Below are 72,089 nucleotides of genomic sequence, written 5' to 3' on the forward strand. Positions count from 1 at the left end.
GTTCAAATGCATGTGGTCAGTAATTGAAATTGTGTATTGCATGTTGCCATTAGGAGATAGGCAGACACATAGGTGTCAGTACAACATACTCAGTTTTATCTATGGTAGAGACTGCTTATCACAATCAACATGTCTTTTTGCACGTTTACAAAACATCATTTAAACCATTTCAGTTTTCAAGCTTGGCAATTTTTAACAATGATATTAGTATTTCTAATGCTATATTTTGTAGAAAACTTGATCTACAAATCTGACAAAGCTTGATCTTAAGAGTGATGTAAAAAAATCAGAAAAAGTATGGAACCAGGTGCTAGTAATCATAAAAAAACATCTTTTGTTCTCAACAGTGATGATTCTTACACGCATCACTTGCATGTTGTGTTCTTACAAGACTCCTTGGGTATAAGATATGGGTAGATATGGCATATGTGTTCAATAAAGTCTACTGAATAAACTCAACAGTGATTATCCTTGCATCTTTGCACGCACCACTTGCATTGTGTGTTCTTACAAGACCCGTTGGGTATAAGATATGGGGAGATATGGCATGTAAGGTGTTCAATATATATCAACAGTGAAACCTTACCTTAGTGTACACCCATTGGGGGACTATACGGTCTTCGTGAGTAACATACAAAATAGAGCTGGTCGTTTCTTCCTGGGTGTACTGCGTAACTGTTTCGCTGTTTTGTCAAGTTGTATCATATGTCAGATGACATGCTTTCCAAGAAGATGTTTAAGTAGACAATGTGTCGAAAACGTTCCTTTGCTTTTAACCTTGTTAAATTGAGTAGACAGTTGCTGTTGTATGATACTTTGCTATCCCCGACCCCCGGTATCAGTTCCAAAATATCAGTCATTAAAACATGCTTAGGTAGATTAGATGAGGAAAGGTGGTTTTCTGAGCTTTGAGACGACACAGGCAAGGCTAAAGGTAATGAATTACGCACGTGATTGTTTAAAAAAGATTGTAGACCGGAACTGTATGTAAGATATATTATATCTGGACACAGGCGAAGTAATCAAAGTAAATTTCACTGTGGTAACTTACCTCTTAATATTGGAACTGGACGTTATAGCAAACCCACCACATCAATAAACGATTATGCCCATTTTGTGATTCCGTAGAGTCTGAAGTTCATTTTCCTTTAAATTGTGCCTTTCACCATGATCTTAAAGGTAATTTTATGAATGAATTTACTTTTAGCCCAGATGATAGTGATCATTTGAAAGTAATTATGGTAATAAATACTGCTGAAATCATGGTTCTTAAACATTTTCCTTATGCTATTAACGATATGTTCCGTAGGAGGCAGTTACATTCTTAATATATTTTACCAGTGTACTTGTTATGTATGCTATGGACACAATCCGTCCAGATTGTGCATTGTACACTCTTTTTCAATCTGTTTAGTAGTGTCTCGTAAGCCAATGTTATGGCTGGATGATATGTTTTACGTAAGCAACTGAAACCCTGTTTGACGTGTAATATATCATGTGACACTTTAATAAACCATTTCTGTCTGTCAATAATCCATCCATAAGCCCCATAGACCCTCGGACAAGAGTCCCTTTAAATACAGACTCGAAGCCAAAATGACAAATAAGGCAAATGCCATCCACCCACCCAGCCAGGCATCTTGGTTCAACCTCCGCGAATCATTGCGCAGAACAGCTTTTGAAAACAATGTTTTGCGTTGCATGTGACCTTTAAGAAAGAAGATAACAAATCAGCTAACATAACGCCACTGACGTTCTTTGAAGGCGTGCGATCGTTTTCCGAGATTTCAAGTGTTTTATTTGTTCTATTGCATATAGCATATGCAGTACAAGTTTTGAACTTACGCTTATGAGTTAGCTATTCCTTTGGCGAATACAAAATTACATCTCATCTTCCAAAAATGAAAGTAACATGAATATATACCTTTCGTTGTCAACCCATCTGCCTACCGTTCCACTTGACATAACACTATCTGAAAGAACATTGTTATTTGTTCTCTGAAGATACACCAGTTAGCACTGTTCCAGCTACGTGACGACAGTTTGAAGATAATAGAGGCAGGGGGAAGTAAACGGCCATTATGTTGCATGACTCTCTGCCCATGGATACATGACATATGGAAGCCTTGAGATTCATCTAACCGTGAAATCCCAATGCTAATCTCTAAAGCCTCGGTCACAGTCCAAAGACGCCGCTGTTATGATGGCAATATATACCCTTCCGGTGATATCATATAATTCTCGCTACTATACTTCTACATGCATGCATCATCCAAACATAGGGTCAAGACCAACATGTCCCTAACATTGACACAGGTATTTTATACAAAGTAGTAAAGGACATGCAAAGCGTGAAAGACATTTATGGAAAACTCACACATATTACAAATAAGAGAGTTTAAACTTCATTCCGCTCCTTCTGTTTTTAATTACAAGTGATTATTCCTACCTCAGGGAATAGTGTAGGTAACGGTTTGTGTCCGTTCCAATTAACTTCTCTTGTGTGAAAGTAACAAGATTCGTTACAATGGAATGAATCGATAAGCATTCCTAAAGAACGCACGAGCCGTTACACAACCATTTGTTTCAAAGTTCATTAGAGAACGTGTGTTACTCAACCTCAAATTCATCCTCTGATCAGATTATATCCCTAGGGACAGTTCATGATGATGATGGTTTAGGTAGGGTCAACCATTTTGTACTGGGGATGTAGGGGGGTGGGGTGGGGTGGGGTCAGCTATTTTGTACTGGGCATGTAGGGGAGTCCGCCATTTTGTGCTGGGTATGTAGGGGGGGGGGGGGCAGCCATTTTTTACTGGGAATGTAGGGGGTCGGCCATTTCATCATACTCAGGGTGCAGGGGGTCAGCCATTTTGAACTGAGAATGTAGAGGGTCAGCCACTTTGTACTACGGATGTGGGAGGGTCAGTCATTTTGTACAGGGCATGTACGAGGGGGTCAGCAAATTGTCATTCACATCCACATCACCCCAAGCCATTAATCCACCTCACGCCCGGCTGTATAAAATATGTGTTTAAAATTAGACAGGTTGGATGTGGAACCGTCCAGAACATGGTAATACTGACACAAACCTCTGGGAAACACAAATCCCATTTCAACATGTGTCAAAAAAACTGTTACGCGCGTATGTTTCCGACAAGGTTTTAATTCCTTCAGCAAAGAAACTTGAATGTCAACAAACTGTTTACACCTTCAACAACACAGTAGTGTGAAACTGCCACAGATTTATTTGACGGACTTGACAATGTCCATAGAATTAACATATCCACAAACAGTCGGCTGTCAGGACTGGAATAGAATAGAAAGATGAAGGATCTAGACACGTCTGGCGCACATGTACAGTGTTGCTGTAATGTTTTAGATGGAAACTGAAGTTACATTGAAAACACATTTCACAATATCGAGTCCATCAGTCACAGTTGGTGTGACGTGTCCACAATGTACAACGGTTGGTATGTGGCATAACTGTATGTAATCATGATTCATTGTCGAAACGTTACATTTTATATTATAGTTGGAATAGAACCGGAAGGCTGAATTCTATTGATAATTGTAAGATTGTTTACACAAGTTATAATGGTAATCATTATTATGCATAAACAAAACATTATATACCGTATATTTGTAAGACAATAGTTTGTATATCCAAAGGCATTCACAAACATGCATCCGTGCATCCATGCACACGCACACGCACACGCACACGCACACATGCAGAGATACTCTCCTCTACTGTGTAAACTTCTTCATCTCATTATGACTTCTTAAGACCTGTTACTTACTACAGGTTGTTCAGCTTGACCCGCTCAAGTGAATACTAAATAAATGCATTGCGTGACCGTGACACAACTAGTTGGGTCTATTATTGTGAAGGGGTGCGCCATTGTTGGGTGATAGTCAACATGTCCGAACAGCCGAGACAAGGTCGCTGTTTGACATCGCAGTGTCGAGAAATCGTTAGCAATGTCAGCATCTTTCTTTAAACAATTAGCTACAGATGGTTTAATGTTTCCTATTCGGGCGTTAGGTGCAGCAAGTGTCAGCATTTATTCGGATTCTGAAAGTAACTGACTTTACGGTGTAAACTTGGTAAACCAAATTAGATAGCTTATGACAGTTGAAACAATCCATTTAAAACATGAAATGATTGGGGGTTTTTTAGACGAGTTTTCCGGGACAAGTTCTGTAACGAATCCATGTGTGCATGTTTCACATGAACGCAACAATAACAGCATTCTCTGCTCACCTAATAAATGAATTAACTCGACCAGCCGTTTGTGCCATTTGATCTCCCGAGTCATGCATATGTAGACTGAGTAGATCAGGTCAAGATGAAGAATCTGTAATTACATAATGCATGTGACAAAGTTCCTGTTTTTTTCACTCTGACTCTGGAACCTTTTCTATTTACACAATGAAGAACTATGTATATTCAGAAACTCCTTTAACCCTGCACTGTGTGTCGTTATGACAGAAAGAAGTTGTGTAAATGTACAGATTATATGGCTGATATAATGCTGATTGACCACTGTGCAAAATAGTTTCCAGTTTTCTCTAGCCTGGTTAGCTATGCCTGAAAAGTTATAGCCCTAAAAATAAAGGTAAAGCCCGAAATTTAACTGTAGGAAGTGAGCAAAAGATTACAAAAAGGTAAACCCATAAAAAAATATAGGACCCCATGAAAACTCACTAGCCAGTCGCGTCAATGACCGTGGACATTTACTGGCCTGACTGAATTTTGCTAGCCTGCGGGGCAGTGGCTATTTCTCACACTGCTCATGCCACGTTAAAAACAGTTCACTGACTCAATTGCACATTCGTGCGAAGACATACACACGGACACACGGACTCCCGCACACACGGATGCGTGAGCGGACACACGGATCGTCGCAATTATGCAAATTGTACAATAAATTTGTTAATGATTATCACTGCAAGATTGAGAGCATAACATACATGGACAAGAAATCACATGTAATTAGCTAATTGCATTCAATAATAGCATCAGGATATCAGCAGTTACCGTAACAGTACTGACATGCCCTGTTTCAGGCGTGTGACTATTCACGTTTCATTCTCAACAAACAGAAACGCTTACCATAGTAACCTTATTGGTTTGAAATGCAGATCCCGTTATCAGGACACTGGGAACTCGATGTCTACATTTAGTCAGGTCTGGAAATACTTCCCATTAGTCAATTCAGGAAAGTAAAACCAAAATAGAACGCTTCCAAGGAGCAAATGAACGTATTCTTAGGAATGGTCTCGAAAGGATCCATCTATTCAAGAAGCCGTCTCGTAGAAGATCTATAATGTAAAATATTGTCGCCCAATATGCCTGATTCCTTGGTTTACCATTGACACGGTGCAATGACATTCAGCCAACGAAGCCACCCAGTCCGACTCTCCGTTGTGTCGTTTCTTTCAGTGTATACACTGGGAAATTATTTTGCTACATGGAATCCTGTCTTGTTCTAGCATTTAGGGTGCACAATTGATACTGTTTGTGGTTCTGACAAATGACAGTAATGCGCAATGGTTGAAAATGTCGTTTGTTCAAAGTGGAATATATATGGTTTGTAAACACTGTATTTATCGCATACCCAGAAGTGCTTTTTGTGAGGGTTGTAAGTACATGCCAAATACAAGCGTGAACCATACTGTCCTCTGACGTCAGGCGCTGGTATGGTGGCTCAGCACACTTCATTCTGGTCACATATCCTTCAAATTACTTCCACTGGACCACAAGCAACTATACGTAGGACATTCTGCACATGTTTGAACAAAATAAACATAAGTTCTCTAAGCACACAGTCAAAAGCAGAATCAGTGTTAAACCTTTAACTGAATGAAATGACATCGCATTTAAAGTCAAATATCTCAAGATATGGTTGCCATCAACAGTCGTTACTAACGACGCACAAGGCATATACAAATGAGCTACACCGCATCAGGGGCTCACAAGCAAATTCCCATGGTCAGTATCGCGTTCCGATACTTCGTTGCAGACAGTGTTGTCGTGCTGACATGCCACGAGGGGGTTTTCTGATGCAAAAACGGCTATCAGCGTTTGCAAAATCACATCTCGGTATCTCACAGCATTCACGTTCCCCTCAATGAAAATCATTGGTTCAGCTGTTCTTCCACGATATATCATACTGGCCCACCTCCAAAAGACTCCCTCCATAACACACGGCTTAATGTAATAGTCACCTGTTCGCCTGTGGGCAGGTGTCCTGCCATCAGCTCGGAAATATAACTCGCTGTTGTAGAGACCGCTTCCACAGTCGTGTGCTTCCTTCGCAAAGGTTCTCTGTGCTATTGGAGATGTCGACAGGGATGGCCTGGTGTCAAAATAGGCCATCATGCAAATGCAGGGCGCCTTGCACGGATGACATAGTTCAAGTGTTCTCGCTGATATGCCTCTGCTATCATGAACGGTACGAGCTGTGAGGGTTGCTGGCTGAAACTTGTGGTAGTTGTGCGTGCTATGAATCCTTCTGTCCTGACGTGGGGTGGGCGATCATTAACAATCAATAACATATTTGTTTTTTGGAAACAAAACTCGCCAAACAGTGTTTCTATGGATGTTGAAATGACGAGCAACGTCACGCTGCAAGGTACGAGACTGAAGCATATCTATAGGTCTCCATCTGCCATTTTCCCTGGAGGCGTTTCTACCAGAAATGAATACTTAGAGTTTTATCTGACTTTTTCAGTACCTCAACAAGCACTGAATGGCACTAATAAGCGTCTGATTGTCTGGCCTTCTACAGTAAACATAGCTGGCAATTATTCTGGAATATGGCATGCCTCTTGCAAATGTAGTGCAATTCGAACAGTCAATGCTTGATTGAGTTCATTTCTTCCATCATTTGAACACACTCTTGCTCTGGTTCAGGTATCCCAAATTCTAAGCACAAGATTACGAATAAACAGTTGTATGTTATAATAACTATTTCCCTTAGTAAAGAACAACGAACAAATATGGTATCCGTTAGAGGTCAGATTCAAATAAAATTTAAACTACGAAAAGTTAGTGAGGTATTACCTAAATGTCTACAAATGTATATCTTCAAGCCCCCGTCATTCGGAGATCGAACATAATTAATCAGTGGTGTTATATGCGGTGATATGTGTAACGACAAACAACAATACTGATTCCTGCAAACTTGACAGTTCAAGACTTGCCAGATACAATATCTTTTCCTGTATATATCCCTATATCTACCATAGCAGTAATGTGTGCTTTTGATACGGAATGGTGCACATTCAATGAAAAGGTCTTGTAACTACTGATAATCTATATCTTGAGGGGCGTTGAGGTAATCGGGTGTTTAAAGCATTTGCTCGTCACGCCGAAGATCCGTCTTCGATTCCACACATGGGCACAGTGCGTAAAGGGTGAAGCCCATATCTGGTACTGAATCGATATTTGTAAACACCAAGGGATGGAGCAGTTGGAAACGGAATGAAAGGGGGTTGACTACTGCAAAGCTGAACCCTGACCAAACCATTCCTGAGCAACAATAACATAACGCTCTTTGAAATCGTGATGAAATGAAGATGCTCGAAACTTGGGAAATTACTTGTTGAGGAATATTGCCCAGCATAAAAGGAAATTATACTTATAGAGAGACATCTAGTTTCACAGCGTTACTGAGGGGTATTGGTCACCCTGAATCGATTCTTTATCACGCCTCTAGTGAAATCATCCACTTGTTTAAACTGATGACATTGACTAATATACTGTCCCAAAAAGAAACGGAAAGCAATCTGTATTTTTAAAAATCTATCAATTATCTATTGTGTACAAACAATCGTCAAAATATATTACAAAAGTGTTGATAACATGATTTTACACAGTTACACAAGTTAAAAAACGTGTTTACCTGAAAATGTTGCCTTTAATTAGATTTTTTACAAGGATTAGAAAAGCAACAGAAATCACCTTCAGTTGAAATTGTGCAGCAAAGAGCATTCACTGTCTGGCAATAAATATCCAGATTACTTTCAGAAATTGGTATTCGTTTTGAAGGAGTTTCAAGGTCAAACCGCTACGTAATGTCTTGACTTTGCGGCACGTAACATTGCCATTGAAAGAATGCTTGCTGGAGATTACCGATCTTCAGTTGCCGGTCGTCTGAATGTTAATCTGAGATAGCTTGTAGCTTGTTGCAACCAAACAGGTATAACAAATGACCCCGTACAGGCAGACCTAGAGTTAAAACTGCCGCCCAAGATCTGCACATACGGGTACTACAGTTGCGTGATCGTACTGCCACAGGTGAGAGCACAGAGGTCAGGGTGCCTGGACTTAAGAGGATATCCGGTCAAACTGGCTGAAAGAGATTGGTCTGAGAGCCAGTAAACCCGACATCGGGGTCGTGCTACGTCGTCACCATCGAACTCTGCGTATACCCTATTTGAAAGTATCCATTTGGTTGTATAGACATTACCTTCTTCTAAACTGGTGTAAATTACATTTGTGGATGAGTTATATATGTTTGAAAATACAAGATTTTCGAAAGAGATGTCTCATCTATGCTTTTCCTTTTTTTGTGGGTGTGTGTGAAAAGCAAACACAACCTTTCAAACCTCTCTAAGAAACTGTATGAACACAATGTATGAGAAAATCCAGGGATGAACTGAGTAGACTTACAGGATGTTCATCTTTAAAGAAAGTTGCTGACATGGCTAACGATTGCTCGACACTGCGATGTCAAACAGCGATCTTGTCTCGGCTGTTTGGACATCTTGACAATCACCCAACAATGGCGCACCCCTTCACAATAATAGACCCAACTAGTCGACACGGTCACGCAATGCATTTATTTAGTATTCACTTGATCAGGTCAAGCTGAACATGTGTAAGCTTTTGTAGCTTGGCATGCTGTTGGGGGAATTATTGTCTAAGCTATAAAGTCAAATGTTATGTGCCTGGCTTGCTATTTTCGAAACGTTCATAGCGCATTCTTAACACATCTTTGGCTATCAAAGTTAAGAATTCTTATTCTCGAACGTTTCGAGAAGAGCCCAGGTCTATTCAGCTGACGGTGTCACCAGCGGTACGCTTACCGGTTCGTTAAACAGCCAAGATCCGTGTTCACGAACTCCTGGTGTTACAACAAAAGCAATTCTTTGAGCGTTTTGATATGCTCTGAGTACTTCACTATATAGACTACTCTTGATTTGTGGTGGGTTGCAGATGCTAATAGGTTGCACATGCGCTTCTTTCTTCATATGTCATACTACAGAAGCTGATTCTGATTTCTTAATTGAATAGTATGAAAAAATAATGTTTGCTTTTAGTCAGACTCAGCAATATTCCATCTATATGGCGGCATGGTGTTAGAATCTGAACCAGACAATCCAGTGATCAACAGCATGAGCATCGATCTGCGCAATTGGGATACGATAACATATATCAATCAAATAAGCGAACTTAATCACCTGATCGCGTTAGTCTACTCTGACGACAAGCATGGGTTGCCAAGGCCAGGTCTAACCGGATTTTCACAGGTGTACGAATAAGAGAAAGATATAAAACTTCAATATCACGCACAGCATTTGCCAACATACTCGCTTACACTCAAGGACACGATAAAGTCTATTTTGACCTAGCAGGTCACTCTATCTTCTTCCTGTTGTCGCTTCAGTAACATGACCTACTTAGCTCCATGCCTGTACAAACATCACACTATATATCTTTCCGCATACTATTCACGGCATAATCACACAAAGAATGCACTATAAATATTGATTTAATCTCTAACACTGATGACAGAAAACATTCTGGTACGGACGAAACAGGACGATTTACCTTGCGCCTGGAACCGTATTTGCATACGCACGCACTTACTATGCACGCATACTATACACTGAGTACGGTTAAATATGCTGTATGCTTTTTAAGATTATATCGTCCATTAAATATCTGGTGAACATCTATTTTTCTAGCAACAATGAGTGGAACATTTGGCATTTGCCTGTGATGATTTTAAGGAAGCTTATGGGGATCTGTCTTGTAAACATAAATGTATGGTTCATCTCCAGATCTTCAATTCTGATTTCATGTCAGTGCTTTCATAGACCTGTGTATTGACATGTAATGTGTTTCTTCAAGAGCGTAGCACAAATGTTATTTTAAAATACTGAGGGAAAACAATTAGGGATAACATGAAAGGACCAGTGTTCCCTTATGTTTTCCAGATTTCTTCACAAGCCATGCGGTACAAAGCTTGTGAAGAAACCTTGGAACAAAATATTGGAACACTTGTCCTTTCATGTGATCCATTATTTTGTCCCTCAGTATATATTTGGCGTACAACTTACTGTTGGGTTCCTCGTTTACCTCACAAAGTCTTTTTGAATGTAAATAAAAGTTACAGAATCCTTCCACGTGCATAAGAAATGTCTGTTACCAGCAGAGTCGATTGTACAATTGTGACTTTATGAAGAACGTATGACCATAAAGGCAAAAGAAACGTCGTAGTATTGAAAATGACATTTAAGCATCAACGGATATTTGATATTTATAAATATACCCCGTAGGTCAGGCTTAAGGAAAACATGAATCGTGGTCGTATAGTCTGTTTTGTTTGAGATTGAGGTTAGAAACGTTTTTGCTTGTTTAAATGGCAATCGTTCATTAGTTTTCTGAACACATAGCTACGTTAACGAGATGGACGATATGACGGTCCTGGCGGCGTGTGGCTACACGGGATCGACCACTACGTGGACTCTCATCAGCGCTGTTGGTGACGTTAACGTTGCATCGCTGTCTAAAGCGTTTTATGGTTCGTATGCTGCATTTGACGTCATTAGCAATTTCTCAAGCACGTTGACCAGACTCCAAATAGCTTGTCATCGTTGATCTCTAATTAACCCAGCCATGTGTTCAGAAATCAAGGGAACGACTGCCATGCAAACCCTAATTTAGGCGAACTCTTCCCTTTCTACAAACAAAAACCTTTCTAACCTAATCTCAAACAATACTTTATTGGGCAAAACAGGCCATACTACCACGATGCATGTTTTCCTCAAACTCGACTTCCGGTGTATATTTGAAAAACAGGTTCAAACACACCAATGATACTTAAATGGCCTTTCCAGTATTACCTCGTTTCATTTGCCTTTCAATCTATTTGTTTCAGTAGCATCATAGTTGTACGATGTTGTTTGTATGCAAATTGAGTTCTTGACCAGACGATCAGAATAGACAGCTATAGAAAACAAGAATAGAAAATACTAGCCTCCCAACCGTAACGACGTCGCTAGTTTCAACGCCTCCATGCACACTGACGTCATGGACGTTAATGTAATGATACTATAAGTGAACCATATCCTTGCACGTGATGAATTCGAGAGCGCCCAATTAAGATAACTACAGTTGTGACAGATGCTTCTTTTAACTGTTAGTTTTATATCTACGTTACATTGAATATAGGTTATGCGTTTCACATGTTTTGGGATGTTCGTTTCAACCTCTGTGTGTTTCAGTGTAGACAAACGATCATGGACATCAAGGCTTTGGTGCATTACAGAGTGATAACATCAACGTTTAAGCATGCGTATGCTAAACAGTGGAGAACCGCACCATAACAGCTTCTTGGTTATTATCAGGTGGATTTAAGGTGATACAGTGGAAGCTGTCTAAACCGGCACTCATTGGGAATGAAATAATCCGGTTTAGACAAAGTGCTGGATTCTAGAGTGATGGTAAATGTACAAGCCATGGATGGGCCTGAGATTTTATGCAGGTGTTGACATCTTGCTGAATTGGACAGATGCCGGTTTTGACAGCTCCCATTGTATTTGATTGATGTGGCCACAGTCCCAGTCTCCTAGATGTTTGACAGAATAATCACACGACACGGGTCGTTCTCCTTCATGTTCCAAACTATGCCTTAGTACCTAGTGTGGTGGCTCAACTTTGGTCGATACCGATCTGTAGCCAGAGCATATATTGTGCTGTTAAATAATGACGTTTGTCAAAGATCAGGTTTGGGTTTAATTGTTATCAGTGATAATCCATTTGTGATACTGACCTTCAATGACAACCTTTTATAAAATATAAATGTACTTATACTTAATTTATGTGTGTAAGTGTATGTATGAGTTCAGTGTTTGTTTCTCTACGCGTGTCTGTATGTGTGTCTGTCTCGCTTTGTGTACCCATGTGCCTGTGTTTGTGGATATACTGTGCGTACTTACTATACTGCTACGTACTTCATACTTAACAAACTACAGATTTTGATTTCCAACAAGTAAATATACACAGCAGGTTTAACATAGTGGATGTACAGATACACGATTTGTAAAGTCAGGTACGATACATATGAAACGTGTTTGAAATGAGATGTTATGCATTTTCCTACCTTCGTGTTTTACGTCTCGTTGAAATATCAAACTAATAATTGCGTGAGTTCAATCTGTGAAAGGCTCCATTTAACACATTTATCTAAACCCACCAAGCCGTGCAACATATGGTGTGTTTGTCGTTCAACAAGAAACAAAATTGTCGTGCGTGTATGTGTTCAAACCAGGGTCCCGATCCACTAATCGCTCGTAACGGTACGAGCTATCGTAACTGTATACTTTATTATCTGCTTACGAATACCGTAGAGTACGTAATTTGTTATCAGCCCCCGATTGCTCATTCTCTTGACTTGCAACTTGGTTGAGAGTAAAATGTTGTTTCAGGCAAACGGCCATAGAAACCTGTATAGGCCTGTGTTTCTTTAGCAAACCTTCCACTAACGGGATCGGGTGTCTTGGTTGACACATGTCGTCTTATCCTATTTGTGTAGATCTATGCTGACGGTGTCATGCAACAAATTGTCTTGTCCAGACACGATTAGTTCAAGAAACAAAATGCTGCAGACAGTGTAAAACAGCAAGCAAATTAAACAAAGCCATGTTGTAGCTTTTGGTTTCCGGTGGTCGTTGTTCTTGCATCCTTCCGCGGATATGATTTCTGAGTTGACCCTTTCTAGCTGAATGGTGCCATATGTCTACACTGATATATGAAGGCTTGTGTTGGCTGTGTTTGAAACATGCTATATTTAGGCATTAAATAATGATGAATGAATGAATGAATGAATGAATGTCTTATTTACAGCCGTCTTAATTATATGAGCGCGTTCAATATCTTATTTCAAACTAAGTAATAAAAGCGACATAGCCTTTTCATAGCGTTTAAGACTATATTTTGAACATGTGTATATGAATCATAATCTAATACTACTCATATCGGTTGGTGCGGATCATCTTTGGGGACTGCACAGAACATAGAACAAAACCTGATAAAATATTTACTAAAAGTCATGCATCAAACAGAAACGCAATGAAATTAATTTTTCTTGTTTTCAGCTTAAATATACACCATATCGTGCACCGGTCGTTGTGTGCAAAATTCAATACACCGTCACAATACAATGATCTGCTATAGAACTATACGTCTGTTCATTTCGCTAATCTACTGTGTCTAAACTGCGGTAGTCGAAAAGTGTCTCCTGTAACTGCTTCACTACTGTCAACAGTGTGGCTATGCTCAGGGTCAGGTAGACTGACTCTGAGGCTCTAAATACATACAATTTTGACAGAAACAAATAATTCATGTAAACGGAAAAAGAGTCCCGATGCTATGTGACACTCTGGGTACCAACTTGGGGAAATCTAGACATGCTTCATTTAGGGCCCTAGCATTGCTGAAATGGAAAATAATGCGGTTCGTGGACTGTGAGACAGACTTCATGTCAAGTTGCCCCAGTCGCACTGTAATAAATACGTCATTACACCCTTCCTATCGATAGATTCTGTTAGTAGTCTGTGTTAACTAGAGCGCAACATGTTCGGGTTTCCATGTCTCTGCATAACAAATACCAGATGTGGTAAAATAAAAATTCCACAAACCGCCATGACAAGTAATTGCTCTTACCAACTGTGTGCATTAGCATTCACAAAATATATGGTTATCGGTGTATAAATGATATGTGGAGGTTTATGGGTGAGATAAATCTGGACATACGAAATCAGAGACAGTATCTTTGGCGGCGTTGCAAATAATGCTGTTATCAGAGGTAAAGGCGTGGAGCCGTTGTCTGTGGACAAACATTTAGATAAACTTGAGTAAATTGAAAACAATTGTGCTTTGTGCGTTGGCGGACTTATTTCCGGCTTCTGTGTTAAAAGGTTGTCACAGTGTACTCAGCTCACATTGCCAACTACATACGCGTTGGCGGGGTGATCTTGCACGAATTCGGTGTAAAACGTGCAGCGCCAAATCCCACTGCATATAGATTGTATAACATCACATCCCTTGTTCCACGTCTAATTGATATCAGGTATGCAAAAACAAACCCAAGGGAAAGCCTGGGGCATACTGTGTTATGACAACCAATAGCATGAAGCTTATACCAATACAGGTCCATGGTAGCGCAGAGGTGTTAATGAACTGTCACGAATGTTGGAGATGTATATTGTTCACGTACGGTCAAACTGAAAGCTTTCTTCCACCGAGGTACCCTCCCGAAGTGAAAATAATAGTAACTATACATAAGATTGTAAGACTTAAACTTTGCATTAATCATATTCCCTATATATTAGTCAATATCCATGATCAACATTCTCAGGTCAACATTTCTCTGTTTGGTACAACTAAGCACACTCTTTCTACAAAGGCTTGAAAACAACGACATACGTCGTTTGCTCAAACGTTGTTTGATCAGAGTTGGGGTAAGGTGTGATGTTTTATGGATAACAAGTTCTTTATTATATTATGATGGGGCGTGTTGTTATTGCATTGTTGCCATTATCCATTGTTGTTGTTGGATTTGTTGTTAATCGTTTTCATGTATACACTCATTTCGCTATACGTAATCCCTGTTGCATGTATATAAGTCGGTCCTGTACTGTATTTCTTTACTCTTGCTCGAGTACGGCAACGTCGAAACCGAAACGTCGCGTCATATGATAAAAGCGTTGTTATCAATAAAGTAGAAACAGCTTTGTAGCATTCATCATCTTCTAAACTGCCAATCAAACAGATCAGAATTATAGTATTTGAGCCCTTAGAGAAACTATACTTTAAACATATCCTAATAATTGTATGCAAACAGTTTATTTAGAAAAGTAAACCATATAGAACGTAATCAATTTTGAAATGATTCAGGAGAAAATCACATGTTTTATACACAGCCAAATGTACGGACATATACTGAACAAAGTAAGTTAGGGTTATTGGTATTTTTATGATTGATATTTGATCAGTGTGTCAATGAATAACGTGGTCATTATTCAAACATTCAAAAATTGCATATATCCCTAACTATTTTTGTTCAGCATATTAACCAACTACTGGTTATTTTGTTACCTCTTGTTAATACAGACAATATTATATATGTGCAACTATGTCAGTAAACGTGTTGTAATAACAATTGTAACATGGGCCAGTTGGCCAATATAACTGAATAAAATAGGTCTGTGTGTCTGTCTGTCTGTGTGAAACCACAGGCATTTTAAGTAACTCTGTCCTCAGAGCACTGCACCGATCCGCTTTGACATCATGTGAGGGAGGATTTTCAGTTAGTTGCATAGAAATTGTGTAAGAAGCTCGTCGACGTCATTTTGCTTCCACGACAGAAAGTGCTATTTAGGGGTACAAAAAGCAAAACTATTTCCTAGCTGTAATAAATGATTTTGTAACTCGGTGAAAACAAAACTACATAGCATTTATTCTCAGACCCGCGGATGTTTGTTACAGGGCGAGGCCATTTGTTATTATCATGGAGTCCCCACCTAAAGTCAGTTTGAGAATAAGATAGATTCTGATTTGTTTTTATAAAGTTACTGAATCATGACCAAAAGGATTTTTGCATGACCCAGCTTGTAACATACCGATATATAACCATTGTGACAACCATTTCACAGAATTGTCTATGAAAACAGCTCGTAACTCGGAGTGAGTGAGTGAGTTTACTTTTACACCGCACTCGGCAATATTCAAGCTATATGGAGGTGGTCTGTAAATATTCGAGTCTGGACCAGACAATCCAGTGATCAACAACATGAGCATCGATCTGCGCTATTGGGAACCAATGGCATGTGTCAACCAACTCAGCGAGCCGGACCAACCAATCCCGTTAGTCGCCTCTTACGACAAGCATAGTCGCCTTTTATAGCAAGCATGGGTTGCTTAAGGCCTATTCTACCCCGGGACCTTCACTGGTCTCGTAACTTGGAAGCTAGGCAAAGCAGGTGACAAGATAATATGACAGTAGATTGTGAAAACATAGCGGTTTCATTCTTCACAACAACTGTAACGATTTCAGGTTTAAACAAATATGTAAACATAATATTTCACCCCCTGAAAAGTTCATGAATTCTACAGCGGTCTTCAAAAGCACACCTCACAGAACGTCACGGAGACACCCCCCTCTGATTGGTTGAAATTTCGTTCGCGGGAGAGAATTGTGCACTGTTGCCAAAAAGGTCGATTTAAGGTAATCAAAAGCCGAAATTGGTAGTTTTAATGACGTTTCATTTATAACGATGCCAATAAATGCTTAATGTATTTGTAACCTCTACGTGTGATCTTCAAAGAAGAAATAAAAATATACCATATGAACAACTCACTGACAGGAAATTCTTTTTCCGAGTACAGGAATGAAATCCCAGTTTCGCACAAAATGTCAAATTCATGAAAATATATGTTGTCTCATTCAATATAAGTTAAATCATCATGCAAATAATGACTGCACTAAATATATTAAAAGATATGGTCATTTTGATTACTGAATGGATGTATATTTAAAAACTACAAGCATCTTACACGAAATCACCCAATCACAGCTGTCCGATAATTCAGTCTTCATAGAAGTTTCGGGACGAACAACGCTTGTTAAAAACGAATCTGATTTGGTGTAGTTTAACCAGTAACACTACGAGAGGAATATGCGTTATATGGCATATATTCGCTGAAAATGTAACCATGCTTCATGTATAATGTTGCAAATGGCACCTTTGAACATAACAACAAATTATTTGGTCATCAATGTTTCGGTGCTGTAGCAAAACGCATGCCTTTATACAAGAGACAAAACGACTGGACCAAAAATAGTCTGGAGTAAAAGCTCAATGTTGCCATTAGGTGAGAACGCCATTTGCGTTGATGAAGAGAGACACCAGATGAAAAACAGCCTGAGGGATGTATATACTACGGTGTTGAATAAATCGATGTTAGCTGGCAACATGTTTTGGCTGTTGCATAATAAAAAATATTGTGTTGTATCCGTCACAGATGGTTTAATGTTTAACAGAGAAGTTCAGTGATTCTGTCATATGGCGATAAAACAGAACGTTGGAAGTCATTGCTTCATAATGATATTATGTCTTCTGACAATAATCCAACAAATACGACTCGTGTCGGTATCATGGATGAATCGTTTTCACTTCATATATTCATTTAAACTGAAAAACGTTTAAATTATTTAATATACACAAATATGCATACATCTGTTTTGTTGTTGTTTTTATTATGATTGTTGTTATGAGTCATTGTGACTTCATTTTATTGTTGGCCTTGTCGAAGACGTCTCTTGTTCCTAATAATATAAATCGTCAAAGCCCAAGTTGCAAAGGCTCTAAACAGGAAGTATACGAATTTTAGAAGAATCTCCCTTGACCTTTTCCGTACAGCGACTCCATGTCGGAAGAAACTGTATCTTCCCAAATGTCAGACGCGTTGACTGTCAGACGCATAATTATCAGATTAGTCATGGTTGGTTAGTCAAGCATTAGTTACCTGTTTACCTTTCAGAAATTAAAATGGAACAGATCACAACAATAAAAACTTAGTAAGCCCCAGGGAAGTGTTAATAACCTTTTAACCTTTGCTCTTTTATTATTTACATATCAAATTATCAATTTTAAAATATGGTGATTTGATGATTTTACATTACAATCTTTATAAGTAATGTAAGTACCAACTTTAAATGTTAATTACATATCGGTAGAGGGAACTCTTCAAACTGGGGAAGGAAGGCAGATGCGGGACGTCGTCTGGAGCCTGTAGATAAGATCGCTAAATATAGCTATTGACTTAAATGATATAATGCGTCATAGACATTGGTGTCAGCTTGAAGTTCTAAAAACGTTCGATTGATAGGGAGTGACTTGTTCCGTCTACCTTGCACGGTAGCGTTGTCAGATATTTGAAATATTTTTGCGAATAAACTCTATTTATACAATTCTTTAGTTTGCTTAATTATTTCAAAAAGAATATGTTTGCACTGTTCATTTTTTTAGGATTTTCTAGAACGTCTGTTACACTGAACGTGTTTCAGGAAGTGGTTGCATGGCAACAAGTCATTGCTCGGAAGGTCTGTCGGAAAGGGCGGGTATTGACTTGAACAAGTGTTTTACTGGGTCGGCGACACTGGACTTAGCAAATATCGCCAGTGACACATGCCAGCGTTGATATAATGGAGAATGAACCTTGTTCCTTTTCGGAATTGCTTATTGCATGGGTTGACTTATGGAGGTAATTTTTAGAGGATACCAATCAGTTACGTTTTGGCAGAGTTGTGCCTTAGGTGAATGTAGATATACGTCTCGCTTTATTTTCAGTTGTATTGCACCTACATATGTGGGACATGTTTGGGTTTATCGGTTGTTTAACGACGACCAACTACATGGTGGCGACCTGGAAATAACAGGGAAGAGATGGCATGTATTCACCCCATGGCCAAGTAACTGAAAACAATAATCACAATGACTATGTTTTCACTTTCGTTGTTTAACGTCGCTCTCAGCACTATTTCTAGATATGCGACAGCGGCCTGTAAATTATCATGTCTGGAACAGTCAACCCATTGATTGACACCATGCACATCGGTCTACGCAGTTTGACTACAATGACACGTGTCAAGCAAGCTGACCATCTCATCCCGTTAGTCGCCCCTTACAACATGGGTTGCTGACGATCAATTCTGACCCGGATCTGCGTCTGTATAAAGCAATGTACATGACGGAGTGCGCGTGTGTGCGTTCGTGCGTATGTGTGTATATTCCAGCTTGTAGTGGTTCCGACTAATGCCGATTTCTTTTCGTGATAGCCAGGTGACCAGTCGATGATACCCAACTCAGAAACGTTACGCTGAACCCTAAATGACCAGGCTAGCTATTCTCGAAACGTTCGTAGTCCTACGAAGTTCTTAAGGCTATTCTTAACACATTGGCTACGACCAAAAGTAAGAATTCTTAGGGCTACGACAGCGTCGAGAATAGGGGCCCAATACGTTATATTTAACACTGTTTCTAACATAATGTAAGATATATCCCTCATTAACATGGGAGTAATCCGGAAGTGATGCAAACTTCACACCTTTACCAATTTGATGAAACCTTCGGCCATGGGTAAGGTTTTGGAAATCCAAGTTACATAACATATTTGCGGTGCCTCATACGTCTGGGCCTTTCGCGCCTTCTCTCACGAACTTCACAGTCATTTAATGTATTTAGGTATGACGCGATCAGAAATTTTCATATATGTCACTATTAATTCGAAGCTGGCAGGTCTTCTGGATTTCTATACCATGTCCAATGTAGGTATCTTATGAGCTGGACTGATGTTTTTGTTTGGGTTTTTACCTCCTGTTCTGTTACAGTAAATAAACCAATGTGGAAAAGGGGGTATTATTCCTCTAAATGTAGATAGCATTTTCATATTCACACCGACACTGATTTTAACACATGCACAGCGTCAGGCCAAAACATACACACTTTATGTAACTGTATGAATGGGAAAGGACATGTGTACAGATACGGGGAACATCTGACGTTTTTACTGATTTGCTTTTATGAATTCACATATTTTATCTCGTTACCTTTCCCTTGGAGCCCGATAGAATATTTTTCGCTGGACAACCAAGGCCCGTTTACTGGGGTTGACGTTGTAAAGTCCCCATCAGCGATGCTTTACTTATAATGCAAAAGCTGAAAACGTATTTTAATATAACAAAACTATTTTTGCTTCATATCCGTTTTTTCCCACACAAGTAAATTTGGATATGCTAAATATAGTATAAACGAAAACATTTAAAAGAAACCTTTAGATTATAAGACATAGAAGTGCAAATTTTAACAGATAATTTCACAAATTAATTTATTTTTTCTGACAGATGGAACTGTTACTGGATGGAGACTAAAATGCCATACGGTACCGACTTTTCGAAGTGTTATCATTCATCCTCCAAGTGTCAGGTATCACAACACTCCATTTACCTTTCAACGCTTGTGTGCCTCATAAATATTTATGTGTGTCTTTATGAGAAACTTAATACATGAACCATCTGTGACTTGCCAAGTCTGCTTCTTTCAGGTAGATGGATAATAAACTTTTGTCACGAGCGTACATCTGACGAAAAACATTTTGCTTAGTGACGTCGATTGTCTTTAAACGAGAATAAAGTAATGTTTGAATAAACACGTTCCTTTTGTAACTGTTATCACTGGTGCTAATTGATTTTTATGTCGTGACAACATATGCGCTTCTGATCAGCAATGAAAACGTACTCAGAATTCATGATAATTATGCTTTTTCAGTATGAGGTTGGATTGGATCAAGGGAAAAAAATGTTTGGATTTCTTGAATTACGTTTCTTTTGCTGGCCAGTATATATCTGACGTTATAATGTTGATGCATCGGAAATCATTTCCCCTATACAGTAAACTATGCTCATAACAAACCTTGTTTTAGTCTGTCATTTGTTCCATATTTTAGTGGAAATGCGTACCACGAGGTAAATGATATCAAACTTAAAATAGTGGCCCATTTGTGTTCGTTATAAACCTAGTAAAAGTATTTTAGTCCTGTCACAAGTGGCATGTTTGAAATTTCCCAATTTATGTATTTATTTATTTATTTATTTTCTGGCGTATAGATTATGCTTGAACGATCCTAACTTTCAAACCAATCTTCTGTGCATAGTTTTAGTTGTTGGAATATCTTGGGGATTTCCATATAGAAAGTCAAATGAATTTGGTACAATGGTTGTTTGGGGTTTTTTTTACCCCACAGAAACCACGCTTATCTAATCGGCTCTGCCTTGATAGTTTGTATGTTATGAAATAACAATTAGGACTGAAGAAATATATCAGCTACCAATGCTATATCAAAGTTCTTTCATCCGTTTACACAGAACACATTAAACAATGCAATCTAGTCTGAAAATAACATTAACAAGTCCCTAATGTCTTCATGCATTACAGGAAGCTAGTTGCACGAGGTATGCTAATTAGACGACTTGTTGCTGCTTAATGCTCATAATTCTTGGGTGAACGAATATACTTCCGTGTACATTTTTGTGAATGAACTATGATCACCCCTCCCCTATTTGTTGCTTAAGATTTTTTTCTAATCCTTAGATATTACAAATGAAAATTACTAACGTTTGAAATAAATATTTAAACGCTCTTCTTTACGACGTGCGACGTTCTTTCCGACAAATGTCAGTGTTCGAAAAATGAATTAAAATCAAATTTTCATTAATATATATTTCCTGCGTGATTTTTTTCAAGGATGGCCAATCAAATTCTCATTGATTAAACATTTTTGTTGAGTGATGTAGATAGTTTTACAGGAGTTTGCATGGATGTCCTTACAAAAATTCACAAGATTCTCACAAAAACACATTGTACATTGTGTGCCGCAGCCCTTTCACCAAACGTTGCACCCGTAGTTGGATCTGTTGTCACGTATACATTCCTATATGTTCTAAACCGACGGTGGTCTACTGTGTATTGTTTAAATGACGTTCCGTATCTAAAGTCAGATTTAAATCGGACTAGTTGCATATTATTTCACAATCTTGTTAATTAATGTCCAGCATATTATTCAAAACCGTTCATCACGGTTCTCACAAGTCTTTATAGGGTTTCTGTATAATGCAGTGATGCTTTTCACACACTGTATCCGTCAAGGCATCCCGCAACGTAACTGTTAATCATGTCATCCTTGTTTATTCAGTTGGTGCACTGATCTGGTCCATTCACAATCTTGAACAGTCCGGTTCTTGGATTTGTTAAAAAAAAAAAAAAACATTCCAAGAATAATGGGCAATGTCAAAGAATATTTTATTCAAAATAACTCTGCAAATTCAAAAGCTAACAATTGTTCAAAAAACAACTTGCACTCTACATAGTCTATCAAGAAATGTTACATTTCCTTCAAACATGATTACTTTCTGTCCTCATATTCTTCTGACACAATCATGTTTTGACATTAATGCTCGGTACTATCTTATCTACATTTGTTTCAAATCAGTATGCCAACAGTGCTTGTTAAAATACCTTGACCGTGCCTGCTTCTAATGCACATGGTGATTGCTCCCCATCCACTTTTACATGTTATATTCGAGGGGTCATTCAAAAAACATCATCAAGTTTGGTGTATTTCTGTCTTTCGAATAGCTGCAATACACTACAATACGCAATATCTACATGATACTCGATATCACATGATATTAAGCTTCCCTGTGTAATAATTTAAGTTGGAGACACAGGTTGTCATTATCAGGTGTTGCACCAATGTGTTAAGAAAGAGGTAAATTCCATGATCCTCAAATCAATTACTTACAACATATTATATGTATATACAACAACCTCACATCCAGTATTCCTTCTACATATTAATGTATATACACCAAACTTAAAATCCCTTAAAAAAATTAAGTGGAGCAGTATGACTACAGTACTTCAGTGCTGTTCAACATCAGGGTAACATGTACAATGATAATGTGGAGTTCACAGTGACAGTGAAGTGCAACCCTAGAGTATAGATAAGGTATCTTCTGGCTTAGGACCTTACTGACACCACTCACATCTTGTTTACACAATTTACAGGACACAATCAACAAACAGCTGTGTCTACATATGGTGCAGCTGTACACCTCATGCTGCAGACTCAGCAATGTACAACAATGGACCAAACTAATGACTGAGGAACAACTATAAATTAATTGTCAAGGCGATTTACAAAAGTGTCCAGCTTAGCACCTTTATTCCTGTTACATGATAAGTTATAACATGAAATGAAAACAATTGTATTCCTGTTACATGATAAGTTATAACATGATACAAAACATATTAAAACAATTGTCTGACATACAAGACATATCTCATGTTGTTTGACTTTTCATCACTGCAAATGAGAGAAGAATGATGGGTTGGACTGTATGAGATCAGTCAAATCAGCAAGCTATGAATATGTAGTTAGGTATGAGTAAGAGATGTAGACACTGTATTTGCCCAAATATCATTTGCTGTCACATTCAAAGATATAATCAAACAGAAAGATACAATACCTATGAGAATCTTGATTTGTGAAAATTAATTATTTCTCTAAAATGTCCAAAACCTAATCTTTACCATTCAAGAATTAAAAAACAACTAAACAAGACAGTTCACCGACAGAAATTTTTCTTTGTCTTTAATATTTATTTTAAGCTGAGCTCTCCTTTGGTTACAGCAGGGGAAACACAATGGTAGTTGTTTAACCCAATGAAAAATAACCCTCCACATGTACTGAAAATGAAGTGAAAACAACCACATGTACTGAAAATAAAGTGAAAATAATTCATTTTCCAAATAGCTTTTCCTTAGTTTATAATTACAACTTGAACATTATCCATACAACAGTCCAACAAGTACCAATCCTAAACCCCTTGGAAAGCAATAATACATTGCTAGGATACTGTAAATTATTACCTTACCTCAAAAGAAATACATTATTTGGCATTAATAATGTGAAGTTTTACATGTTGGCATTTTACTGAAACCTATCAATGAAATAAAAAGATGAATTCACAGGCTCTGAGGTTCACTAAAATGTTTCAGAAATGTACATCAAAAATTCAGATCATTTCATAGTAATATGTCTCATCCTTATGGAGACATTAAGTGTAACACAACAGAAATGCTCTACGACTTAGAATCAAAAGTTTGATTTGAGCAAATTATTAAATATGAGGTACCTTAATCCATGCCAACATATGAACAGATATCAAAAGAAACATGACCCTAACATACATTCAGACCACTCATTCAAACAAATGGGTGAAAATATTCATTTTACATGTTTCATAAATACTGAAAATTAAAATGGTAATCCTTATCGGCTTTGCTTGTCAACCATCTGAGACATAATTTAGCCATGGAATTAAGACAAGGAAACATTCCATTTATGATATGAAATTGGCATGCAGATAGAATATGCATCATACTGTAGTGAATACCAACATGAATACTGATGCGGAGAAATTATATATAAGGCCTGATTTTAACAGGCAATAAATACATGAATGCATATCAAATCTTGGCATTACCTCATTAGGTAAAGTCATTCAAGTGGAAGGAAACTACCATTAAATGACAGGAATGTCATCAACATAATGCATACCACATCTCAATAATATACCTTGGCATTGAATACATTCACTGGATAAAGTATGTTTAAACAAGTCTGAAGTACATTTGCACTTGTTAATAGATGTATGCAAAGGTTATCCTTTCACGGAACTTTGACAAACATAACATCTTTTCCTGGGTGGCATCGCTCAATATGAGGGGTAACCTCAAAATCTTGCAATGGCCTAAACTGTGGACAATAAGGGCAACAGAAGCCTTGGTGTGGAATCCTTGAATTACCTGTTTTTTTCACTGGCATAACAGATCTAGCTGGAGAGGCCTGTTTAGCTCTTGGGTGGCTAGCGATGGGGACAGGGTGTCTGCCTCCATGTGACCTTTCTGCTAAAGCCTGAGCTACAGTCTTTGCACTAGATGGTCTTGGTGGTTGAGAAACAGGGACAGATAGAGATGATGTGTTCACGGGAGATGGGGAATGCATCTGAGGTAGCTGTTGAGGGGGAACATTAAGTCTTGTACCTTGATGCTGTGGTAACTGTGCCAACACAAAAGAGTTACCAGTGTTTATTCCTGGAATGCACAAACCTTGTAACTGTAAAGGGTTCAATGGAACACCAGCCATCTGCATTTGTGCTAGCTGGGTATAGGGCAGGGCCTGTACCTGTTGCAAGAGAGTTCCTGGAGCAGCCAAGGTGCCAACAATGTTTGGGATTGTGTTTCCAAGGACTTGTTTAACTGGTGCCCTCACAGAAGCATTAGGGGTAGATTGTGGACTTGGTTTTAATCGCTTTGAGTCTGGTTTTAAGTTAAATATTTTGAAAGCATCAGGAGGAAGATCATCAGATACAGTTCTTGACTGTGGGGGTGTTGATGACACTTGTGTCTGAGCAGGAGACGGAGTTCTTGACAAATCAAGAGGGCAATTCCTGAATAATAGTGACTTTCGATGGGCTTGAGTTGCTTGTGATTGACTATGCTGGATATTAGTATTCATAGATGAAATCATAGGAGCTGCAGAACTAGGTCTTGGAGGTGGCTGAGGCCTTGGCATACTTGAATAGCTTGGAACCTTCAGAACAGGTCTGGAAGCAGATAATGAAGCTTGACTAGTATTCAACATAGGACTACTTCTGCTTGTTAAAGGACTACTTGTGGATCGAAGAAGAGCATCCCGGGTTGACTGAGGACTACTCCTTGGATTAAGGGGACTACTTCGAGCATTCAGAGGACTATTTCTTTCCAATAGTGCAGCTTTTTCCTTTTCTCTTTCTCTTTCCGCAGCTCTCATATGAAGCCTATGAAGTTTATCTGTCATTGAGAATAGTGAAGATTTGGGTCTGCCTATCTGCAGTTCTTTAATTTTTTCTGCCACCAATGGCCTGTCTGCTAAAGACACAGATGCTGTTTGCTGTGTTGGTGTAGAAGAAATATGCGTCTTAGCAATGTGTCCTTCTGCTTGCTGAGATGCTGTTGTTTGAGGCAGAATAGGCACACCAAATTTTTTGAGTGGAGGTGGAGGTGGAGGTGTGGGTGTTGTGTTTGCAACCATTTGTTTATTTGCTGTGATTGGGGCAGTGGTGGTTTGGGTGACAGATGCAGTAGTAACAGTTGAGACACGAACTGTTGTGTCCACAGACACTACTGATGAGGCCACTGCAACAGCTGCTGAGTGGGATATGACATTTGAAGAGTCAATAAGACTAGCAGGGCTACTGATTGCAGTTGTTGACACTGCTGGAACTACAACATCACCATCTTCTTCCACAACATTTGCATTAGTGTTAACAGGGTCATCAACACTTTCACAGTCCATCACCAGCTCCTGTGCTTGATCAGGACTTGGCTTTGAAGTATCTTTCGCTTTAGAGGATAAGAACAGTGTGTTTGTTAATGGAACACCTTTTGGCTGTGAATGTGCTGGTTGAACCGGTGCTGGAAATCTTGGAGGTCTTAGAGTTAGCTTTGGCGCAGTAGGAATTCCTCCAACATCTTGTGATATCAGTGGGGGTCGACCTCTCTTTGGTGATTGCCCTGTTGACCTGATTGCAGATGGTCTGGTAGGGTTTCTACTTTCTCCCACAACTAAAACATCATCTTCAGATTCATCATTTACTACACTTATGGAAGGTTTGGGAGCTATTTTTCTATTTGTATCAGGTTTAGCACCTTTGTTAGCATTTACTTTATCATTGTATGCACCACTTTTTGAAATTGATGGTATTCTCAAAAACAAATTGTCTTCAATTGCCACAGACAATGGATGGTCATTTGGATCTTGGTTGTGTTCTTTCATGATGTGGGCAAATACGACTTCATCTGATTTGTCTTTGAAAGTCTTACACAATGGACACACTTGAACAAAGGCATCAGGATGTTCCCTCTCCAGATGTCCAAATGTATAGTCCAGTGATGGCATGTGTGCCTGACATTTCAAACACATGTATATGTCTTTCTCAATAACAAATGTATTGCCTACCTTGTTGCACTCCACACCAGATGGAATTGCAAGCACTTGAACAAATGTCTTGGCTGTGTCAGAAAGAGACACTTCATTCTTTGCACAGTTAGAAGGGTGCACTTTTTTCACATGTTCATGCACATTTACTTCAGTTGTGAACTCTGGCTTTTGCGAATTAAAGCTTTTGCAATAAGGGCATGTGAACAGCGCAATTTCACTGTGATAATTTTTCAAATGCTCCACCATTGCAGAGAGATAGGGAGAATGGATGTTACATTTCATACACTTGTATGTGCAAGTTATTCGCTCATTCCTCAAAACCAAAGCATCAACATCAACCTCAGGCAGGTTATTAGCTCCACGAGATGTCTGACTTGTGTTTCGGGTTGGCATCTTTTTCTTTGGGGGCTCAACGGATGGTTCAGGATTCTGATCACGCAAACTGACAACATCAACGATTTTTAAGCTCGACACACCAGAGTCATCATGGTTAGTGTGATTACTTATATCTGTTACCATATCATTTTCCTCTGCATCTGTATGGCCTTGATCCAAAGTACCTTTCTGTTTCTCCACAGATGGAACAGTATCAACCCTGAAACAAGACCATTTCAGAGTCAGAAACTATGCAAACCTAAAATATAAGTAGCCTCTTAGTGCTAAAATAAGTTTGTTTCAATGATTGAAACAAATGTATCCTTTGACATCATGCAAAATGTCACATACACAAACTTGATTTTGGTCCTATTACAAACAATATGTATAAAGCAATAAATATGAATGTTCAAAATGAATATTCGAATTATCATTTTCAAGTCTCACTGAGAATTTAAAATAATTGAATCAACATTATTAATTACACAAAACCAAACATATATTGAGGACAAAATTCTTGAAAATCTGCAAATTTTCAGTTGTGTTGTTCTGTAAACATTACAAGATAAACATAAGAAATTTCATTGCGATTAAACTCAGAATTACTGTTTAACAACTGCTTACACTGACGATGAATCTTTCAGACTTTTCCCATCAAGTTCAGTGGCAGCCTTTGTATCAGAAGAGGAAGACTTTGGTCCTGGCATATTTGCTTTCTCATTGCCGACCTCATTCTCTGAAAGTTGTTTCTCCAGAGTCCTGATTTCTGTTGTATCACTGGTACTGTTGCCAACCTTTTCTGCAGACTGTTCATCAACAGAAGTGGCACCTTTCCCTTCACTTTCAACTGTAACTGGTTGAATGTCACTAACGTTGCACACAGAATCACCGTCCACTGTATTTGAAAAAGTTTCATTTTCAACTGTCGTTGTACTGTCAGCTTCTGCAGACGTCTTGTTTTTCCATCCTTCTTGGACGTACAGGAAGTCCCTGGCTCTTTGATAATGAGCTTTCCGTGGGTTTTCATTGTTAGAATCATCAGTTACATTGGTTGTGGAGAATAAATTGTTCATTCTGTCAAAAATATTACCTCTGTCCTCCAGCTGTGATTTATCTGCAACCTTCATCTGTTCTACATCATAGAAATTTGGTAATTTTCTATATGACTGAGGCCTTGAAGGATGTGTTGTTTGGTTGTGACTCATAACTGTTTCTTCAGAGTTGAAGTATGCATCTGCACACAAGATACATGCATACAGATTTTCAACTGAATGCAAATCCTTTGTATGTTGCTGCACATCCTCCAGGATATCTGTGGAATAGTCACAGTGGGTACACATAAAACGCTTTGCATTGGGAGACTTCAATGACTTGCTGTCCACAAGGAAAGATATGATGACTGGTCCTGATGTTGCACTGCCACTCACTGATCCTTGTTCCACAGGCTTCAGCAGTGTCGTTTCAGCTGGCACCTTTGGTGCCTCTTCTATCACATGATATAAGTCACTTTCAATCAAGTCTTTACTTTTGATTATCTTTGACTCTTTTCCATGATGTTCATTCTTTGAATGAGCTGAGGCTCCAACCATAGATGCAAAAATCTTATTACAATACCCACACTTAAATGACAAACCAGGTATATGACTGTACACATGAAATTCCATAGTCTTCTGAACAGCAGAGGAAAATTCACACTTGTTACAAACATACTTCACACCTGGCTTTCTATCGCCAGATAAATGCTTTAGTCTAACACTTTCTGGTACTGTTGGGGCAGTCACTACTGGAGCAACAGGGGCAGTGATTTGAGTTAGTTTTGGCATGCTCTCTTCTGCCTTGTTGTCAGTCTTTCTTGATGACTTGGAGGCATCTGTGCCTTTGGCAGACTTTGGCTTCTCTTTCTTCTTTGACTTCAAAAATTCAACAAAACTTCCAACAAAGCCAACTTCATCAAGTTCCTCCACCTTTTTCTCGGCTTGAGCTTGCTCTGGATTTGTTCCATCATCCTGTTTCAATTTTAAAAGCTGTGCAACTGTCAAACCATCCTTATTTTTATTTTTAGGTGGTCTACCCCTAGGTCGTCCAGATTTGAACTGACTCTTTCGGCCTTTCATCATTCTTTTCTTCTTCACAGTAGCTGGTGCAGGTGGAGAGGATATATCTCCACAAATCTCCATGCCTCCACTAACACCGAGATCTGATTGCTGCGAACCACTCTGACTCTCATCTTCAGACTGATTTGTCAAATTCAGCTGTTTAACAAAATCTACAAGTTTCACTGAGCACGGCGTGCATAGTTCCATAAGCTCTTCAAAGTTTCCAGCTTTCTGGACATTTGATATACCAACTTCTGCAACATTGCTTTCCTTAAAAGCTGATTTAGCTAGATTTTTTCTTTTGCCAATCTGCTTTTCAATCTTCCTGGCCAATCGTGTGGCTTCATTTTTGTCATATTCCTCCTCAATGCGTTTTTGTCTCATTGCAATTATTTCAATAGGTGACCTAGAAATCTTTGGTCGCAATTCAAACTTCCTCACTGGTTTTCGTCCAGGTTTGCCTGACTTGAGTCTGATGGTGAGAGGTGGTACACGCTTTTCAGAGTCAACAGGAGATATGTCAGAGTTTGAGCTAAAGCTTGCATCTTCCATTTCATTTGTCTCAGTGAAAACTTTATTTTCTTTTTCAAGCTGCTTGTCTGATACCTTATCTGAGATGAACTTGGATCCATCAAGATTACATTCAACTACATCCAGGATGTGCTCCATCAGAAGTGCAATAACATCAACTCTGGAGTTATCTTCACAGTTTTCATTACTGTTTGAATCAACATTAGAAGCACCATCCTCCAAACCCAAATCTGCTATTAAGCTATCATCTTCTTCACTTAGACGCGTGACTTTAAATTTACCTTTATGTCGTTTGAGTTTCATTTTGATCCCACCTAGTTCACATCTGTGCTCTTTATCCTTTGAATCAACATCACTTACTGCATCCATTTGGTCATTAGAACCAATGTCAGTGTCTGATTTAACTACCTCCGATTCATCACATTTTTCAGAATCTTCTTGATCAATGTTAACAATGTCATTAACAACAGCCTGCAGACAAGCCTTAACGGTTTCATCTAAAACCTCCTCCTCACTTCTTGATTTTGATTGGTCTTGCAAGGATTCCGCCTTCACAGGGTCTGAGATGTCTAATGCTATCTTGTCCACATCATCTACATCTGGCTGGCAGGGCTGAGTGACCAGTTCAGAGACCTTCTGAGATTCAGAGGCCTTCTGAGGTTCAGAGACTTTCTGAGGTTCAGAAATCTGGGGTTCAGCTTCCTTAGAAGCTACAGTCATCCCATTTTCAATACTATTAGTTTTATCTGTATTTGACAGTTCCATATCACTCTGAATTGCTTGAACAGTTCCTAATGTTTCACTTGACTTTTCATGAGATGGGCTGACCAAGATCTCTTGTGTGAAGCCATGGTTCGCATCACAGCTTTCAATTACTGGTGTTGGTGCTGCATCATGCATCTCATCCGTGGCAACAAATGGAACTATTTCTTCGCTACAGACCATAACATCACCATCCATGGATTCTAAACTATCTATAGCACCATCCTCAGGACAACTTTCCTCTATTACAGGATCAATATCATTAGTAGACACAGAATTGTGTACTTCATCCTGTTCATTAGTTATTAGTCCAGCCTCAAACGTAGCTGGTTCTAAAACAGGTGGTTCAAGATCTTCATTGCTGGGAGCAGGGCTGATCAAATCCTTAATTATTGGCAGGTCTGGATGCTGCATTTCGGGTGACAAAGGAGAACCCGTCCCAGAATCTTGTTCAGACACCACAATCCGAAGAGGTGTGATAACTGGTGGGGTACTCTCTTCCTCATATGTAACAGGCTCAGTTTCAAGCCCTGTAGACTCTTCATCAATCACCCTCTTGGATTCAAGTAAAAGTGATGGTTTGTCTTGAGACTGTTGAATGGTCCTTCTGCGAGTTGTCTTATACATCTGCGAGGCTTTCAATATCCTTCCTCCCCTTACCCTACTGAATGGCCTGTGTTTCTGATCAGATATAAGCAGTTTGTGTGTATTTTTAACTTTGAGAGATTTCACAATAGGCTGTCTGGGTACGCCAATTTTAGGCCTGCCTGGTTTTCGCTTCACATCACCTGACATGCCAGTTGGTTTGAAACTTACTTCTGAGTCATCTTCCTCCTCAAAGTCAACACCAGAAAATGTATAGGGATCAGTTTGGCATTCCTCATTCCGCAAGATCCGTTGCTTCTTCACACTAACTGTGTCTTTGGAGATTTTAATGTCAGTAATTGCATTAGCAGCTATTTTAGAGACTTGAGGATGTCCCTGCTGCTCCATATTCTCATCAGTTTCTCCAGATTCACTAACCTGTGAATCTTGTGACACTAAACGCTTTCTCTTTGGGGGCCTTCCTCGTTTCTTTGGTTTTTCATCATCTTGCTGGTCTCCAGATGCAACAGAAACAGATGTTGAATTGTCAGGAAGAGCAATGTCTGCCTGCTTTCTGAATGTCCTCTGTTTAGTTCCATGACGTTTGATGACAATAGTTGTTTCAGATTCATCAACTGAAGAATCACGTGAATTTCCAGAAGCCTTTGATTTCTTTACCAGTTTCTTTCCAGAGGTTATCAGAGGAGATGGACTATCAACCCAACTTGAATCTATAGACACTGTTGTTTGAGATTTCATACTGGTGGACGTAATGCCATATTTTTTCCTTCTCTTCCCTGTCAATGCTACATCGTTGTCTGAATCTATCAAATTGGAAGCATCAGAATCATTTTGATCAGTTTCTGCTCCACTTGCAGTATCATTATTTTCTTTCAGCTGCCTCTTGAGAGACTTTTCATCAAGGAGTTCAAAATCAGCACTTAACGTTCTCTTCCTTTTTGGTTTTGGAGCCTTAGATACCTTCTTTCCATGCCTCATTAGCATTTCACCAATTTGGCTCCTCAGTTTCCTTTCAGGTTTAGCAACTACAGCTTGCAACTGAGATCTTTTCTTTCCAAATTGTCTTTTAGAGCAGGAGCTGGATGGCTGTGCGTTCACTGGTTTGGAGGGTTCATTATCTGCTTCCTTTTTCCCTGACTGAGAGTTATCTTTCAAAGTACCAACATGCCCTGTCTCCCCATCTTTATGAGTTGTGTCAGCTTCATCTCTTAACTTCCCTTTAACCTTTGGGGGCCTTCCCTTACGCTTCAGTCCAACTGGCTGGTCTTTTGAGTCATCTTTCACCTTTGTCTTTGTCTCCTTCTTAGTTGTCTTGGATGAAGATGCAGAGACAGACCCCACAATTTTTCGTCCAGAGACACTGGAATGTCGCAACTTTGAAAGAACCAAGACCTTCTTAATTTTGAAGCTTGGGGTATCCCTCATATTATTCAGCTCCCTCTGCAATGAAGAACAGAAAATTAATGCACCTTACAAGGGACAAATTATACTATGTACACAGGTTCCTGTAACAGTTATTGGTTATTATATAATACTGGTTCAGCACTATTTCTGCCATACAAAGACATGGCACCATGCAGGTGACAAAAGCTTATAAAACACTAGCAAAAAGAGAGGCTGCTTTGTGGATCACTGATCCATATAAGACAAGAAATCAGTTGATATTTTGTACAATCATTCCAGTTTAATAAACCAGTTTACTATTGTGATGTCCTGCTATTTATGTTGATGAGAAAATCTTGATACATGTGATAGAACACTTACACTGGAAAATATATCATATTTATTACCTTCGTTTTTTATCTAATGCAGTCAAAATGATCAAGTTTTGTTTTTGGCTAGTATGTACTTGTAGCATGTTGCTAAATGGGGACATGACTTCTTTGCATTAATTTTTATTGCAAAATAAAAGAAAAAGAGAATTATTTTCAGTAATAGAAATACACAAATATAATCCCGAACATTTTCAATAAATTGAAAAAATATTTTAGCTTAAACAAAATGCTTTCCATGATCCTAAGACACCTCAGATAAGTCTATTTCATCCATAATGATGAAACCTAGTGTTTGTCAAAAAGGGAAAACATCCTGGCCCACAAGTGGCATCTGTCATGCACACATACAGCAAGCCAAATATTCAACTCAGTGATATGTGTCAACTTTGGACATGTACCCACAGATCACAATTCAGATTTTACAAAGCTCAATGAAGGTCTTAGATGTTGTGACCTCGATTGAGAGCTCTTGTGCAAGATTTGATAAGATGACGGCAACATTGAAATGTAACAGATTTACACACATACATTATGAACATACATTTGAATATTTAACTGAAATATCCCATGCGTCCCAACCAGTTACCAAGACATTATTTTCAGGATGACTTTAATAAGTCTTCAAATCATGAATATACTGAAACATACACTGATCCATGCATCCTTAACATGCTTAAAATATACCTAAATGTTAACAATGATCTCATGCAATATTATGACACTATATCTTGCCAGCAGAAATCATTGGTATGCACTTTGTAGTTTTCAACACTAGTGCAAATATGAGATTCAAACACTAACTTTTCAAACTGCCTTTGCAGTTTGTGATTGGGCTATAAATATTGCCAGGTAAGCAACACTGATGTCTGAATTTCTTTAATGAGCATCTCTCTATACAATGTGCCTGTTTCAAATACATGACTCTTATATTAACACCTGCAGAAAAAATAATTTGCTGAGATGGTGCATATGAAATCAAAGAATGAAATACTACAAATATTAATTTGTGAATATTCATCAACATTTGTGAGAGACACCATCAAGCACATTCAGAATCAAAACACGTTAACAATGAGAATGGAAGGTGCCAAATGATCGTTCAGAAACATCTATCCAACTATTACAACTGTTGCATTTTTCATGCACACTGTAACAAAATTACATTGGAATGGTGCCAGTATTACTAGTTCTCAGCTTAAATGTCTTTGATGTGAGGTCAGCCGGCCAGACCACCCAGAGCATTTCAAAGGTTGTTACCTCAATAACCCCTTCAATAAATTTACACTAAATTGTATGTGTGCAGTCTGTGAGACGAAGTTTTGAGTCTAGATACAAAAGGAGGCTCTGAAAATAATTTTTGGAAGATTTTAGCAACACCCTATGGACTATTAACACCACAGATAACAGGACTTAAATTTTCTAGGCCATAACTTTGGACTTATATAGTGATCAAAGTAGCAGGTTTAATGCAGGTATTAAAAGGCTGAGCCATAATGAAATGGACTGTTTTAAGATATTCAATCAACTGTCCAGTAAATAGGCTTTCTGTAATGACATGCTTCCCATTAATCTTTTTTACTTCAAAATGAAAGCTATGCTAGTTGAAACCAGGTTTTTGACGTTCCATAATAGGACAAAAATATGGCATGTACCCAACACATTGCCATGACAATTACCAACTTTATTTTTTGCAAAATCTTGGACAATATAACTAATTGATGCCAAGCAACTTTACATTAATTTCCTGGCTATACACTAACACAAATAATTTATCAATGGGTACACTTGCCTGACTCCCAACTGCTTGGTTCTCTGGACAACCAACTCTGGCACTCATAGAAGTATCCAGCTTCACCCTCCACTACACACGTACAATTTAGAGTAATGGCCGTTCTATTTCACTAGTGCTTATTATGTGCAGTTTATAAGTGTAGAGCTATAGGTTAACAGCTGTGCACCGCCTAGGTGACACCAATGGGTTGTGACATGGTAACTATACACTCTCATGAAATATTATCTTGTATTCATAAGCGTGTGACATTTCAGTGTTTTCACAGTTACAAGTCTATAAAAGATTATGGTGCTTAAATCATCAATGAACCACCAAGTAGTCAAAATATTACCAAGATAAATGTCTTTTTCAATTCAGTGTTTCAACATTAAGAATGTTAGGGACCACAGTAAAACACAAATACCAGAATAATTTAGAACTTGTTCTCTCACAGTCTTCCCTTATTAACCTTTACTAACCAAGAACATGTCAATCAGCAGTCTTCAACCCCGAGAGTCTGCTCACCTGAGGGAACAGTGATCTAATTATGACAGTCATACATGAAAATTGAAAGTACAGAGAGCTGTACCACAGGGAAAAGAAGTGCTTCATGCTGCTACAAAGTCTCTCCGCATTTTCCACTGCAATGAATAATTCACTCATCATGGCCATGTTTGGAAATATACTTGTAGGAGAACAGGTTATCTATGATAGCCATCTTGTTCTTCAAATAATGCAGTTGTATCTAAAGCATTAGACTCTTTCAACCTGAACTAGACTGAACTACATTATTATCTGAGTTACAATTGTAGTACATTATTAGCTGAGTAAAGGAGACAGAACACATTTTTTTTAGACTCTGTCTTCAGATATGTGGAGCCATAGTGCAAGTGAGTGAGCTTAGTTTACGCTACACTAAGCAGTATTCCAGTTATATGGAGGTGGTCTGAACATAATACTTTATCCAGTGATCAACAACATGAGCACTGATCTGTGCAATTGGGAACTGATAACAACTGTAAACCATGTCAGCAAGCCTGCCCACCCAACATTGTTAGTTGCCTCTTACGACAAGCATTGTCGCCTTTTGTGGCAAGCACAGGTTTCTGAAGACATATTTTACCCCAGATCTTCACGGGCCATGGTGTCATAATTAGGGGAAATTCAGGTGTCACTTTCTACTGTATTAAAACTCTTCAGGGCATCAGCTTGAAGCCGATGTCTCATTAATTTCTTTCTGCACACTCAATATAACCAATAAGTTTTAATGGCAATGAAAGTATTTCAGCATAAGTAGCTTCTAATACTAATCTGGACAGATGTTATTCAATCATAGTTATCCATTATGGATCTAACAGAAGAACCATAAACTGTACGGTTCTTTTTATTAATACACACTGTTCACACTACCTCTGGTGTCCCACCCAGTGATCGAAATGATGGCCTGCCTGACTGCCCGTGGCCGGTAAATTTTGAGTCGGGCTGCCTGGAAATTCTCTCAACCAGCCTGACTGTCTGGCTAAAATTCTTAAAGTTGACCTACTTTCAGTTCGCTCTTGTCATATTTTGATTTAAAAAAGATGAATGAAAGCTAGGAGTATATTACATAATTATACATGGACAACTCTTCAGGTAGTGAAGATGAGTTTTCAGAAATATTCCAGCAATATCATGGACATCAGACACAGGTTTCACAAACATTATACATTTTGGAAATCAAACCCAGGTCTTTGGCATGATGAGCAAAGACTTTAACCACTCAGCTACCCCGCCGCTCCATCAGTGGACACAACTGCATGATAATGCTGAATTTAATATTCCATTGAACTGGGAGCTGCCATGGGTATGGAGGCAAAAAACAATCTGAATACCACAAGTGGCGCCTACAATGTTGAATAAGACTTATTTCATGTGAGTAACTAATATATATCAAGTTGGAAATCTGAGAGCACAACCAAGTGAGGAAATAAGAAAATAAGAGAGTACCCATGATGGTGACAATATTTTAGTTTGACATGTAAAATATTTTTCGAACCAAAGTAAAGGAAGTACGTTGATAACCTCTGTTTGCTTCACTCACATATAAGAAGACTGGTCATATTCACTATATTCATTGAGTATGTTTAGGTTATTAGTTTTCGAGATACATTGCAATTCATCGGTCTGCTTTTGAGCCTAATGGACTATACACATGATGACCTGTGAGAAATGTGGACGGAATTAAGATTCAATCTATATGGCACCATGTAAACTGTGAGGCTTTTGCAGAATTTTAGTCCTCATAATAAAAAAGTTGTAAAACAAACTATCATTAAAATAATAACACAGTTCACTGCTTATAATGAGGGAAGAGTGCAGACACAGCCATGTGTTCGAGAAGCACAAGGACAAGGGTTCAGAAAGTTATTTATTCATTAACCTGTGCTGTCTCCATCCTTTCTCGCACACCTGGCTGTCCCTTTTTCTGCGCTTCTCCCTCACAACAAACAGTGAACTGTGCCAATATTTCAATGATAGTTTGTTAAACACCCTATTTATTTTAAGGACAAAACTTCTACAAAAATCTCAGAGAGTTGGTATGATGTTTAGTTCATGATCAGCATTTCACTGAGTATTTTATGTTTATTAGTTTTCGAGGTATATTGCAATTAATCGGTCTGATTTGAGATAAATGGACTATCTATCTTTGACAATTGAATTGTCAGAAACAAGCATTTGCAATTTGTTATAAGACAAGTTGTGACTTGACTAAAACTAAAAATTCAATAGGACAGAAGATCACATATGTAGCTTTACTCCCTTCCCACCTCTCGATATCAAACATGCCTCATTTTACATCATTTCAATGACCCAAAATACCTCATAGTTGCACACTAAATAAATAACAGCTTGTTCCAATTCTTCTAAAGAGTTAAACTACAAATGACTCACATCAACTGATCAATAACGTATACAGATTAGTTGAAATCATGAACTAACACACCATGAAATGCCTCAGATATCATCAAAAAAGTAGCACTATTTCACAAGTACTTTAAAAAAAATAATGTTGGCCCTCAATATCATTCACGGTCATCAAAGTGCATATCAATGATACAATATCAATATATTTCAATAAAAAGTCTTTGTGAGGAGACACAAAAAGGCAGATGTTCATTATCAATTTCCTGGAATGTGTTCATGCGAATTATTACAGGATATTTATACAGCGCACACATCCAAGCCACTATTGCTTGCTCAAGATGCTGGTATTTGTTTCCCTCGATTATCACACACCAATCTCAGTGACACATTGTACTATCAATCTCAACTCCCTGGGGAGTATACAACTCTGGCTGCCACTAGGCGCACCTAGTTTATTGTGGCTCCCTCATCCTAATTGGGTAGCCACTTCAGAACTCGGTGGACTGGTACATATAGTCACATTACTTTGTCTCTCTGTAGCAGTGTTGTGAATTGGATAAAAACTGATGATTCATAACAACCAATCAAGTATCAAAAATCGTTGGTTAGCGTCATTAAATTGATTAATGATTTATGAAAACTGAATTAATTAATTTAATCATATGGATTAAGCAATATTTTTTACTTTGGGCAATATTCCAGCAATTACGGTGGGGGACACCAGAAATGGGCTTCATACACTGTACCCTTGTGGGAAATCAAACCCTGGACATGATCTGACAAGCGTACAGGCTACCCCACCATGCTACCCCACCACCACACTACAGTCGAGTTCATGCACACGATTCCTGATTTGCACGGTAAATAACATGAGTAACGATAATCAAGTGTACAAGTTCAGAAGGCTATACTGGGTAATTTCAGTGTTGTGAAACTATCAGACAAGAGGTACATGAAACTGCAACCATGAATGACCTATAATTCAAAGTTTAAAAAAAGAGTGACTCTCCTCACATGGGACATTTTCCTTATGAGCTGATGGGACCCGTGAAGATTCGGATTAGAACTGATCTTTGTGAATACAAGCTTATCGTAATATGCATGTAACAGGATTGGGTGGTCACAACACCACAACTGTGTAGATTCATGTTGTTGTTGATCACTGGATTGTTGGGTCCAGACTGGATTATTTACAGACCTCAACCATATAGCTGGAATATTCCTGAGTGAGACATAAAAATAAACTAGTTCATTCATGTGCTGATGAACATAAAGTACTCACTGAAACTAATACTTGAAGTTCTCAGGAAAGTTAGCATGATTTGGGGGGGGGGAAGGGGGCGAAGTTGCTGTCACATTTCTTGGACAAGAAATAGGATTCTCACACTGTGCAGATATGGGGAATCCACAAACCACCACAATAACCTTTCCATCGCCCCTGACAGTTTTTAAACAGTATCTGGACAATATTCTTTAAGACTTGAACACTATCATTACACCATACCACAGCTACCTGTAAATAAGTGAAGCTGGGCCAGACAACTGGTTGATATTGTGACCAGTTTTGCCACGCCTTCAGGGTTATCAAGATGATTGCCCTGATGCAAATCATGACAAACATTAGTACAGAGTTGGAAACATGTTTTTACCAAAGTCCTAACAGGTACCACTGAAACTTGAAAAAGAAATCCATTGTAACAAACTGGACCAAAGAGTGACAGTTTACAGTGTGCTGGCAGCATATTTTCACATGAGATCCCAACCACTGATAATGACAGAAGAACAATTTGACAATAAAGCATACATGCGCACTTAATGAGCTTCCCTCCACACTGAAGGGCACATGGAAGGATTGAACCAGAGCAGTTACCACACCTTGTAAGCCCAGCAGTAGAAACTGGCTTTGTTACTTTAAATTTCTTTGGTAGTTGGGTTGTGTATTGCAATGTACCCATATTCCAATATGTATTGTGATTTACTGGGAGTTTCAGTATTTGACTCTGACAAACAGTGACTGAACATGCAGTCGTATCTTTTACATACTAAAGCCCTAAAAATAAATGTTATAGTTTTGAAATACAATATAGAAATATCGAATTTAGATTTGATTTTGAGGGATTGTGGGTTTTTTCATAATTTTAGATGTAAAATATGCTGAATTGGCAATTGATTTATGACAATGTAAAACATCAGTGTGAATAAAAGTCTGTGTAGATATTCACAAAAAGCATAAAGATAATCACAAAACTTCAAACCCTGGTATCATCCAACATACTGGTTCTTACAAAATAAAAATTGCAATGTATATCATTTGAAGGCATATTGCAGTAAACCTTTAATACTCTGCAGTTCTGTTTGGTAGGGTGGAAATTTTATTGGAATAACTGTACACAGAGCATAAAATTGCTGCACACCATACATTTAATTCAAGTACGATGCATGAGTTAACAGCAGGGCACAATCTCTTACTGCAAACAGAACATGAATGTTTCCTATAAATATTCATCAACATTCTCCACTTTCAGCAATATCTACATTGGAAGTGTTAAGAGTGTGTATGTAACAATGTAATGAAGAAAAATAGTTCTATTTAAATATGTGACACATGTGTTTGACACTTAACAAATTATGAGCACAGGAACAGTGATATCACTGTGGGGAGCTTCGAAGATCAGTAACAGATTTCAAGCCCATTTCAGTAACTGATGGCACAAGCCATTGTTATCAAATGTGATACTGCTAGAATTACCTTACACTAAGTTACAGTACACTTACACCAATGGATAGGAAGTACCTTTAGGTACCTTTCATCACTCTACTTGCTGTATACCTTGCTGTTTTCATTACTCCTAACACTAGCAAGTCGATAGCTGATGATGTTCTTTGCTAACAAAGAAATATTTGTGCAATATACTTTCTAACAAAATACATCACAATAATAACAACATACTTCCATCATTACTGTTTACTTCATTTACAAGCATTTCTTTTTTCAAGTCATCTGATAGTCCTTATCGTATATACCAACATTATAATGTACTGAAAATTAAACCTGTTGCAGGGATGACGATTTTGAAAAAGAATCAGCTGATTTCTGCCAATCAATGGAAAACTGCCATCCACAGAAAGTGGATGAAAGTCACAGAATTTGAGCTGAAGAATCTGCTGATATCACTTAGTCCAGAAATGAAAGAAGAATTTAGATGCACCAGACGTTGAAGGGAGTTTAATATTGAGATAGCTGATATTTGCCTGCACTCCACCCCCTTGCTCAACTGACTGATTGGTTGAGTTGTATTTCACACTGCTTATAGCAATATCCAAGCAAAATATCACAAGTGGGTCATTATAATGGGCTTCACTCATTGTACTCATGTGGGAATCAAACCCAGGTTTTCCGTATGACAAGTGAACGCTTGTAAATTTCACCAGTTTTCCACTCATCATTAAATAACCATATCATTGAATACTCCACTGACCCATTAGTGTCTCACATTATGGAAACCAGCAATTAATGTGAGATGGTTCTCTTCTGATTCCTGATCATATATCTCAACCTTGTAACAAATCTTAAAATTTGCACATTAATTACGAGCAAACCCAAGAACACATTTTGATTGTAATTACAACACTAGATGCGCAATTTCTTTATGTATGGCTAGCAAGTATTTATTGGGGTCACATAGCCTGCCAATTCCACAGAATTAACAATTATTTATGTCAGAAAAATGTCTAATTAATTTTCAGCTGTTCAGGGCTAATGTAACCATTAACTTATTGCCCAAGTTTCTAATTAATCTGGTAATAAATGATTACATTAATCTGTCCAGACAATCTCAGCCAGCGGCCAAATCTTTGTAGTCAACCTATCTGAAGTTATCACATCAGTAGGAAAAGTTCCTCCTATAAATTCACATGCTATTCAATTACACACAGGAAACACGCTTTCTGAGCAGTTTGTCAAGAATTGCCTCTTTTGAGAGGTTCTTACAATATTCAGCATGCAGCATTCACCCATTTGGTGAATTGAACCGTATCCCATCATGAATTCAATTCCTTACTTGCAATCACTAGAAAAGAAGATTAATGATCTTTTTATTTTTTAAACAGGAGTGTTCGTATATGAATATGGGTGTTACCTGTCAAAGTGAAACACAAAATGGAACATAACCAATGTGAGCAAGATGAAAGACCATGCTCATAGATTTTTAATTTGACAATAATATGGTCTCTGGTCATGGTGGCAATAAATTAACGTTGTTAATACGGTCAAAGCATGCCTCAATATTTATGATGCTATTGTTTCAATGAATATATTGAATAATACATCAAGAACTAATATGTTATTCATTTTCTTACCAAATATTTGTATTCAGTGCTGTATATTTATCCTTTATATAATATTCACCACATGGATTTTTTAAGCTCAGTTTATAACCATTTAACACTCTTTTACTTCCTAGAACCCATTTTGATTATTATCTAAACATGGAGTAATCATGGTTAACCTTTCTAAAAAAGGAATTCTGCTAAAAATGATGTTTTCTATGGCTCCTAGTTTGTTTTTAATCGTGTGGCGGCCAAGTTTAACAGGTCACACATTCTCACAGCAGAGATGCAGATCACAGCTACAATACAGGAGATGTGGCACCAAGTAACGTATTAAGACATCCTGTTGTTTAATGTGTCAGCATAAGGAGTGTGACAATCTCGTGTTGCAAACCAAACAACAGATCCTTCAAAAGATCAACAAAACTTTCAGAACTCTATACAAATGTTTTGGAGCATATCATAACAATGTTCATAGTTCTGAATTCATTCTTTTCACATCAACAATGATTCTACTCATGAAGACCAATCTGTAGCAAATTATGTTTGTCCTAAGAGGTGACCAACACGATCGGGTGGTCAATCGTGCAGACTTGGTTGATACATGTTGTCGCATCTTATTAGAACACATTAATGAGCATGATGCAAATCACTGAATTTGTCTTAGCCCAACTCAATCATTTACAGAAAAGTTGTCACCAAACTGGAATAATGCAGCATCAAACAACAAACCAACAGAAATATAACACCACTTCAAACCAAATGATCCGCTCATAAAAACATGTCTCAAAGCTTTAGCTAATGTGTTTAGTACCTAAATGAAGTAGGACACGCCCTTCTCACTTGGTGACTGATCAGTCTTTGCTCACTTGATCAATTTGCTGAGATGTCATGTGGGACTAGTCATTATTTCCTTTGTCAGTTGGATGAGAAATCATGGAGGACCAGTCATTATGACATACAATGGAAATTGCTAATAAATAGCTTAGTGTAATCAATCTGATATTCTTACAAATAAACCAAAATCTAATTATCACAAAACTAATTGACATGACAATGTAAGGATGGCAAAAAACAAATGTACCATCAAGACTTTTCATTCCAGGCAATTGCTTTGATAGAGACTGTGCTCAAATACTTTTTTCCCAAGAGTTTCTAAGCATTGCATTTTAACCAAGTCACTAAACTTTAAAACGTTTATTACGTACGTCAGAGAACCTTGCAAAAACTGAAACGAAACAATGAAGCAAATATGTCAACATCATACATTCACTGATACATGAGGTGCCAACAGACACCAAACCAGGTCATCTGTAAAGAGACACACTTCAGAGCGTACCAGAAACTCAAAAACATGCTACAAGATATACTTTGGAGGATAATGCAAAGTCATATCCACCATAACAAGCACTATTCATTCTTAATATATTGGCTTATCCCAGAGTATTCCTGAAGTGTATGCTATATTAAGTTGTACAAAGTATCAAATCTCTTACATAATGGATACAGAAATCATAACTTCAACGTAAACATACAAAAATGTACCAGAGAGTAAGCTTGAGGTGAGATGACTTCTTTGGAATCTGGCATGAAGACGGAACACATTTTATGTTTCAGTGAAGATGCTAACATCATCATCACTTGTATCATAGTGGTGATAATATCTATAACATCTACACTGAAATCCATCTGTTCCCGAAAAGTAGCTGTCAGGCAATTAAATTTGTTCCTCTTGATGTGAGTGGTGAAGTGTGTACAAGTGTTTGTCCATAGTACTACATTTCCACTGCAGTAGAAATGCACTTGTGCATGTTTAAGCTAGAGGTCGTCCGCTTAATTGAAATACGGTAATTGAAATTTGGTCGCAAAAAAACAATTTGGGAACACTTGTTTGCATCAACAATATTTGGTCGATTGATTTTGGTTGATTTGATCAACACTTACATAAAACGTAGTTTGTGCAATTTGCTAAAAAACCCAAGAACTATGGTTTTTATTATGTTTTTTTGTTTATTTTTTTGTTTTGTTTTTATGCATAAACAAAGATTACAGGAATATTTCACAAATGACGCTAACCAATTTTTTCTGATGACTGATTGATTGTAACACAAGCAGCCATTACAATAGGCCCCATTCAAACAGTAAAGACATATTTGTGTTCTGTAACATGTTTCTTGCAAAGTAATGAAAGTACCTGAATCGAGGTGGTAAAGAACTTACAGGGATTCATTTTAGAAAGCTGAAAAGAATCGATTGGCTGATCTGATTGGCTTAAGAATCTACATACTACAGTTCATCCAATGGTTGGTTAACTTGACACAATCTTCCACAAGAGTTTTGCAGAGAGGTATCTAACCAAGATAAAAGATCAAAATTTAATGAGACACAATCTTAAACGTGCTAACCAGGAAGTTCTGTTTGCTTGTTCAACACCGCACTCAATCACATCCTAGTTGCAAGACTGAAGTGGAACTTACTGGCATGTTAATGATAAAGATAACACTGTTTGAACGACAAAACAGGTTTGAGTGTTTTTTTGTTGTATAACACCATACTCAGCACCATTCAAGTGCTGATATGACAACAGTCTGCCAGGAAGAAAGTTTGGACCAAACAATGCAGTGACTGACATCACAAGCACTGACAGTCACAAATTCAGACACAATGTCATCAATCAACCACATAAGTGAGCATGAACACCTATTCAAACTTACTGAGATATTGAAGACCTATTTAACCAGGATGAAAGTTCTCCAGTCTAAATACCAATCCCCCATACTGTTAAAAGAACAAACAGATTCCACATGTTTAATTTATCTAATATTTAATGTAATTAATATACCAGATATATCACAGAAGACTAAATAATGAAGCACGGATAATCCACTACAATTTGAAAGACACAGCAAAATCATTTACTTATCAAACACTTGCTATATGAAGTATCATGCTTAACAGCAGCATGAGCCTAAGACTTTTCAGTCCTATCCCAAATCTACAGTCCTTTTCATTACATAATTTTCATTACAAATATGCAGCAGAGAGGGTTTAGAAGAACCTGGCAAAGTCAAGCTAGTAAGGCTCATCATCAGCCCACTGTCCTTGCCCCTTCAACACCCAGTCCACATACTTGGCACGTTTTCCTAAATCCTGCCAATCACATTACTGTCAAAAGGGACAGATCTTTTTTATATAGTGCACATATCCATGGAACAAGTGCAAGCTCAAGGTGCTGGTGTCTTCCCACTATCAACAAATGGTTTTTTTTCCTGATATTCTTTCAACCAGCTCAACTCCCAGGGGAGGATTCAACCCATGCAGTCTGTTAAGCCACAACGAGTTATCACACCTCATCCACTCAAGGTACCTATTACAGCTTGGTAGACTTGTGTCGATGCAACATAAAGTGTCTTACATAAGGGTTTCAAACCCAATCATATCACCTACAACTGACATTTCAGAGCTCATGCCAAACTTTCTCTTTGTATTAAGTCTCCCATACTTTACAATACTTCTTGAATTATTCAAAGCGCTAGTGTTATGTCAATAGCAGCGATACACTGACAGTAACCGTAAGATTTGAATCCAGTGAAAGCTGTAACAAAACAGAACAACAGATGAGAATGCCCTTACATCCTGTCAACCATGTTACAGCCGAACGAAATAATCGAGTTTGCAGACAAAAGAACAATGACCTACACTCTGAAGTGTACTTAGACACAAAATCCTTTCGTCATCTCTAATGCTCCTTTGAGGGCTGGTGGGGTAACGAAGTGGTCAACGTGTTCACTCATCATTGAAACCTCAGGTTCGATTCCACATATGGGAACCATGTGTGATGCCCATATCTGGTGTCCCCTACCAGTCTGAATTGAATGCATATGCCAAAAAAACTGAACATAAGCACATAAATAAGAGAATTTTTTTGATTCAAATGCAGCGAATTCTCTTTGTCCTTTTTAGATAGTTTTCACAAAAAAGCCCACTGACTTCTAACAAAAGACATCTATGGTTTCATTCCCCCAAATTTTTCTCTATACCAAAATCTGACATTTTTTTCATTGTAACAAATAATTTCAATTGTGTTATTTGCCCAATTCTTTAAAAAAGAAGAGTCATCAGAAGATGACATATCCCCTCGACCCCATACATTTGAAAGGACAAATCATCTGACAGTTACTTGATGCTTTCGTAGATTAAGTTTGAATCGTTTCCATGAAAGTCATGGAAAATATAAATGCCATATATCTGTAAACAGCAAAAGGCACCACTTCAAGATCTGTTTCATATATCTGCCAAGACCTGTTAAAAGATATGAAATGGTTTTGAAGTCGTGCTCTGGACATGAAGCCTATCCCTCCATTTTGAGACAAAGTCAGAATTGTTTCAATGGAAACTGGAAAAAATAAAAACGCCAAGACGTTGTAAATAGAAAGAGGCACCACTTTGTGGTCTGCCTCAAATATCCTGCAAGTTTTGCTGTAAGATATTACATTGTTTTCAAGTTGTGCTCCGGAAACGAAGCCCATCCCTCCATTTTGAGTCTAAGTCAGAATCGTTTCCATGCAAACTGGGAAAATGATAAGTCACAAAAATTTGTAAGTAGCAAAAGGCGCCACTTTAGGGTCTCCCCTACATATCTGCCATGTTTTGCAGAAACATATTTAGAACTTTTTGAGTTGTGCTCCGGAAACGAAGTCCATCCCTCCATTTTGAGACTAAGTCCAAAACGTTTCCACGGAAACCCACAAAATTATGTATCACAAAAACCTGTAAATAGCAAAAGGCACCATGATACTGGGCACTTTTGGAGATGTGGTCCAGAAACAAAACACACCTCTCACTTTTGAGACCAAGTCTACATCGTTTCCATGGAAACCGAGAAACTAAGAAATCACAAAAACCTGTAAGTAGCAAAAGGCACCATTGTAGCCTCTGACTGGTACTTCTACCAAGTTTTGCAGAAACATATTGAACGGTTTTTGAGTTATGCTCCGGAAACGAAGCCCATCCCTCCATTGTGAGACTAAGTCCGAAAGTTTCCATGGAAACCGAGAAAATAATAAATCACAAATACCTGTAAATAGCAAAAGGCACCACTTTGGGGTCTGCCACACATATCTACCAAGTTTTGCAGAAAAATGTTGAACGGTTTTTGAGTTCTGCTCTGAGACAAAGCCCACCCTACCATTAGACTAACACCAAAATGTTCTATGGAAAAACACAAAAAAAATGCCCAAACTGTGTAAATAGCAAAAGGCACAACTATAGGTTGAGATGATTATATCTATCAAGTTTGGTATAAAAATATTGAACGTTTTTTGAGTTATGCTCCGGAAACAAAATGATTACAGACGGACGGACGAGGCATCGACTATATCCCCCCTGCAATTCATGCCGGGGGGGATAAAAATTGACTATTTGCACACAACCGTTATGATGTATCCAATGGCAGTAACAGTCAGTGATTTAGCCAGAACCAAATTTTCATGATTTTGTCAACCTTTATTGCTTGTTGTGGCAGTGTCATTCATAACATGATGCAGGTGAACAACAATCAGTAAATGTTTTCACTTTCAATGTTTCAGTTCAATTTCAACTTCACATGATCAATGCAGCTTAACAAAGGGCAACCAGCATGATAAAAATATTTTTCTCACGTTCTGGAACTGTGAGTGTGCGAGTGAATGAATTTAGTTTTATACAGCATATCTCAGTATTCCAGGAATATCATGACAAGGAACACCGGAAATAGCCTTCCTGCATTGTATCAACATAAGGAATCAAACACAGTCCTTCAATATGACAAGTGAATACTATAATCAGCATGCTACCCTACTGCCTCTGTGTAGGAATAGTATACATACATTAAAATAAAAGTTTGCACTTGCAGGTCAACATCAGTTCAAATTTTAAAGATCTGTCGACTAATACTGCAAAACAAATCCACTGTAAGCATTGTCCACCAGCCAGAAGGTACTGGTCTGTTTCGCATCTGTGACGATTAGGGTGAGAATTGGTCTTCATCAACCCATAATTGTCGTCAGAGGTCAGAAACGAGGTCGCTTTGTCGGACTCCATGATATGCTTGACACACTTCATCCTATCCACAGATTGATGCTCATGCTGTTGATCATTGAATTGTCTAGTCCTGTCTTGATTATTTAAAGACCTCCACCATATAGCTGGAATACTGCTGAGTGCAGCATTAAACAATAAACCTACCAACCACACAAGAGGTTGGGGAAACCTTGTGGATAAATCGATGTTCAACTCCCAAGATAAGGAAAGCAAGGGGGCACGGTTTTACGCCGCTTTTAGCAAATATTCCAGCAATGTCCCAGCTGGGGACACAGCTTCATATCTTAAGACAAGCACACTTGAAATTTTCAAACCATAAATCCCCTGAACTGGCAAAAAGACGGATCTGAAAATAAATATAAGTTTTGAATGGGTTCACAATAAATGAGACTGAACCCACTTTTGCAGGATTCCAGCAAAACATCTCAGCTGTAGACAACAGAAATAGGCAGAACATACTGCAACCATGTGGGGAATCAAACCCTGACCTTCAATGTGACAGGTGAACACTTTCAACCACAAGGTTATACTTCACCGTCAGTGAATCAGTGAATTTACTGTGAAATGTCAGAGAAGTCAGCAATATTCCAGTCACATCATCCAGTTTTTTAAATAGACTTTGAAAGTCATGGTGACTCAAGAGTAAATGGTTGTGGGAGTCATTTTGTAAATTTGAGCATCATCAAAATATTTCCTTATGGACATTATTCCACTTTTAATTCCAAACAAAGCAAGAACTGTGAAACATTATTTTGTGAGATTGTCCTCTGTTGTTAGCAACCTTACATTCTTAGTGGTCTTATTTGCATTCAAGTTACACTTTCATGAATAAATATTGCATCAGTTATGTTAATAGTTTGTGGGTTTTTACCGAATTGTTGAGTTAAATAAACAGAAATTACCAATCATTTAAAATCCCAAATAACGACACCTGAAACAGACCAGGGGGCCCAATCCACAAAGCCTTCATAGCACTAAGTCATTCGTACGTTTATGGTAAACTATACTGGCCAAAAATAGTTAGTGACATTTGTAAAATTTGAAATTATGAATAATGAAGTATTTATTCACTGACATACTGATAAAATATCAGTCATAAAAATACCGATATCCCTAACTTATTTTGTCCAGTATATACAGTTACGAACGTGGGAATGCTCATAACATTAAAACACTTTGCAGACCAGGACCGAGGCAGGACCAGACACATCAGCAAATATTCATTGCTTAAGCATAGTTAATGGCTATCAGCAATTATCCAGCAATATCACAGCAGTCTCAAAATAATCAACGCCAGACCAGACAGAATTTCTGAACACACCTGTCATAATCATGACTATAACAATAATTCATTTGCCATCCCACAATAAAACAACAGATATCATGCAAGTCCATTTACTTCTCTGACTTTTAAAAAACATTATTCTTATTTTACATAACAAAAACTAAGACTTTTTTTAATACTGGGAAATAGCTCATAGTTGGGTGTCATAATCATAAATTATAATGTAAAAATAACACAATAAATTAGCAGATGTCATGTCAATTGCAAAAAGATATTTCAGCAGTAATAGCAATGTCACACAGCATTCACATGCCCACAATAAACTACAACACAAGATAAAAAATCCTGACAATTTAAGAAAATTATCTATTCAGTCATATTTAAAATGTTTGACATATGTTGCTTTGTTATGATAAAATGACAGTGTTCTGATTTATGCACTTTTAACAAAACATATAATTAGTATCATGAATTCTGTCACGTTTGCTTTAAGTATCACGATCAAAATGAAAACAAAACCGTAAGAATGTGGTAATAAAACTGCAATTCAGCAAGTTATAAAAAAATATTCCAGCTGGAATTAATATTTCATTCGTATGAGGGTATGTGACTTTAAACAGATAATTCAATATTTGTCGATTTCATTATCAATTACACAGGTAAATACAGGAAAGAAGTTCATTACTTTGATGAACAACAATTAATTTTCTATCGTGATAACTTGCACTGAATCACATAAGTGGATATGGTGAATAAGCGGGTTTATTACCTCTCAGAACGAGTACCGATCCACGTGACCCATCGATGATATACACAACCCTATCTACACGCTTTGTGAACCAGAAACATGCAAATAGCATTCATATGGTGAACACACAGCGGAGGGAGTCTAGAAAACCAAGCGCCTGTTATCCCACGACAGATTACAGCAGCTCGCCAAACCCCAAGTAGTTTCAATAGAATCGTACACCGGTCGCCAAGCGTTGTATTAAGTCTGCCGCAAAACGACCGCCCCGAGTTTACATTCAGTGGGACTCGGTCCGAGCATTGTTTCTCGATAGCCTGTGATCGCAGCTAACTGGCTCGCTAAAGTCTCGAAATACATTCATTGAGTCACACAAATGAACTTACCGATCCCCTCATTATGTAGGTTTACCAGTTTACTTCGTCCATCAATACAAAAGTGCATGAAAATATGTCAAAGTTCTCGTCTGCTTCGACTCTGCTCACTGCCATGGCGGTAATATTGACAGTTCCGCTGTAGGAAGTGACGTCACATATCGAAGAAAAGATACGTTCTGGCACCCGCACATCTGTGGGCGTGGCCTAAATTGCAAATTACATGTCAATATAATATCTTATCTGTAAGCTTTTTATGTTACCCCAACTGAATGAAGAAGGCATTGTGACCTCGATGTAACAACGCGCTGTTCACCGACTGTTTGCTAAATCGATGAATTTGGGTTTAGGCTAGTGGAATATTTATTTTTAGCAGGGGTACGTGCGGCCACTCAGCTAATGATCAGGAGATGGCGGTGCTTTAAGGGAAAAGCCCGGATGTAGGTCAGATCTTCTTACTGGCGTGTTAAAAGGTTACTTCCACACCGCTGTTAACATTTCAACGTCCTCTCTGTGTGTATAGAGGCGCTACGCCCCACTTGCTACATTTAATTTTAGTAGATTGGTGACGCTGAGTCCAGGGTTGGCGTTCTGCCATATGGTTCTGTTGAATTTGTGTAGAAAACATGCAATATTCAGTTGTTATCGCAGTACAGTTTCACAATGCTCTTTGGCACAATTTGCGAAAGTGAATATTTGGACACGTCTTTATGCAAATTACGCTTAAAAGTATGCAGGACATGTGATTTTAGTTTCAAATGTATAAACAATTTTGCAAGAGGCTCAGTACAGTTGTAAATATTTCTGTTTTAGGGAAGTGACTAAGATCTAAGGTTAGTACAGTTAGTTCTAGCGGGGATAATCTACAACATCTCAATATAGTCTCCCTGGTTCTAGAAACGTTAGTTCTGTTGGCATAGAAGTATATTTAATCACAATGAAAGAGATCCCATATTTCAAGTCCATTTTGCAGTTGCGTTTCAGTCGAACTTGGGATATTTGATCAATTCAAGGAAATACATTGCAAGAACATGTTCAATTACTGAGAAGGAACTAAATTCACGAGCAACATCAGGTTCTTCCCTAAGAACTCAAACGCGAACGTAATACAATTTCCGGCTTGAGATTCAACTTCCCACCACATAGATACATATAATAAACGAAAAAGGGAAAAAAACATAGAATTTGGCGTCAGAATTAACAACCCCATACAATCTGACTGGTATCATGGTCTTCTGTGTGGATCTGAGTCGAAAGGGAGGCCATCATAAATAATGTAATAATAGTCACCACATATGTCCTAATTTTCATAACATTTTAATCTACGTGTGTCATAAACAGATGTCCACATGATTATTTCATATGTTTTTAAATATCGCAGACGCAAGAACCTACTGGATGATCACACTTGAAGATCTGCGTTTGAATTGGTCCATGCTTGTCGTAATAGGCGACTAACGAGATGGCTTGGTGAGGCTGTCTGATTTGGTTGACATATGTCATCGTATCCTAGTTGCATAGACCAATGCTCATGCTGCTGATCACTGGATTTTCTGGTTCAGTCTCGATAATTTACAGACGCCGCCACACAGTTCGAACATCGTTGAGTGCGCCGATAAACAACAATCAAACAAACCAGATGACAGGTCCTCATAATCCTCTAAGGAGGAAACTGCTCAGTGCCAACCAATTCAGGAACCAACCTGGAATAGGGACTGAGCTGGTTGTTTGAACATCTCATGGCAGGTTCTTACCCCTTCTGACTACGATGTTTCCTTGGTCTATACTTTGAACCAATATGAGCAGAGGCGCGTCTGTTGAAATAAAACATGCACCTGAGAAGCATTTGCTGTAATCGTTATCAAAGAAATATACCGAACAGCAAAAAAAAAAACAAATTTAGAAAAAACGAAATCTCATTAAGTAAGTGTTCGTGATTATGTCTTCTATTTACAAAGTTGACACAAACAGAGTTGCGTTTCTTTTGCTGTTCTTTATACTTGAGCGCTGGTTAGAAGTGTCCTTTGACCCGTCATTGGACTGTTTCCTCAAGAAAATGATCTAAATGTGAGGGATGACAACATTTTATGGATGATCAGTTTCTTTATTTTCACAATAGCGACGTTTCGGTGTAGGTTCTTGTACCACCAGCTTCTAGAATGCAACTCAAACAAGGAACAATATGAGGACTAATGGAACAATACATGCGGAGTATTTACCAAAGACAAAAAGATCCCGTTTACATTGAAATATAAATGTGTTTACAAATATAATACAAATAGGGGTTTGATATTATTACTTCTGAAGGACACTATCGCTATGGGCATACATGTCAAATTAGTGTTAGCTGTAGGTACTGTAGCTCACGTTCTCGTTTGGGCACAAAACTGTGGATTAGCTGAAAAAGGTATTTGAAGGTTATGAAACTGTTTCACCACAGTGTCATAGAAATATTATATTTCAAAAAGGTCCTTCAAACGTAATATATTCAAGCTACCGATTTTTTTCTTTTTGAAAAATGCATATAACTGGTCCCGGCTTTCAGCAATTGACCCTAACCAAGTCCTAATCATATCCTTAAATCTAACCCTAACCTTAACCCTAACCCTAACCCTAACCTAAACCTAACCCGGACCCTAACTCTAATTTCCAGGGACCCGCAAAGTACAATCGACCCATTGTTTCAAAATGTTTTAAGTGCACTGAAATTCTGTCTCCCTTGCCTGCAGATCCTGACACCTTTCGGTATGGTCTTAAAATAACATCATAACATGATCAAAAATACAAATTCAAGTTATAAAGTTGAAGAATAACGCGATGAAAAAAAACACGAAATCAGAGTTGAAAAGATTCACTAATTTCACCCTAGCTCTAGGGTGAAAAGTGGTTTCAACAAATGTGCTGCACTGCGCCCATAGTGCATGCACATTGATTAGGTTTGCGCGCCTTGAACCGAGAAGGCGACTCGTGAAAACACAAGTGATGCGTGCAAGGATTATCGCTGTGTTCGAAGTTGGAAAACAAGAGATGTAATTACAAACATCTTGGGTGTGCGGCAATGACACTGGTCACATACTTTGCAGATTTGAAAACCAAGTTTTCAAGAGAGTGAATAACCATTTCTTTTTTTGGAAATTGCTCAGCTTGAAAACTGAAATAGTTTAATACATGTACATATCTGTTGAAACATAGAAAAATATGTTGATTGTGAGAAGCAGCCTCGGTCACATACAAAATTCAGTGTCTGTTTTATTGATACCTATGTGTTTGACTGCATACATGCAGATGACAATACGCAATACACAACTTCAATCATTACCATATGCAATTTGAACTTTACACCTATCAGGCTATACACCATAAACAAAATACATTGCTTTATGGCTTGTGCTCTTGAGTTCTGTCTCTGTCACATGATGTAATTACACAGACATGTAGGTATGATACTTGTACACATGACGTGTTATTATGTCCGTGTTTTGCAAAGAAACTGCGTCCGTTTTCTCAGATGACTTGGTTTCACGGAAACCGGTGCAAACTCAGATTGTCAGTTTCAAGTCCTGCTTTGTACTTGGACGAACGTCACTTCCTTGCCGCGTAGTAGTTCACTGTCTCAGTATTTTCTGATCGGATCGAAAGCAAATACAAAGAGCGGGTATTTACAAAACCATAACATCTCTATATACGTTCTTTATGGATAAGATTTTCTTCTATTGTACATGATGCGACGTTTCTGTATGGATTCTTATACCGTTGTCTCTCCTGCTTGACAGCGGTTGCTCTTCATAAAGAATCTTCCTTTCTTATTACTCACCATACCTCTAAAAAGCCAATCAAACAGATCATCTCTATACACATAATGAGCCCTGAGTGTATCGGCAAATGAACCAGCTAATCAACCAGCTTCGTTACCCTTGAGTACACACCCACTCTCTCTGACTGTGTTCTGTCTCCTGGTGCTTCGATTCGAGCGAAGTAGAACCAAGTACAAACTCTTGCACTATTGATTCGAGATTGTACGTTAATAATTTTGTTTATTTGTCTTTTTTTCACAATCAGCAGTGTGCATTATATGTCATAGATAAGTGATAATTGTGTTTTAAATACCTTTGTTTTGGGGTTGCATGTGACCTTTAATGCATATAGTAATGCTGCTCTCTTGGACACTATAAAGAATTGTTTCCAGTCTGTAATGTTCTTTTCCATATTGTACCTGTTTCCAGTCCGAGACGCTGTCGTATCACGAAGATGACAATATACCCAATTATTTGATTTTGAATGTACATATGGCTTTACGAAAACCGTGAACGTGTGTTAGGAATCCTCAAAGAGAAGAGGATTGAAACGATGATTCCGGTGATGCACTTTTAAATGGAAATAAAGGTATTCAACTAATGTCACTTTGTGTCAGTTTAACAGTTACACGCTTAAATGACTTATTAAGTCTAGCTTTTCTAGCACTTATTATGAACCGTTAATTGTTCCATATATGTAAATTAAGATGAATAGTATTCATGTCGTATGCTTGTACCATATTTAATAACCATCCAATATCTGTGTCATACACTCGATTACCTAAATCATGCATTTCGCTTAGTATTTAATGACATTGTTTTTGTTTTTTTATAGAAGTAATGCACTTATGGCATTCGTTTCAAAATTCACAAATAGACTGCCAATAAACTATTTAATAATTTGAGTTTAATATGAGTCAGCCTTATTTTGTAATTTTCAAGAAATGTTTATTTTGATCTTTAATAATAAAAAAATCCTTGTTGCCATAACAACAACATACATATTCAGTAATTTAGGTTCCTAGTATTGTCCATGGACTTGTTTCGAAGGAGTAGATGCATAAAGAAAATTTTGTCTCTTTGCCTATTAAAGATGTTATCAGTGAGTAGTGTTTTAAGTGCGGAACCTATGTCTTTCATGATCTTATGTGAACGGAAACCTATCGTGGGAACCGTAAACATGGTAAGGTTCTGACTCCAAATATTCATCTTTTCTTTTCATCAGGTCACATGGGTATGTTGTCAAAATGTCCAGAAAGTGGGGAAACAACATTTCATGTTGACGTTTGGGGATTGAAAGTCCATTGCGTCCCAATCTCTATCTATTTATTGATTTATTTTCGTTAAAACGTCAAGACGACAGTGAAAGTTTCAGGGGCTGATAGTTTACTTTTGAAACATCCCAGTGCTTATACCACAAGAACGTTAGCTGAAAATGTCCTGTAATCAATAAAAGACAATGCAGATTCAGAGCAAAACGTTCCACTAGGCTATCCAACAGTCAACTCTCCCTTTAATATGCCAAGCAATATTCCAGCTCCAGTGTTTGGCGTTTGCTTTCCACGATATTTTAGGTATAGTCGCGCAAGTTGTTTTCAGCCGACTCTTGTTCCGATGTTGCTGAGGCAATATACTGTTTCCGGTATGTATGTGGTAGACATTTGGAGGCCATTTCCTAAGCTGAGGCATTAAAGACAAAAATAATGTCAGATGCAATTCCCTACTTTGATTTCAGCCATGAACGCGTTCCAGGTGAACAATTTGTATCATCCCATGGATGTAACGTAAATTATGTATTTTTATATTTGGGGCAACAGTTTCACAGGAGAGTACATATTTTAGCACATTTGTGGCTTAGGTACATCCCGGATTCGAACCGACACTTTCATCAGAGTAACGCTGCTGGATGGCACTGTTCCTTAGTGGGTTAGGTCTTTGTGTGTTGGCAGTTAGGGGCCTTTCTCTGAGTGTGTGAGTTCGAATCCTGGATAGGACCGGATAAGGTATTTACGAGTCGGACCCCTGAAAACGTTGCAGCCATACTGCAATTTACTGTAAGCCTGTAGTACTTCAGATGGCTGAATGGTACGCTTTGATGACTGAAGTGATGCACACGATTCATTTTCTTTTTATACAGGGAATGCAAAAAACTGTTAAATCTTCGTTACATATACATTTTGTTTCAGATGTGTCTTCAGATATGTAATATGGCCTCGAGTAACGGCACATAACATAACCACACAACCATACAACCACACATCCACGCACGCACGCACACACACATACATACATACGCATAAACAGACTTTGTTTACATATGTGGTTGTTTCGATGTTTTGCATTGTTTAAACCGTGATCACCGAATACATGCATATGAGTACATATAAAGCAAAGCAAAGTTTATCAAAAAGGCGTTTGTTTTGCTCGGCCTAGTTCAGTCGCCATAAGGAAATAGATTAGCATATTTCAGTTTCGTTTGAACCGTTTTTCCTGCTTTGTTAAATTCATTTACCAGGAAATTGTTATTTATAGAAGGATACGTAGTCAACCACATATTCACTTAAAATATTCATTAAAAGGGTTCACGTAGGCAAAGGAACGCCGGTTAATATCATAGCATGACCTTGACCTTTACTAACAGTGAATACTGACGTTACAGAAGGAACTACTCCATTATATCGAAATAAAGTCATTATCGCAGGTTAACACAGATTCAAGCGTGGTTATTACTTACTATTTAGTTGACCCATGAAGATCGTGGTGAGAAATGATCTTCAACAACCCAAGTTTGTTGTATGAGGCGACTGACAGTATCGTGCGGAGAGGGTCCTTGACAAGGTCGATGCACGTCAGCGTATGCCAATATGCCCAGGTTGCCACTCACTGGATTGACTGATTCTGTTTGGTTTATTTACAGATCACACAGCAAATTGCGCTCACATAACGCACAAACGGATACTTTTTAGTTCCATTTAGGAAATTCAGATATGCCTTAATGAATATTAGTGCAGCGAGTCCGATATAGCAAAAACTCAGTAAATGCAAAATATCAGCCGATATATTAATTATTAATGATTGTAATTAACATTTGATGGCATCCTACCGATATTAGTCAGTTCAATGTTAATATGATACAACGTAACCCAATAGCACTGAATAAAGAAAGTGTAACACATGTCAAGAGAAATGTGTATATTTTCCAATTAATGTTTTATGACCCCTCCTTGGTCTACTTCCTGGTTCCTGTTTTCGATTCTGTGATACCTTTTACCAGATACTTTTATTGACGGACTGAACATTTAGACATTGCATTTGCTGAACCAGCCGTTTTTGTTTATGACACAAATCGACATAAGGCATTTCCTGCTGTTAATTACGTTTCTCGTAAAATCTGAATCAACATGTCTTTGTGAACATATTATCTGTTTATGCTGTGCGATATATCCATTTCATTGAAATTTCATTTCAGCACAGGTTTTGATTAAATTTATTATTGTCAATATAGGTTTCACAACTAAAAGCCTGGCAAATAAAAGGTATGGTACACATTCAGAGGGCATGTTGATGACATTCAGACGGCATATTGCTTGGTAACAGTATGCGTTATTGGATAACATTGCCAGAACCAAAGAATTGGCAAAGTCATCACAAAAATGGCATGGCACATTTAGAGGACATTTTGATGACATTCGGAGGATATATTAGTTGTTCAGATGTGGTATTACACTCTGTGAAAGTAGTCACTCCTCTTTAATCACACGCACTTGTACTAATGGATCTGGTGGTTTAAAGAACATTTAGTTGAGCAGAATATGCTTATTACACGTTGCTGAAAATCGCAAGTTTTAGGTCCTTGTCATCTCTTGTTTAAGGATTCTTGACTCATCCCTGCTGCGCGTGTCAAGATATGGAAATGAAGATGCTTAAGACAATTATTCGAGTTATTGCCTGTGATTATATTGTTATCAGGTGTATAGGATAAGGCACATTGTGTTTACACAACGTTATTTCAACAATTTTAGGAAAAGATATTACGAAGTTACAGTTAAAAGGAAGGGTCTGTTATTACGATTTTAAATATATAAAAAGGAGACCAGAGAAGATCCGGGTTTGAACCCATGCGTAAGAGTGAAATAATGGGATCGGGTGGCCATGCTCGCTGACTTGGTTGACATATGCCATTGCATCCCAGTTTCATAGCTCGATGCTCTTGTTGGTGACCACTGGTTCGTCTGGTCCCGAGTCGATTACTTACAAACTGCCGTCATACAGGTAAAATATATAGTGTGCAGCACAAAATTAAACAAAAAGCCTGAAAATATGTGTCATGTGCTCTATGTTTACCAGCGTTGTTGTCAATGGCAACTGTCTGGTAAACATATCGCCCTGTCATCTGTGCTATTTGATATATACACCTGGAAATTAATCAAGCAACACCCCAATTTTTTCTATTGGAGCAACTTTGAAGTGTTCTGACAATCAAAATATGCCGGGTTGATATAGTTTGACACTTTTTTATTCAACAGACGATCTCTGACAAACAACTTAAAGGGAAAAAGTATCAAGACTTTGCTTTATTGCAACGAAATCCAAATTCTTAAAACTGTCTTAAATTCATGAAAAAATGGACACAATTTACTATTCATCCACAGACGTTGTTGTCAGGTGTATTAACACAAATGTCACATGGAAAGAAAGAACAGTCATCTGAGAGTCTGCACACCGACTTTCATCAATATCTAGTGTGTCCTCCCTGCGCACGCACCACCGATTCCAGACGCCTCCTCATTCCTTGGATGAGTCTCCGGATCTGATTCTGGGGGATCCTGTTCCACTCCTCATGCAGGGCAGCCGTCAATTCGTTGAGATTATGGACTGGTGGGTCTCTCTGCCTCACACGACGGCCAATAAAGTCCCACAAATGTTCAATGGGGTTGAGGTCAGGGCTCATGGCAGGCCATGGAATTCTGTCAATTGCATTTTGCCGCAAAAAATCATTTACAGCATGCGCCCTGTGAGGTCTAGCATTGTCGTCCATAAATATGGGTCTCGTTGCCAGAGGATGGTTCTCAAAATGAGGTACCACAGCCCTGTCAAGAACCTCCTGTTGGTAACGAACACCGTTAAGGTTGCCACGGATGGTAATGATATCCAACTTGCAGTTCATGGAAATGCACCCCCATACCATAACGGAACCCCAAAGGCCACAGTCTCCTGGATGTTCCGTGGAGCCATTGCTGTGTTCCTCTGCCTCCAGACCCGAGTACGACCGTCCACCATGTGCAGCAAGAACCGGCTCTCATCTGAGAAATGGACCTTCCTCCAAGAGGCAATGTTCCAGTGCAAACGGTCATTACACCAGGCCAGTCGGGCTGCCTTATGGGCTGGAGACAGTCTGGGTCGCTTGATTGGCCTCCTTGCCCGGTATCCTGCAGCTTTCAGACGATTCCGAACAGTCCTGTTCGAGATGGGTCTCCCTGGAAGCCACTCCTGTCTCAACCGAGAGCTCGAGTCGAAGGACCTGCGCCGTACAAGTCTCAGTAAAGCTCTGTCCTCCCGGACTGTGGTCTTCCTGGGTCTTCCTGGTCTAGGCAGGTCTTTAACTTCATTAGTGGCCCGGTATTTTTTCAAAAGTTTTGAAATTATGGAATGATGTCGTCCGATTTGAGTCCCGATTTGTCTTAGAGACATACCAGCATTCCTCATGCCGATTATTTGCCAACGAGTGGCCTCTGATAATTTCCTACGTGCCATGACATTGAAATGAATGAAAAACCGAATGCAATCGACAACCTGCGCTTGTAAACACCCCAGGGAAAAAGTGCATTTTTCGAAAGTTGAGGTTAAAGCAATGCACGTGCGCTGTGCAAGCTTCACGCGCGTCATATCAACCCATGAAAAGCTCATGCTGTATGTCAATACATCAAAATTGAATAATCAATCATCAAAATTACTTCGTTAAACTTTGTTAAGTTTTTATGTGTCTTTGAATTTGGTGTTGCTTAATTAATTTCCATATGTATATATTCATTTTACTTAGTTATATGTGGGAGATAAAGTTGATCTGAACTCACATGTTGAAATATGGTTACTGGTAATATGCTCAACATTCTTTCACTGTAATATGGCGCATATGTTCACAGTATAAGAAACAAATTATTAACAATAATATAGTATAATGTAGTTCTGATATTTTATGTGAACTTCCTTAATACGGATTCCATCCTTGGGTCCTCTCCATTCATTCGTTTATTCGTTCGTTCGTTCCCAGTTAACACTCTCCCTGTATTTTTTATATTATTCATTTTGAGTCATTGTTTTTGAGAGAAGTCGTTTATAATTCAGAATCTATTAATTGTTTGGGGATTTGACCTAGATGGCCGGTAATGGGTTTTTTCTCCAGTGTGTGGCTCATATACCTCGTTATTTCTTTATGCCGGGTCTTGTCGTGTTATCACAGTAAGCAAATAGATGGTTGTATCACTCGGAATGTTGTACTGAAGCTATCTACTGCAAATTTGTACTGTTGTTTTATGTTCTGAAGTTCATGTAGAACGAGTTCATGTCGTTTTGGACGATATACCGGCTAAAGTATACATAGATAATTCATCACCAACCATTACAAAAACCACACAATGTTTCTCTCTAACGTTATAAAATAAATAGGAGAGACAGGGAAGGTTAGTGGTATTCGTCACACCGAAGTCCAGGATTCGATTCTCCAATGTGGGCACAATGTGCGAAGCCCATTTCTGATGTCCCCCGCCATGATATTGCTGGAATTGTATTGCTAAAAGCAGCTTAAGACTGAACTCTGTGCACTTTACGGTTTGCAAGTTAATCTAGACACTTCCTTTGACACTTTTGTGCGGATGAGAAAAGAATTGTGACATCCACCTTATAAACTCTTTCAGCTGAAATGTGAGCACCATACCTATCAAATAAGTAAAAGTGATTGCATTTATTATTTATGCAAAATAACCTCAAAGGATATGATTATGTTTAAATTGCCCCCAGTAAAGAATTAATATTGAATGAAATGTTCCAGATATGTTGACAAACGTCGAAAATATTGATTTTCAAATGACATATGTTGCCAAACCGAATTGAAATGTCTTGAAGTAAAAAAGAGCCAAATGCTTTATGTCACGACACAGTTTTAATGTAGTTAAAAGCGGAGTAAACTCACACACTCACTTTAGTACAATGGAGATGTTATCACATTTCGTGTCAAGTCGATATTTAATGATATTTTTAATGGTGTCCATGTATTCTTAAGTACTTTTAATATAAAATTACAAGTGCCAAGTCGATATTCAGTGTTATTTTTAATTGTGTATTATTAAGTGCTTTTAATACTTTGATATAAAGTGTCAAGTCGATCTTTATTGTTATTTTTGAATGGTGTATTCTTAAGTATTTTTAATACTTTGATATGAAATTACAATCAAAGAGATGCACAGTTACTACGCATCGAAGTAATGATGAGTGTGTTCAAATGTTATGTCACATCTGCAATACTACAGCCAAATTATGACTAAAACTAGTTCTAATTTCAAGATAAATACAATATACAAAAACCCTATCAACGAAGGACATTAAATTTCTAGGTTATCGCACATTTGTGAAAACTAGATAAAGGAAAGTTTTAAGTAATACACTAAGAATTAACAACCATGAACCGAAGGTACCAAGGGTTAAGGTTAACATGTATATGCACGTGACCAAAATATTATCTCGTCATAATGTATTGCCTCTCCTTAAAGCATTAAAGTAAAATTATCATTATTTACAGATTAGAATGCAGCAGAGAGGGTTTGGGTGATCCTGGCACAGTCAGGCTGGTAAAGGTCATCATCAGCTCAGGGCCCTCGCCCCCTCTACACGCAGTCCAAACAGCGAATGGGACTTCTCCCAAGAAACTCTGCCTAGTCGAACCCACCAAGAACTTTCCGGAGAATATGGAGGCTCCCCAACACTGCAGCCTTCTGCATTACCCAGATTGTCAGAAGGGCTGTGCTCCCGGTGGAGAACCCGGGCACTCTCCTGATCTGCGCCAAGAAATCAGGAGGTACCAAACCAAGGGCACCGAGAACAATGGGGAGCCTGACGACAGTGTACATGGGATGCAAGCGAGACATTTCAATATTTATCATGCTTTTCCTGAATCTTGCCAATTACAATGCTGTCAAAAGGGACAGAAAATTCAATGAAATAAATAATTTCATTGGTTTTATCAAAAAGGACATGATCAGGTTTGTTGGCTGGAATTCGTCTCAGGCTGTAAATTGGCCTATTCCAGAGAAGTTTGAAAGCATCATTTTCCAGGACGCCCTGGACATGTTCATATTATTATTTTTATTATTATTATTATTATTATTACAAAGAGTATGACCGACGATGTGTCAGAAACAACGTTTTCGAATTCTGTATACATACTGTGATTATTTTATCCGAAGGGTCTACAAGTGTGTTTCTTTGAATCAATGTTTCATTGACATGTTAGTGACAAAACTTGAGACATTTAGCAACTGCACGATGTGTGTTTCCATTTATACTCTATAAAAAGGTATGGGGCCTTCACTGTAAATTTACGATTGAAAAAAAGTGAAAGATATATCGCAAATTTCAATGTTGTAGTGATTATAATGAATGTTGTCAGATTGCATCAGCCCTTGCATTTTCTTGAAAGATGATTGGTGTATGACGTGTAATTAGCCTCTGGACAATTTTCATTTTCAAACAAAAAGACGGCTAGAAACCAACACGTACAACTGTTTGAGGCAAGATGATTGTGAAAACTGAAGAGTGACATCTCATGCACGTGTATGACTATTGCGCTGTGCACGTGCATTCCATGCCTTGTATTTAGGAGTGGTGATAAAGAGAAATCGTGGTGCGTGCACGCTTATATTTCCTACCCTAATTGAAAGTTCCCCCACTTTTGTATCACATATGTCTATAAAACTAACAGTGGTGTATATTTAGTATAGTACCAGTGGTGTATACATATAATAGTAACAGTTGAGTATATTTATAATACCTGGCAAAAGTGTATATTTATAATAGTAACAGTAGTGTGTATTTATAGCAATTCAGTGGTGTATGTTTAGAGTGAATGAGTTAGTTACCGTCACATCGTCATTTCAGCCATATCGTCACGACGACATTCTAGTTTATGTCAATATGAAAACCATTAACGTTAGAATATAAAAACCATCAAAGGACAGTAAAAATGCTAGACAATCACAGATATAAGCTTAAAAACTAATACGCTATCGTAAGATTTGATCACTTCAGAGAGTACAAAAAATAAACGGGCTATAGATCACAAAGAACTAAACGTAGATCACCATACTGGGAACCGTGGGGTATTTACATAAGAGTAATTATAGTGTACATTTCTAAAGAAAATGTGGTGTATATAACAGTGGTATATGTTCATAATAGTAACAGTGGTGCATATTTATAATAGTAACAGTGGTGAATATTAATATAGTAGTACAGTAGTGTATATTTACAATAGCAACGGTGATGCATACTTAATAACAATAACAGAGGTGTATATTTAGAATATTAACAGGAGTGTTTGTTTATAAACAGTAACATTGGTGTGTATTTAGATTAGCAACAGTGGTGTATACTTAGAATAGTAGCAATTGTGTATAAGTAGAACAACAGTGGTGTTTATTTAGAGTAGTAACAGTAGTACACAGTTATAACATTAACAGTGCTGTATAAAGCCCTTTATAAAGGAAACAGTGGTGTATAATTACAATAGTAACAGTAATGTATAGTTATAACAATAGCAGTGGTGTATATTTAAAACAGTAACAAAACAGTAGAGTTCTGATAGTACAGTGGTACATATTTAGAATAGGGACGTTCTTGTGTACTTAGGAAAGTAGCAGTTGTGTATGTTTATAACAGTAACAGTGTTGTATATTTATAATGGCAACAATGGTGTAGATTTATCATTGCAGGAATATGTATAGGTAGGTCTTTGATAACGGGTACATCTTCCCAATAGGTAGGTAGGTAGGTAGGTAGGTAGGTAGGTAGGTAGGTAGGTAGGTAGGTAGGTAGGTAGGTAGGTAGGTAGGTAGGTAGGTAGGTAGGTAGGTACCTGAGTGGGTAGTTCGGCAGATATGGTGCACACGGTGACGGACTATAATCAACTGATGTAATCCCAAAAGGCAAAGTACATTAAATGGTCTTTCTCTGTACTCAAAATGAAACGCTGACCTCGTGAAAATGGAATTATCACTAGTTGATACTGATTCATAAACACGTGCTTGTGACTTAATCGGAAATGGATAGTGTCAACCGACATTTCTTATAATTAGTGAAAGGGATTTATTTAGATCTAACCCAGCATAACATATCTTAAGGATTGCAAAACACACACGACCTCTGTGTTTGCAATGCTTTAATTTGCCACCTGACCACCAGGGTCTGGTAATGCCTGCAGGTTCTAAAATCTACAGGCCCTTAATGACATCAGCAGACCTATTTTGTTAAAGTCAAACCAATAAAAACAAAATACAGTATACTGTACACAGTTTCATACTGTTTCTACATAATCAATTAGCAAACTCTATCTCACAGAGAGGAATATATAATTTAGTGCAAAGTGCTGAAACACCAGGAAGTGGAACGGAAAGTTGTCGTGTCATATCATGATGAATCATGAATGGTTCTCGAACGTTAAGAAAAAGAAATATGGGAAAGATTCTGCTTGAAACCATATTGACAGATAATTCACAAAAGTCCATGAAGCTCTGCACATATTTGAAACTGCCGGCCCGATGTAATAGCAACCGGCGCTGGGTCTCGGGACCGGCGATTATTTGGAACGCTGATTGTTACAATTTTATTTGTATTATTCATACTCCCGTAGGTTTTCCTCGTTTCATATGAAATAGATAGGTAGTGGACAAATTAAAGTCGACTAGTATGTTTGTTTCGTAAACTGATCGGGAATTTCCTATAGAACATGGAAATTGAAAGATGGTCATTTACCATGTGACCGAGAGCGCGCTGATATCGGATGAGTATCTTAGCTCGTGACGAGCGATCACATGCCTCAGGTCGTACGTGTCATGATCTTATAAACGCAGCTGATCAAAGTCCGTCTCATTGGCCAGGTGTGATATGAGATATTTCTGACAAATGCGATGTTATAATGGGCTTTAATCTTCTTGCACCTGCCATTGACACGCCACTGTTTAACCAATACTAATTCAGTAATACCGTGCATGTATGTAGTGTATGAAGTAAAACTGAGCTCTGTTGCTGAAGGAGAAATCAAATGAAATATTTCTCAAACATGTACTGGCTAGCGACCAGTTATCGCCATTTTTAAGCGGTTTTTAACGCATTTGCTGCATTATTTCTTTATAGAATGAAATAAAATTTATCTTGATGATAGATCAGCTATTCACCGATGTTTTCTGCTTGTTTACTGTTGTCGATCGTGTTTCTCCAAAACGCGGTCAAGAGGAAGCGCGGTAGTGCAGATTGTACTTTCCCTGCAACTAACAAGACCAATTATCGCCATTTCCGAAGTTTTTATGTTATTCACCAAATTTGACATAAACTTGGAAATATAACTATTGTGTTTCAAACTTAGACATATTGAAGAAATTTCATAATTGGAATTTGTTTTTAAAAAAAAGTTTCATAGAACATAACTCGCTTTCATTGTGAATGTTGACGGATGCTGATATAAGCTGATGAGACAATGGAGATGTCACTGCGGGGTTGAAGTTACCAAACTTGACATTTTGAGTAGTTGTTTGCAATTCGGGGATATTCAAAGTTAAGTGATTGACTGTTGGCATTATGGGTATGTTCAGACACATTAAAATCTGCACTTTTTGTGGACTGAATTGTCAAGTCAGAGATTATAGATTCACAACACAATCAGGATGATTTTCATTCAATTCTCATCATTTATGAAATGTCATGCCAACACACTAATGGTCACGTGATAACCCCCCGATGTGTTTGGGTCTCGTCTTCTGAGGGATTCATATTTGTAACGTCTACAACGTAAAATACTCAAAGTAATTTTAACTCTTGTAACCTATCGGGTTTTTTGGGATGTGTCAGTATGTGAAATACCACGGAAGTACAAGTAAAGCTGTCTGCGCAAGGTGTTGGCGATAATTGGTACGCGGCGATAACTGGTCGTTAGCCAGTACATATGAATGAATGAATGAATCTGAAACGATAGAGACTCTAGATGTTTGATAGTCATTAGGAAGTTGGAATTTAACAACAACGCATGTGTGGATTTACAGCATCGTCATTGCTATCTATACCCAAATGTCATATCAAGTTTCTACTTTAACATTAAGGTACATTTCATAACACTCATTTGCAAACATCATGTTGTGATGATACCCACGACAACCATTTTACATTAGAAAAACATCAGCACAGAGATTCTTGGGGTTTTTATTTCTTGTTATTTTTTAATGATTTTAGTGAGTGAGTGAGTTTAGTTTTACGCCGCACTCAGCAACATTCCAATCATATGGCGACACTCTGTAAATAATCGAGTCTGGACCACTCAATCCAGTGATCAACAACATGAGCATCGATCTGCGCAATTGGGAACCGACGACGTGTCAACCAAGTCAGCGAGCCTGACCACCCGATCCCATTAGTCGCCTCCTACGACAATCATAGTCGCCTTTATTGGCAAACATGGGTTGCTGAAGGTCTATTCTACCCCGGGACCTTCACGGGTCTAATGATTTAGGAATAGCTACGTGTATAGTAAATTAGTATAAAAAAGTAACTTCCTTTAAACGCATTTGTTTGTGTGTGTCTATGTGTCTGTGTGTCTGTCTATGTGCTGGATGGAAGTGTGTAGTGTAGAGATGTGAAGATTGGGGCTGTTCTTTAATTTTCCCAATTTTGGGTGTGTGGTTTTTTTATAGCTTGGAACATGTTTATTATACTGTATACTTGTTTTCGAAAAGAAGAATCCCTCACGCATGCAAACTCTAGCCAACGTCCGGTTCACGGGAGTGTAAATGGAAATCAAAATTATATTCAGTTCCTTTGGCTTTTCTTACCTCAAGTGTTAGAATAGTGGGTGTTTGGTTGTTGATTAACTCGGATGGGACTCAACCTAAGTGTGCTTTACTGATTAAGTAAAATCCCAAATATGACATGTGTTACATCTAAATATTTTCTAAATAATTAAGGGGTTGGGTAAACAATTACAATGCGTGGTACTTTGAGCTTTCTCTGTCTATACTCCAGTGATTACTCTCTGTCATCGTCCAATGTCTAAAACAACCATGACAAAAGCTAGGAGTCAGCATACTGAGACATTGAGAATTTATGTCATTTCGCAAATGAGCATTCGAAACCTTTGCACGGTTTACAAAAGCCATACAATGCTTTTTCTTCTTGAACCAAGATAGAAAATATCTTTAAAATACACAAGAGTTGAACACCGTTCTTAAAATGCCTAACGCCAACCTAGGCAACATGTTCAAAGATGAACAGCACGTAAAGCCATATGCACAAATGTGAAGATAAAAACATTTCAGCATATTCCAGCTTAAGCGACTTAGCACTGATGTACCGTGGCACCGTTCTTGAAAGAAAGGTCATAAATACGATACAGGGAATACATAAGTTCCTGGAATATGTGTAATCAATGAGATTTCAAGAACTACATATTTACCCTGAAACAGTCATCATATTTGAGATTTCCTGACGAATGTTGCTGACCTTTGAATCCGGATGTTAATAGTGAATTATTCCAACAGAAATGAATCGGCTAACGTACGCGGAATATTCTTACATTTGAATTGGAAAAACGGGTGAGAGCGACATCTATCGATGGGCTATGGCGGTTTTCATTGTTTTGGTTGAAGTTTTGGATTAACGCAGCAATTATCTAAATGGACAGCGTTATGTAACTCATCGAGCCTGGACCAAACAAATAGCTGACAGTATGACTATCGATGTACTCAGTCTCAAGTTAGTGAGTCTGACCACCTTGTCCAGTTAGACAAGCATATTTGCTAAAGATCAGTTCACACACGGATTTTCATTTCTTCTCTTTACATCTCAAACGTACATATAACTCCTTTCAAAAGTTAGGAATCACTTAAAAGGCTCAGTATGTGTTATGTGCAAATGTGGAGACTGAGTGGAAATCTTATGCAGAATTGCACGAGGATCTTCCATCAAATTGCTGACGAGCATGTGCAAATATCGTGCACGTGAACAGGTGCGTTTTGGGGTAAAGTTTAAACAGTCCCTGTAAGCAGTATAACTATGTAGCAAAATTTAGTTTAGAACGGCTGCCTGAAGTAAGAGGCTATAGTTAAACTAGTGAGTCTAAACTTTTGAGGGAAGTATTTCCTTTCCATTGATAACAAGCCTTCTCAAAATTAGAATCATGTTATTTTATCACCTTCTAAAATCCAGTTCATTGTTATTAATCTAGAATTCTAAACGGACCAGTTATAATCTGCACATTTTAAACATGATATGTTGTCACTGATGATATTCAGACACTCTCGATATGCGTTACATGGGTGTAGAATCAATAACTATCAATAAAGGCCATTATCATGCGTTGATTACTTTTTTCGATGTTGTTTGGCGAAATAGTACGGGGATGTAGAAAAAATACTTTCTCATTATCTCTATTAAAATATGAAGTCCGTGTCTAGTGTCCTCTGTCGTGATATTGCTGGGAATATTGCTAAAAGCAGTGTAAAATCCAACCTTCCACTCCCATATTTACACGAGGTATCAGTCAAGTCACAACATACGTCATGCAAACCGCCCACACTCCCCAAATACCCTCACCCAAAGATACATGCAGGGTCAGTCGAATTTATAGGTGTCCGCCGTCTAAAATAGTGTGTGTGTGAGTGTGTGTGTGTGTGTGTGTGTGTGTGTGTGTGAGAGAGAGAGAGAGAGAGAGAGAGAGAGAGAGAGAGTAAAATCATTATTATTAAATATATGTCCAGAGAAGTCATTTTGCCAGTTGATCCGAATGGTCATTTTGTGGTGATATAAGGTAACTCGTATTTGAAAACTAACCGATTTCATAATGCACCTTTACCTAAAGACTGTTGAGCTTATTTGAGCTCAGGATTCATTGCACCGCTGAATATTCAAATGTGTACTTAAATGTGTACCTAAGTATTTGTTTTGGGAAAACGCCACAATGTATTTGGGCGAGCCCAAATACATTACTACAATACGTATGTATCATTTAGAACATAGATCGCAAAAGATTTTTGTGGCTGCAATAAATGATGAGACAGCTGGGTCCCATAAAGGTCAGATTATACAAGCTTGGAGTGCAATGTGGTTAGGTTTCATCCATAGGAGTGCTATACAATCAAATCATCAATTGATCATGGATATTTCACATTTGAAAATCTTATCCATCAGAAATGCTTGTTTACACATGCATGTACCATTTGTGTTATCTCGCATTAACGATTGTCATACGAGATTCGGTAATACTCTTGTACGTCAAACGCGTGATGTATTTGAGGTAATGCGAGATTGGGCATTAATAAGCAATGAAAGTCTCCTGCAATAAACACCCCTCTGAGATGCCCAGACAGCCTCTTTCCAAGTCGAGTCTGTTTATTCTGCTAACTCTATGATATCGCTGGTTTTAGTACTAACGCATACTGACCACGTTAAGCCAAATTCCGGATCAAGTTGTTCATATGTCACAACAGAGGACTTAGCTGACTGTGTTGAGAAGATTAACCTGTGATTACCACAACCAAAATATATGTGACACATGGAGACGCAAATGGAAAATCATAGTGCTGTCGGTTTGCCTTGTTATGTGTGATATCCATCTGCAGGGAACTGTGTTCAATATGGATACCTTGTAATGTTGGTGACTCGAGAAGATCTGGGTTAGACTTGATGTTCAGCAACCAAGCCTGTCGGAAGAGGCGACTAACGGGATCAGATGGTCAGACCTGTTAATTTGGTTGACACATGTCATCGGTTCCCAATTGCGCTGATCGATGCTCATACTGTTAATGACTGGATTGTCTGGTCTAGACCCGATTATTTACAGTACAGACCTCCGCCATATAGAGGTATATTCCATGTGGAATATTGCTGAGTGCGGCGTAAAACTAACCTCTTCCACTCGCTGATGTTGGTTGGGATCTTTTGAACCGTAACCGTAAATAAATTAACTTGCACTGACGGTTAATTATATGCTACTAAAAACAGACCAAAGAACATCAACACGGAGATGGCCACATGAGAGAAAGATTCACTGTTGTTATCTATATAGGTGGTGACAGAGTATTAATGTCTACCTGCCAACAGAGTTAGAGCAAAACTATTCAGGTTCTGTTATATGTTATCTTTGAAAGAGCTAATTTTTTCAAAACATCGTTTCTGTGGGTAGTTGAGGAGGACATTCAAACAAACAGATGATCAAATGGCAAGTACGCTTGGCGGTGACTCAAATCTTCACTCAGGAACTACCAAGGTGTCGTGAGAGGCGACCAAGGCAACTACTTCGCCAAGAAAGGTGACTTTCACAGCCTAATTCCAGGATGTACGCTTGTCCCGCCCTAGTCGAGGAAGACAACATTTTGTGTGGAGTGTGAAGGTTTGAAATCCTGGTGCGTCCTGGGGCAGTTGGCTGTGCTATTCTTGGAAACTTCCGAACAGTCAATAGGCTTGGATTAGTTGAAAGGCAACTGCCAGGAAAGAATCAAAGGTCAAAGGTCAAAGGTCACCCGATGGCGATCCTTGTAAAGTAGGAGAATGTCTTGGTCTATGATCAAAATAACAACCGATAAGACGTCGGTTTCAGAAGTATGAAATTGTATTAAAACACGCACTGCGGTTGGCGATATAGCGTTGATGAAACATATGTGTCAGTGTTCCAAAAAATAATAGTATTGTACATTCATTGCCAAAGTCTTTTTGTATGATATTATTTTTGATCGATTTGTATATAATTTTGGTTTGCTTTATTTCGTCATCTTCATTATCTTGTTTCCGTGTTGTTTTAGGGTGTAGGGTTTATTTCATCATCTTCATTACCTTGTTTCCTTGCTGTTTTAGGGTGTAGGGTTCTTGTGTAACTCCGTACATCAGTATTCAGGCTAACTAACGGTATCCTGTACTCTATTTCCTGACAGACAAGCTGCTTTACGAATTTTCATGCTTCGTCATGACGCAATGTCTTCCAATTAAATCAGTTAAGTAATCTAAGGAGCTGATAGTATTCATTCGCATCCTACGGACTATTAGCGATAGAATGTTGGGGATCTGTTCTTCTGCAGGATATATCTTACTATTCATTTGACATTGGTCTTGCAGGAAACGATAATTCCCTATGATTCCTAGTGTGGTCTTCTACCTTCACCCGTTGGTGATCTACGGCCTGTTTTTATTTTATGTAGTGTTTAATATGTACGAGTAGTTAACGTATGGTCGTTTTACTGTTGTTTTTATTGTCATACTTTGACATACTTTTTATAATTTAACTGTATGTATTAAGAACGGATGACATGTTAAAGTCACAACATGACTGAAATACTGTCGACGTGACTTAAAATCGTAACTTACTCATCTGGCTAGCTATTCTATTAGTGACCTACGAACTTCTTAAGTCCTCACTTAACACATTGGCTACGATCAAATTTAAGAATTCTTTGGGCTATGAACGTTTCGAGAATAAGGGCCCTGATCCATTAGGACATCATCAAGTTAAT

The 72,089-nt window shown here is 38.2% G+C and overlaps 1 protein-coding gene across 1 annotated transcript; it reads right to left on the minus strand.

The window, feature by feature from the left end:
• Window positions 1-22,139: 22,139 nt before the first annotated feature.
• Window positions 22,140-50,692, minus strand: LOC137255147 (uro-adherence factor A-like). The gene is made up of 3 exons (XM_067792579.1): window positions 50,552-50,692; window positions 27,905-32,715; window positions 22,140-27,500 (listed from the first exon to the last, which is right to left on the minus strand). The coding sequence occupies exons 1-3, from the start codon at window positions 50,561-50,563 to the stop codon at window positions 24,593-24,595; spliced, it is 7,731 nt and encodes a 2,576-aa protein (XP_067648680.1). The 5' UTR covers window positions 50,564-50,692; the 3' UTR covers window positions 22,140-24,592.
• Window positions 50,693-72,089: the final 21,397 nt, after the last annotated feature.

Source organism: Haliotis asinina, chromosome 1 (genome assembly GCF_037392515.1).
Source record: "Haliotis asinina isolate JCU_RB_2024 chromosome 1, JCU_Hal_asi_v2, whole genome shotgun sequence".
NCBI lineage: Eukaryota > Metazoa > Mollusca > Gastropoda > Lepetellida > Haliotidae > Haliotis > Haliotis asinina.

Bases quoted from the DNA above. Each gene is read 5' to 3' on its own strand.
- LOC137255147 (XM_067792579.1), bottom strand. The intron at 27,501-27,904 runs GTAAGCAGTTGT...GTCTTGTTTCAG, and splicing joins CTGAAAGATTCATCGTCAGT to GGTTGATACTGTTCCATCTG.